This window comes from Coenobita brevimanus, chromosome 92, assembly GCF_032717465.1.
Source record: "Coenobita brevimanus isolate Jiangsu-jjx chromosome 92, ASM3271746v2, whole genome shotgun sequence".
Classification (NCBI taxonomy): domain Eukaryota; kingdom Metazoa; phylum Arthropoda; class Malacostraca; order Decapoda; family Coenobitidae; genus Coenobita; species Coenobita brevimanus.
Window position 1 is genome coordinate 37178972 of NC_137045.1, and position 72089 is coordinate 37251060.

Here is a 72089-nt window from a genome sequence, read left to right on the forward strand (position 1 = left end):
TACTGTACTTATAACAGCTTCCCCATATCATCTCTCATATTCCCGATGTTCTTTTACTATATTCATCTATGTGAACGCTTCATTTGTAAATATTTTACATATAAAGACCCTCCTTTGTTAACTGTTATTGTACATAATAGTTTATTTTTAGTTTTAAAAAAATCTCCTCGCTTCTGTTCCCTTGCTTGATATTTTCATTGTATTTTTTTCTCTCCAGATCATTTCTTCATGACATTACCTTTCATTAAGAACATTAATTTAACTGAAGATGATACGCATATTTCCAGAGATGAAGTAAAACTGAACTGAAAAGCTCAAACGACAGTCTTACTCGTTTGGGAGAAGGAAAGTCTTATTGGCGAGAAATCGTTCAATCAGCTGAGTCCCATTCATATCCTGTCACAATTACACCACACATTTCTCAGTTGCCTTCTCCTACTTTTCCTACTTTTTAAAATATGACGTCTCAACCTGCAACCTCCAAGTCCTTCATTTATACAACAGGTCAACTCTAGAACTGTCTCCCTCTGTCTGTATTTCCTACTTCCTATGATCTCCAGTCTTTCAAACGCAGTGTGTCCAGGCATCTCGAAATGAATGGATCTTGAATTTGGCTCTCTTTTGTTTTGTTTTGTTTTTCTTGGAAGGAACGTTTTGCGGGCTCAGCCTTTGGTTCCTTCTTCCTACCATAAAAAAAAAAAAAAATCTGCTTCTTAAAGAATCACGTTGGAAGATGCATCGCGTCCTAAATTTACAGGTATGAATCCTGCAAGTAGTGTGTAGGATTTCATTAGTGATGTCTAGTCTGCAAGTACAAAGGACTTACATTAGACAGAGCTGTGATCGCCTGTCATAGAACCAGGCTGGTTGATGGTTATTACAGAGTGGGATCCTTCATAAGATGTCGATTCCAGCAGATATGTACTGTCGCAAAAAAAAGTATCCTTACTACAACGACGCGACTCATTTTGATGTAATAGTCGACGAAATATGGAATACCAACACTGTTCAAATCACTCTATTCATTGTGGAATCCTGCCTTCACGTGATTCAGAATACTTTTTTGAGCAATAGCACTTCCTTTCACGAATGTTCCAGCAAATCAGTAGAATTATTTTGTAACCACACAAAAGCAGGATGTCTGATGAGCATGTACAGACTATTGCAAAGTATGAGACATGGTAAGTTCATCCCTCCTGAACAAAATACAGTTATTCTATACTTGCAAGATATTTAATCGATACTAGAAGGGATACCTGGCGTTCCCTACGTAAAACCCTATGATCTTACATTACTTGGGACCCTGGATTGCGACGCTTTATGAGAGAAGACCCTCGGGTTCCCCAGGGTTATATTCTCCATGGACCTATTCCCACCATGGACCTATTTTCCCACTACCCACCCACCCATCAACCCTGCCCACCCATCCCACCAATCCTCCTACCAATCTGACCCACTGTAGTTAACGTGGTTATAGAAGTAAAAAATTCTACTGTATTTGGCTACAGTCTTTCCATCATACTGAGTAATATGGTTATAGAAGTTAAAAATTCTACGGTAATTTGCTACCATCTTTCCACCATGTTGAGTAATAATAATATGGTTATAGAAGTAAAAAAAAATCTACGGTAAGTGGCTGCCGTCTTTCACCATGCTGACGAGTATTTCTTATTAAATATAATCTTGGCCATCAGAGGAGCCACTTTAGCCTATATAATGTACACATATAAAACATTTAAATTCGTATTAAGAAGTTACACCTGTCAGAGCTATTAAAAGGGTTCTATATGCACCCCCCTTGATCTCCATTGAGGACAAAGAGACAGACAGACAAACACTCTCTCTCTCTCTCTCTCTCTCTCTCTCTCTCTCTCTCTCTCTCTCTCTCTCTCTCTCTCTCTCTCTCTCTCTCTCTCTCTGTGCTTGTGTGTGTGTGTGTGTGTGTGTGTGTGTGTGTGTGTGTGTGTGTGTGTGTGTGTGTGTGTGTGTGTGTGTGCAGAGACATGAAACTCCACGGAAATGTCCCACCACATTTATCTCGTAATTAACATATGGACGTGAGTTAATTAACATTTTGGCAACGGAAGGCCGAAAACACCCAGTTTTTTTAATGCATTCTTTAAGTTAAGGCATTTTAGGTACGTTTATTCGAAAATTGTTGCGATGTAATGCACCGTTTTGGCTAATATGAGGGTACAAACAGACAAACGGTAAACACAGGAAGAATTTTAGTAGCATATAGCTAGATTAGTATTCTGAAACTGACATTTTCTTTCTATCTGCCTATCTACCTATTGATATATATAGACATACGAGTACATAGACGTTTATAGCTTATGTAATCCTCCACTCAGCCTTCCCAGTTCATTGTTGGGCTCTCTCACACCTCTGCCTTTGATACTGCTCTCACGTATTCTCTATATAATGCCATTTCTGTTCATTTTCTCAGTCCTTCATTATTTTCTTTTCATCGTTCACCAGGAGCACCAAAAAATACAGCATTGATTTAAAATATATTACGAAATTTAACTAATTCACTTTCATCAAACGATCTGATTTAAAATCTATCTCTATCTATCTATTGTCAGACGCCTTAATCCCATACGGGGTGGCCACAAACAAATCGCCTCCACGTCACTCTGTCCCCTGCCATTTCACCGCCCTGCTCCCAGCTCACACCCCCGTCTCTCATATACCTCTCCACTCGTTCCCTCCATCTCATCTTGGCCTTCCCCTCCCTCTCTCCCCCTCCACCTCACTCACATACACTCTCCTTGTCAGTCTCCATCCTCTCATGGCCAAATGCTGAAAAAAAAAAAAAATCACCGTATTACGATGACTTTAAATCCAATGGCTTTCACCAAACCCGATGTCAGTGCAGATTTAGCAGCTCAGAGTTCAAAATTATGACAAACAAGGCGAAATTTTAATGCAGGATGGAGTCGGCTATCTGTATTAATGTTTTTGCATGATTACGCATTCATACGTGATGCTTATGTGTCCTTTCCTGCATCTGATATCCTTTTGCCTATTTTTTTTAATGAACCTATACTGTTTACTGTCAAAAACTGTGACAGTGTGAAACTGATGTAATGATTAAAAGTGATTATTCAAAGCATAATGCAGCATTTAGCAATTACACACCATATTTCACATTGTTCTCTTTCAGTGTAGCCATGATGTACATAATCTTTGTATAGGTAAAGGCGATGACGGAACCCGGCTACCACACTCGGAGAATTCGGAGATTTTAATAGTGACTATGATGCCAGATGAATTTTGCTTCAGTTGCACTAGTGGTAACATCTACGTTTTTAATTCTAAAGTTTATTTAATGAAACTTATTGTGACTTATTAGAAACCAAAAATAAGGAACAAATAAATGCAGTATTTCTTTTAATTCAGATACTGAAAACCAGGTACTCCATACTACATAAAATTTATTTCTCTTGGGTGTAGTTAAAAACAAATCCTGCTGGTTTGGTGAAAGTCGTTTGAAGCTGATGATTTTTTTTCCGACATTGATTTTATATAACTGTAATCATTTCACCTTGATGCAAGTTGCCACATCAATTTATATTTCATCATTCGTCTGTTTATATTTGTTTCGCTTTTTTATATAGATTTGCAATGGCAGCCAGTGTTGCTAAGAAGCAGAAGCACAATGATGAATAAATGAACTACTGATTTACATCAATCCTGGCTGAAGGCATCGAGAAACTTCAGTGTGTGCTGTGTTTCAAAGTGCTGGGGAATGAGTCTAGGAGACTTAGTAAGCCGAAGCATTATTTGACGTCAATCCACCCTCAGTCTGCAGAGAAAGGCCTTAGTTTCTTCAAGCGCCATGAGCAGAATCTGGGAAAACTGAGACTGGATGGGAGTGGTGCTTTCCAACAGCAGAACTTGAGTGTAGTATAGGCATCATATGAGGTTTCCCTTGAAATAGCAAGGAAGAAAAAGGCACACACGACTGGTGAAACTTTAAGCCGTGTGCTGTAAAGGTGGTCAAGTGGGTTCTTGGAGAGTCAAGTGCACATTAGAGTCAGCGGATTTCCTTGTCAAACGACACAATGAAACGGAGAATTAGTGAAATGTCAGCTGATTTCATGAAACAGGTGATACAAGAGATTAAATTGTCTCCAACTGGTATGTTTGCACTACAACTGTATGAGTCAACAGATGTGAGTTCTTGTGCACAGCTACTCGCGTTTGTTGGGTATGTATTCATGCGTGACATCAAAGAGTGGAAGGATCGCACTGTGGGCGTCACCTGGCTTTTAAAATGGGCAGACGTGGAATCGTCTAGATAGAGTGATGTATAGGACACGTATAAGCAGAAAGATAAGATTTATGTGGAATATGCGAAAGATAAGATTTATGTGGAATATGCTAAACACTAAAAGATATAGCTGATCAGTGCCTACACTCTAAGAATATCCAATCATATTTTGCCGAGCTGCACGACTTGATAATCATGAAGAATTTAACGAGGAACTTAGCGACTGGAGAAAGGAGTCGGTAACTTATCAGAAGCGGTAGTTGTGGCAGGTAACTATAGCACTGTTGTTCATAAGCAGGTTAGGCCCGATGCGCGTGGTAAAGGTGGGAAACTGGACCAATTAGGCACTGAAAGTCTGAGTGTCCACCCTGCACAAAGGAGTCAAGATGGTGTCACTGAAGGTGGGGTAACCAGAGTACCTAACTTATGTGATTTTTGCAATATGGTAGGTCATTTACAGGTAGCATGCTGGCATCAGAAAAGAGAGGTCGTAAAGGACGTACCCTCCCTCCCCATCCCTCACACACACACAATTTTCGGTACACCAGTGATTACTAATAAAAAAAGAGCAATGTTGTTTATTAAAATATATGTAGTAAATATCTAACATAGCATAATGTTATCAGAATTATTTCATTAAAAAGATGTATATCGAAATTAATTTTGAGGATTTTGGTAAAGAGTCAGCTCAAATCTAATGGTAATTCTGCAAGGCTTCACGCCCTCAGCCATTGTCTCAAGTGCTGGATCTGACCATGTGGGGTGTTTTAAGTGAATATGTTTGGTAATGACGTAGTAATGGAGGAGTTTGTGATGGAGATGTGAGTGAATATGTGGTAGTGTGGTATGGAAGCGATGGAGGTGAGAGGTGTGAGAGAATATGTGGTAGTTAAGTGTGTGAGTTGTGGAGGATAAGGAGGAGGCGCAGACAGCCTACTCCGTGCCACCGCCCTGCCTCAACCTCCAGCTGTGTCTAGCGGAGGCTGCCAGCAGCCAGTGTCGCTCCGGCTGCTGTTGCGTGGTGTGGTGTAGAGCTGCTGCTGCCAACACCAGGCAGCCTCGCTGTAGGGTCTTGGGAATACCGTAATACCTGTCATTCTATTCAATTTTCGTGTGCCGTTTTTTATATCATACGCGTCATGAGTAGAATATTTGAACAGTTATGTGACATGAATCTGTAATATTCATGACGTATCACTGAAGTGATATGTAAGATTTGCTGTTACTGTGTAGTTTACTTAGACTGGAATTGTGTCCTAGACAGAGAGGGCATATCTTTTTTCTCCTCAGATACGTCATTTCCTATCTTCGACGTCCCTTGCAAGAGTAAGTAACATTTATATCCTATGGTTACCGCATCACCCACAGGCGTCAGCCCTAAACTGTATTTTCTTATATTTGTGTACAATAATCCTCGTCAGCAAAGATCGACTAAAAGCTGATAGAATGCGTGGGAAGAGTTACAGGTCTTGTTACCCGCCGGCCTGTTAGTGAGTGGAGGTCATACGAGTAAAATTGCTGCTATCTGTTTCCGCTGCTGGTCTTTGTTGCGAATATTGCTGCAGTTTATTCAAGATGTGGTGGTCGTCGCACTTTCTTGTTTTCAGTTTCCTTCCTCTTTCTTTTCCTTCATTTCTAGTTAATTTTTCCCCTTTTAATTAAATTTTGTTCTTTTCCTCTTTCTTTTCTTTTTTTCATTTTCTTTGCTGTTTCTTTTCTTTCATTTTTCGTAATTTTTCCCCCTTGTAATTTGTTCTTTTCCTCTCTCTTTTTTTTTCATTTTTCTCGCTCTTTCTTTTCTTTCATTTTTCGTTAATTTTTCCTCTTATAATTTGTTCTTTTCCTCTTTCTTTTCTTTTTTTCATTTTTCTTGCTCTTTCTTTTCTTTCATTTTTCGTTATATTTCCCATTTTCTTTGTTCTTTTCCTCTTTTCTTTTTTCAATTTTTTGGCTCTTTCCTTTTCTCCATTTTTCGTTGATTTTTTTCCCCTTTTTCTTTGTTAATTTCCTTTGCTTTTTCATTTTCTCTTTTTTATAGGATCAGAAGTAAAACTGACATTTTGTTCGCCTAGGCGACAGAATCGTGAATCTATATTTTGAGATTATTGTAAAAGAAAATCACGACAGCATCCCAATTACCAGAGGACTAAGAAGGGCCCAGCAGGAGTGCTCAGTTCAACTTCACGGCGCGTAAGTCTGCCCTAAGTGGTAAGGGTGTTAAAAGTCAGGGAAGTAAAGACCCGCGGTAATTGGACAGATGCTTCAACAAGAAAAACTGCACCATTAAGAGGCTTGAGATGTGTAGCCTTACTGGGTTTGTTAAGTGCATAAGAGAGAGGAACTTTATGTAGAAGTGGAGAAGTGACACAGTACAATAGAATGCGAGTTGAAAGACCTGTCCGAAAGTAACGAAAGGGAGACAGAATTTTGCTGATAAGAGAGCGTATCTGGGATGACACTCCGACAAGCAGAAAATGCAAAAAAATATACTGTATTTATTAATGAAGAAAAAAATGCAAACCTTTATACTTACATGAAACAACACAGAAACTTGAGCTTTCGTTAGATCTACGGATATAAGAAGCAAAAACTGTCAATAAAAAACATCTTAACGTTTGAATTTACTGGTGAAATCTAGAGTTCATGTGGGGGGATGATTAAAAGGTAAGATAATACTGAAAATAAGAGGGTCTGAGCACTGGATAATAATGAGATCATAAACTGCAAGATTAGCAAGGAGATTATAGTTACATAATCGTGTTCACCTAAAGTTAAGTCATCATCATCATCATCATCATCATCATCATCATCACCGCTGTCACCCCAGCCTTATTTTCTTTTGTGGGGTTAAATGTATCAAGCAACAATGGGTGTAGTACCATCAGATTGGCCTGCGAGATACACTGTAGCTTTTTACTCATTTTTCAAACCTTCGAAATTCTTGATTCCAGCTTTCTTTTATGACTCCATGAAGGGTAGATATCATACCACTGACTACTACTACATTAAAAACAAGTGAAACCTATATTTCCTCCGCCAAGGTTATGCTTTTGCCAGCGTTGGTTTGCTTGTCTGTTTCTCTGTTAGCAGGATTACTCAAAGTTATGAACGGATTTTGCTGAAATTTTTTGGAGAGGTAGGGTATGGCCCAAGGAACAATCCTTTGGATTTTGGTGGTGATCCGGATCATCATCCGGATCCAGGAATTCTTTAAATGATTCTCTACCATTGTGGGATAGTGGCAACTTCGATATTTGTACTTCTAACTCGATAAATAATGCCTACAGTGTCTGCACAAAATTACAAGATAACATCTTCATAAGATCTACCGTACCACATACTCTTCCTTGGCGGAGGTTTGCAATCTCGAATTGCTCCTTTTATGTATGGTAAGCTACGCTGTCAGATAGAACTAATCCATCCACTTCACTGACTTTTTTTTTTTCTTGAAAGTTCATGCTTTCCGTAATAACACAGTCCATATCCATCCACTTTCTTGATATTCCATGCCACCTGGTACCTGATATTCACTTATATACAGTATACCATTTTCTCATCTCTGTTCATATTTAACCTCTTCATTTAATATGTAACTTTTGATCAATAGCGTTGGTTACAAAGAACTTCTGTAGGTTTTATTCTGACCAATTTCGCTCCTTTATCATTTTTTTTTTTTTTTTACTTTTAGTCAGCCCAACACTAGATTATTTTCATCGGATTAAGAGAGATATTTTGTGATGATGTTGTTCGTGAAGGCGTTATTTAATATTCTAGTGTGCAAAGTATCTCATAAAATAACTAAAATTGTTTGGTGGACATGAGAGAGTAGGCCAGGGTTGTCTGCAGGTCGAGAAAGCGTAGATGTGCCGAGATATAGGGCTGTCGACGTATCTTGAGAGCTCTGATGACACCCCCTGTATACCGTACTTGGGCCACTCTGACTTTACGAACCGATGTCTGTTGGCACGAAGCTTGAGATGGCTGATGGTTCTCTTAATATACTCTACTTGGCGGTTCAGGCAGGTAAAACTATATATAATCAATTGACAACTCGACTGAGGCCTGCAAACGGTCTAGAAACAGAAAGATATTAATTTTGAAGTTGTTTATATGAATTTATATTAAATTTCGGCATGAAAAAGAGACAACAGTTTCTTTTTTGCTTGCGTTATTGACAAACATCAAGGCAGGGTAAAGTTAAGTAAACATTCTCCTTACTTGCCTTGAAAACTGGGTGTTAAGAATTTCCTGAACATGCCATCGAAATCCTTAATTGTGTGTGTGTGTGTGTGTGTGTGTGTGTGTGTGTGTGTGTGTGTGTGTGTGTGTGTGTGTGTGTGTGTGTGTGTGTGTGTGTGTGTGTGTCTGATAAACTGATGTTACAATCTCTTGGAGTCGACCCAGTTAGCCTCTTGCTCCATCGGTTATCCCTTATTCATATTACATGCCCTGCCCAATCTTTAATAAGTTCCACAATGTCCTTGAGATTATTCTTCTCTAACCCATGTCCAGCTCTTCCTGCCTCTTTAAGATATTTCCAACATTCACCTTTCCATTGCTCTTGGAGGACAGATTAGTTTGTTTCCCTTTGATTTTGCGTTTCCAGGTCTCACATCCGTACGTCATAGCTGGAGTTAGGCATTCGTTATATACTCTGCGTTTCATCCATACGGACAAGCAACTTTTCAAAATTGGGGAGGCGGTGGCTGAATCATTAGGCTGCTGAGATAGTAGTCTGGTAGCCTGTCGTCCTAATGGGCTCAGGTTCGAATCCCGGCTGGGACAGGAAACAAATTTAGGATTTTATTTTCATTAAGCAGACTTTATTGATCTACCAGAAGACCCGCCGACCTGTAAAAAATATTCCCATTAATACCAGTACATCAGTCTTGTATGAGACAGCGTTAGCATGTATTCCGTATGGACAGCGGCCGTTAGCGCCGAAGTGGTGACATGTGTACTGTAGGTGTTCTCGTATGTAGGACTACTGGGCCTTGGGAACAGGTTGTGAAGCCTATGCCCGAAGTCGGACACATTAAGAAAAAATATCTATCTATCTATCTATTGCCAGACGCCTCAATCCCGTTTGGGGTGCCCACAAACAAATTGCCTCCAAGTCGCCCTGTCCCCCGCCATTTCACTGCCCTGCTCCCAGCTCACACCCCCCTCTCTCATATACCTCTCCACCCCATCCCTCCATCTCATCCTCGGCCTCCCCCTCCCTCTTCCCCCCTCCACCTCACTCACATACACTCTCTTCGTCAGTCTTTCACCCTCCATCCTCTCCACATGGCCAAACCACCTCAGTGTGTTCCTCATAACGCTTCCTATCACATCCACATCCACACCACAACGCTCCTTTATATCCTCATTCGTCAGCCTGTCTCTCCACGTGACTCCACAGGCTCCTCTTAAATAACTCATTTCCACTGCTCTCACTCTTGACTTGTGTCCTTCCAACAATGTCCAAGCTTCACTTCCGTACGTTAGAGTTGGTATCACAATACTGTCATGTAGTAACTTTTTCACTTCCATGCTCACTTCCCTGTTTCTTATCACTGCTTTCAAAGAACCAGCAACCTTTCTTCCCTGCTGTACCCTTTCAAGCACTTCACCCTCCAAACTTCCATCCTTACTCATCACACTACCCAAATACTTAAACGTACTCACATTTTCCAATTCCTCACCATCCAACCTCGCTGTACATTCACTAACTTCACCTCTCTCAAAGACCATCACTTTACTCTTCCCTACATTCACCTTTAGATTCCGTTTCTTACACACTCTCTCAAACTCATCCACCAAGCCTTGCAGCTCCCCTTCGTCTTCACTCAACAACACAGTATCATCTGCAAACAACAGTACAGGGAGTTTCCAAACACTATCCTCTCTCACCAGGGCCACTCCAACATCCACTACCCTACCTTGTACCTCTTTTATTACCCCATCCATGTACAGATTGAACAACCATGGAGACATGACACATCCCTGTTTCAAACCAACTTTCAAAGAGAAAAATTCACTTAGTTCACCATCCACACGCACTGCAGCCTTCGCACCATCGTACATACTCTTCACAGCATTCAACAACTTCCCATCTACTCCATATATTCTTAACACTTTCCACAATCCTTGTCTATCCACCCTGTCATATGCTTTCTCCAAATCCATGAAAGCCGCATACAACTTCTTTCCTTTCTCTAGAAACTTTTCCACTAAAGATCTAAGAATGAATATCTGATCTACACAACCTCTTCCCTTCCTAAAGCCTCCCTGTTCTTCTCTAACTAATTTCTCTGTTCTTTCTCTAACTCTGTCTATAAGTATCCTACCATATACTTTTTCTATTATACTAAGAAGACAAATGCCCCTATGATTACCACACACTTCTTTTTCCCCTTTTCCTTTGTACAAGGGAATAATTATACCTGACTTCCAATCCTCCGGGACTCTACCTTCCTCCCAGGCCAATCTGCACATCTTCCACATCCATTCTACTACTATCTCTCCCCCATACTTCAGCATTTCACCACACACTCCATCAATAAATAGATAAAAATGAAAAATAAAGCTTTCTATCCAATTGCAATGCGTCTTTTTAGTTTCTTCTTATGATTTTTTGTTAGTTTTAGTATTTACCCGCAGAAATTGTACTCCTCAACTTCTTTAAGAGTTTTTTTTTTTTTTTTTTGTGTGACGGTCTTTGGTGTATTTGAATTAAACATCACTGTCTCTGCTGCTTCTGAAATGAGGACAATGTCATTTGCAAATCTTAAATAGTTTAGATTTTTCCCATCTATAGTTAGTCCTTTTTCCTCCCATTCCAGCTTTCTGAAAAATGCCTTCAAGCATGTAAAAACCCTTTGTGAAATTGTATACGCTAAATGCATGCCTTTCTCAATCTCAGTTTTATCTCTGTCTTTATGTAACTTAACTGCTGTGCTGTAGTTCCCTCTTTGTATATATTTTCCAGCAGTTTTACAATGTTCTTGTTTATTCCCTGTTCCTGCAATGAATTAACAATTGCTATGCGCTCCACTGAGTCGAAAGCCTCTTCGTAACTGACAAAACCTAAGCGCAATGGTTTAATATATTCTGTAGTTTTCTCAGTCAGCTGGTTCGTTGTATGTAAATGATCAGTAGTCAAACACCCACTTCGAAATCTATTAGTTTTCTTCCAAATATGTTGTTATTCTGTTTGGAGGACCTTAGTGAAGAGGTCGTAAAAAACTGATAATGAGCTAATAGTTCATTTGAGTTGCTTTTCTTGTAAAGAAAAATAACTATTCCATTACACCATGTTTTGGGAATTTCCTTCCTTAGACACTGGATAAATAAGTGAGCCTTTACTCCTGCGTCCGACATTAAATCTGCTACAATTCCACCTTCTACTGTGGCATTACCCCATTTTATACTTTAAAAGAATAGTTTAGTACATCTGATGTTACCACTGGTATTTCACTTGCGTCACCTGAAATGTCAGCTGTTGGTACTATCTGTCTTTGATGCATAATTTCTTTGTAAAATTCTTCATCATCTCTGCACTTGATGACCACCATTTATATATATATATATATAAATATATATATATATATATATATATATATATATATATATATATATAAATATATATATATATATATATCAGCCACTTGAGTGTCCACTGCAGGACCGGCCTATCCCGACCCAAGTGGGGACGATACAGTCAATGTATCTCTACCAAGTGGCTTAGGCTGTCTGGTAGAGATTGTATGTAGGGTGAGAAGTGCTTGTAGGTGTACCTGTAGTGTTGGAATGGCTTTGGTTGTGTGTGTAATCTGTGAACCAAGTGTAATCGGCCCACGCAAGCCGACTGGGTCCAAGCACACTTAATGGTACGCGACACTGGGTCAACCACAGCACCCTTTATGTCCGCCAAAGCAGTACGTGGCAGGAAGAACGCTCCAAAGGTTTTTACCCTGGCAGGGCGCGAACATTCGTTCTCCCATGTACGAAAATGCACACTCTACCACAGAGGCATATATATATATATATATATATATATATATATATATATATATATATATATATATATAAAATGAAACTTTTTTGCAATATTTCTCCCAATCTAAATAAAATCGTAATGTGAGAGCAACAAAATCTAAATACTGTCATTTGATTGGATGGGTTTATGGCATCCAAGAATTCTTATTTACTGGTCTCCAGTACAAAACCAAGCAAAGAGGCGGAGTACGGTACTGTGGTGGAAGGGGAGGGAAAACTCAAGAAGAGACAAAATCGGAAACTAGACAGGATGCAATATTGAGAAATAATGATACAATGGCGTAGAGATGAAAATTGTGTACAGATGAGATGGAAATATAACAAAAGTTTTATGGCAATAGCCTTTATTGTGCTGAGTTCAAAGTTTTATACACACATCCATAAGTGTGTGTGTGTGTGTGTGTGTGTGTGTGTGTGTGTGTGTGTGAGAGAGAGAGAGGGAGAGATTACTGAAAATACATAAAGCATTTATGCTACACATCAGAAGAGAATACTTTTTTTTTTTTTTTTACATAACAGTACTTTCTTCCGGCAAAACGAAAAATCTTCTCAAAACTAAGAGTACAAACGAAACCAGTCTGCTGTGGACGAAGGCTGGACGGCGGTAAAAACATGGAGAAGTGGGGGCCAGAGTGAACCAATCGCAGCCCTGTGTGTGCCACCACTCGGCTACCTCTTACGAAAATTGCATTCTAGCAGGACGCGTCCCCAGCTGAGCCACTTGGTTTTAAAATCTGAGCGTGCCAGGATACAAAAATTGCCTGTACGGATAAAATAACTGAGAAACCTTTTAAATTATGTTCCTTTTCGTTTCTTTTATTAAGGCTCCTATATGTTTGCATGCGTTGGCCTTGGTCACCTAATGGCTGCTCTCCATGCTGCTCGATATATGACAGCCTCCCTGTTTAGTCCTTTATCCCTGAGGTCACATATGAATTTGTCCCAAGTCTTTTTCGGTCTGCCTCTCGCAACCCTACCACAGACGTTCACATTTCTCACTTTCCGCACCCAGTTGATATATCCCATCCTTTCCACATGCCCAAATCATTTCGATCTACCCCTACTCATCACAACACTAACACACTCCAGTCCCATCCTTCCTCTCAATTCTTCAATCGTAAACCCAGCACCCCAGGCCTCACATTCAAAGACGACAACACATCCACCTAATCAGTGTCACTTCTGTGCGTTTGAGCAGACGAATATCCTCTCCCTTTACTGCCCAGGTGTCACTACCATACATCATTACAGTCCTAACACATGCCGCATACAAAGATCCCTCAGCAAGAAGAAGAACCCTCTCAGTGTCAGGAGAGGCAACATCTCCTGAACTTCGTTCAACCGCTCCTTACTAGACACAGGGCTACCTCCAGCCCCACCTCCGGCATGAACAATTGCTTGCAAGTTTATGCTGCAATGTTATAAGAATATTTAACATTGGCAACATTTCAGTGATCTCTCTCTCTCTCTCTCTCTCTCTCTCTCTCTCTCTCTCTCTCTCTCTCTCTCTCTCTCTCTCTCTCTCTCTCTCTCTCTCTCTCTCTCTCTCTCTCTCTCTCTCTCTCTCATAAGAACATAAGAGAGACTTATATAGATATATATATATATATATATATATATATATATATATATATATGTGGAGCCTCTGTGGTACAGTGGTAGAGTGTGCGTTTCGCACTCCGGTAAGCGCGGGTTCGCCTCCCGCCAGAGTTGTAAAAACTTTGGGAAGCGTTCACCAAGCCACTTGCTACTTTGGCGGACACAAGGGGTGCTGTGGTTGAACCAGTGTCTCATACTAGTATGCTTGCACCCAGTCGGCTTAAGGCGGGCCGATTACATTTGGTTCACAGACTACACACACATCCAAAGCCACTACAACACTACTTCACAATCACACACGCAAGAACTTCTCACCCTACATGCAGTCTACCAGACAGCCTAAGCCACTGGGTAGAGATACATTGGCTGTATCGTCCCTGTTTCGGTAAGGATAGGCCGGTCCTGCAACGGACCTCAGTGGGTGATGATGATGATATATATATATATATGTGTGTGTGTGTGTACAATGCCATACATGCTTCAAATACGAAATGAATTATGATACCGGTATTCAAAAAGTCCTTACAAATGGGCTACAAACTTTGGTCATTATTGGAACCTCTTGAAAGCCTGGCCGCCATTATGTCTGACTCGGAATGTTCTCGCCAGTGTGGGCTCGCACTTATCTATGGATCGTAATTTCGAAACTCATGAAATATGAAAATTAGTTTTAACACGTGCAAGAAGCAATGTAGAGGCCATATCTGGAATACAGAATATCAGAGACTATACGGTAATCGTGTAAGTGTTATAAATAATAAACGAACACTTATGGAATTATAATGGCATGAATAAAAAAAAATAGAGATGAAAGACGGAACAAAGCCAAAACAATAACTGACTAGACACCGTGGGTTGGGTAGTATGGTAAGAAATGGCCAGATAGAGGAAATGAAAATTAATTACGAGCACCATGGCAGAGATTAGCACAGTCTGGCGGGCCATGAGGAAAGTTAGAAGCCACTGTTCATCAGTAAGCTTCATACAGACATACATGCTTACACACACACACACACACACACACACACACACACACACACACACACACACACACACACACACACACATATTTGCCAGTAATAGAATTGTTTCGATGTTACAAAACATTAGGCATCATTGTTATCGTATGTTCCATGGTCTTATAATTATATAACGTCCTGGTTTTAGTTAATAGCTTGTCCCTACTGCCGCACATGCCCACGAGTAATGATACTTGTGTAGGTCCATTAAGCAATGTAATACCCGCACAGCATGTGACACCCTACACAGCATGTTATAGACTTCTTTTAGTACTTAAGCAGTTGTCCTTATTCATCATTATTTTGATTAGAATCTTCGCTGCTCTAGTCAATGAGTGACTTGGCTGAACCTGACCCCATTCAACTGCGTAACCTATGATCTGTGTCTCGCTTCCACTAGACGACGATACTCTACCGAAGGGATTACGTATAGCCTTTGTTACTCCCTTCACTGTTATGGCGGTGCCCTAAGCTAACGGAAGTGTCTTTAGGTAACGATAACAAACTAATGAAGGGAGCCACCACACTGAGGGCTTAAGAGCTTCCCTTAGTCGCTGTGAATTATCTGTGGGATTGGGCGGCACTGAATGTATGATGCAGCAGGGGTTGTTCCCTCCCTGCGGTTTTTTGCACCTTCATTCTGAGTTCTTTTCCTTGTTACTCTTCGTTTTCAATATGCCATTCTATTGAGCTTAGGGAAGACATCTTTCGGTGAAGGAGCAAATGAAAGGTGTACAGTATCTAAACCTTCCATTTCGAACGTCTGCACTGAAATGGGTAAAATCTCTGGATGTAACAAAAGCAAAATAAAAACTAGATCGCTGAGTTGAAGGATAGACAACAGAGGGCAGGATGGAGGATGCCGGGTTTGGCGATTAACGCTGCCAGTAGCTGCTCTTTCCTGAGGGGTAAACTACGAACCCCGAAGTGTGATTTAGATGTATCCAACAGTAAGTGGGAAAAGGGGAGAAATGTGCCTAGAAAAACGGTGTATGTAGGTGAAGTGGAGGGAGGGACGGGAAGACCGAAGATGAGGTGGAGGGATGGAGTTGAGAGGCATATGAGGGAGGGGGGAGTGAGTTGGGTGGAGGACAGTCAAATGGTGGATGACAGAGCGACTTGAAGGCGTTTTGTCTGCGGCCAACCTTTGCAGGATTAGGGCGTCGGGCTATAGATAGATAAAGATAGACTAACGTGCGATCATTAATACAATCAGGTTTTACAGCTTGTAGAATATGACTCATAGTATTCGATGTTTAACCAGGGCCACAATAATACGACTAGGAAGGATGTGGCAGGTAGACATGGTATTGTGGGTAAGAAGGGAGACGCTAAGAGAGACTACAGCTCTGACAATATGTACCGTAGCGGTTTTCCTCACTGCCTGTGATCATTAATCTTCAACCAGATAAAAATACTGGTGATATAAGTTTTTAATGGACATACTCTTGACATCTTTACACACTTGCTTGCAGTGCTAAGACCAAATGGTTTAATTCAGCTGAGGGAAACCTGTAATGCGCTTCGCTTCATAACGATTATTTTCCGTATACAGTGGATTAGCGTTGGGTGCTTGACCAGACTAACTGTTACCGCCGAAAGCTTGGTTGAGAGGTACTGAGCATTTTGCGTAAGTTAAGATGAATGACTCAGAAGGATTAAGATGTTTTGCTTAGATCGTTGAGTATTAACTGAAGGTTAAATTTACTGCTGATGGCGCGAGATGGTAAACATATGGTGTAAGGAGCCAGTAGAAGCGAGATAAGGGGGACCAAACTCGGAACGTGTTTGTCATCTCTCACGACAAGGAGTTGCTTACACTATAGAAGTGTAGGGAGAGAGGGCAGTCTGGAGACTGAGTCTGGAGAGTCAACACATACAGGCGCAAGCTGGTGCAGTTAGGAGTGTGACATTATTGTGGGTAACAGTAACATAAGAGACCACATACTGTGCCCCGTGAAGCCATAGGCCCTCACCACGTAAGCTGCTGCATCATGTGTGTGGTGACACTGAGTGCATATGGTAGGATGTAGTGGCATGCATGTGTATGCGTGTACTGTAAATACATATCAGTGTTTATGATGGATATGTGATTAACCAGTGTACTTATAATGATAAAGACATTATGTTTGTTAACCAGTGTGCTTGTAATGATAAAGACATTATGTTTGTGCTGCATGTCTAAACCCTAGGCCGTACAGATGTAGAGTCTGTCTCTCCGTTGTTGCAGGTTTGACAAATATAGCGAGTCCAACTGGAGGGTCTTGTTATTATCCACACGACTAGGGTTCCATTGTGTAGAGCTTATATTAACTCAATGTTTGCAGGAGAAAATAATATGTAATTGCAAAGGTATCAGGAAAACCGAAGTAAATGTGTACCAAAATTATGCTTAGGAATTGCCTGCTCTCCTTCATGAAATCTGTTTTCTTTTAATATATACCTAAGTTTTTTAAAGCTGGGTTAGTGTTAAACAAGATCTTTTACAAATGTGCCTCGCAGAACGATCTTGTCCACCATTGTCAAAGCATCCTGTTCAGTAAGACATAGAAAGATCTGGAAGTATTTGTTCCACCATCGTAACTTTGTTTCATTCCGGAATACTGAAATGTAGGCTATTCTCACACGTTTTATTAATCTGTTTATACATTTGTCAACCACTGTTTCTAACCATTCCATTTCAAAAGTGCAGCTGCCATTCCCCATTCGCGCCATATGGTCCAACCACTGTAACCCATTTCTGATTTTGCATTTGAACTTTCACATCACATCCTCTAAGTGTGTTCACCAATGAGTTTACCGCTTTCCTTTATGTCACTCTCCAGGCACTATTAGTTTGCCTCTACTGCCGTTACTTTCACCGCGTTTCCCTCAACATCATTCACCTTCATTGCTATAAATCGGTGCTGAGTGTGGTATGAATTATGAACATGACGGAATCAGTGTGTATGCTTCTTTTTTTTTCTTTTAACGAATAATGACATACATGAAGAAGCGTTGTGGTGTGGATGTAGATGGGATAGGAAGCGTTAGGAGAAACACACTGAGATGGTTTGGCCATGTGGAGAGGATGGAAAGTGAGAAACTGACGAGAAGAGTGTATGTGAGTGAGGTGCAGGGGGAGAGAGGAAGGGGGAGGCCTAGAATGAAATGGAGGGATGGAGTGGAGAGGTATATGAGAGAGGGGAGTGTGAGCTGGCAGCGACAGTGAAGTGGCGGGGGACAAGGCGACATGGAGGCAATTTGTTTGTGGCCACTCCTTACGGGATTGAGGCGTCTGGCAATAGATAGATAGATAGATAGATAGATACATGAATGATATGTCGTCATGATAAAATATGTATTGTGCCTGTGAAAATACTGCTGCCAAATTAATGTAGTGCCTCCTTCTGTATAGCGAATTCGCCAGCATTGTTCTGACTTAATTAGCACAGGAAGAAAACTCATCCCTTTTTAAATATATACAATCACAACTTTTTTTAAATATTTGTAGAGTGAAATAAAAGTGGGATGATTTGTTTTTATTGACTCCTAAAGTGAATCGTTATGTCTTTTTATCGTCTTATGAGATCACCATCATCATCATCGTCATCATCATCGTCATCATCATCAACGTTGTCATCGTCATCGTCATCATCGTTGTCATCTTCATCAGCAGCAGCATCATAAATCATCATCATCATCAATCAATCAATCATTCATTCATTATCATCATCACCGTCCTGCGTCCCACTTATACACGTAGTGAGAGAGATGACCAAGTACGAAGAGAAGTGCACTAAAGTAAGAGAAACATATACAGTAGCCAGTGAATGGACCATACAGATATTCACCCATCATTAAGGTCTCTCAGTTTCAGCCTCTATCTCTAGCAAAAATGAACCACACAAAAATATCTCTCAGACTTTTCTTTGGACATTAAGTTGAAAAATGTCACGTGCATCTCCAAACACACCCCTATCCATTCCTCTGACTCTCATCACTTCTATGTTTCCACATCTTCCATAAACTGGCGATCCCCACAGCCACTCACCGTCATTACTTTGACAGTCCACGTCTTTCCCTACTCTCAGACACACTCATGCATACCTCTTTCACCACCCTTTTCATACACGTGCCTCAACATGATCACATCATATAAGCCACCTTTTTCATCATTACTCCACACGAGCCTGTATATTCAGAGACAGAGCAGTTCTTAGGGCGACCCCTGGGAGTGTCGGTATAGAGGTGGCCTGCAATCCTACCGGACCCAGGTTCAAATCCCCACTGGGCCAGGGAACAGTTTAAGGATTTCACTTACAGTACATAAAAAGCAGACTTAACCGATCTACCAGAAGACCCGCCGACATGTCGTAAAAATACCCCCGCTAATACCAATACACCAGTCCTGAATGAGACAGCCCTAGCATGTATTCAATATGGACGGTGGGTGTTAGCCCCGAAGTGGTGACATGTGGAGGTGTGTGGTATGTGGGAGGACTGCTGGCCTTGGGAGCAGGCTGCGAAGCCCATGCCCAGAGTCGGACACATAAAAAAAAAAAAAAAAGGACAATAATACACCCTTATGATCTTCTCTTGTTGCTTCGGTACTCCACTATCAGTCTCACCGCAAATACTTGATCCACACATCCTCTGCCACTCCTTAAGCCACCCTGTTCATCACTCACTAGGACTTCTGATATCTCTCTTATTTTCTCTATAATAATTCTTTCATATACCTTCCCTGCAACACTCACTTCGCTCACCTTTATTTTTCTAAAGGGGTACAATCACAGTTTCTTTCCACTCTGCTGGCACAGTTTCACTCATCCATGCCTTACATAACTCCAACAAGCGCTTCATTCCTCTCTCTCTCTCTCCAATACACTTAATCATCTCTGCATTCACCTCATCAACTCCAGCTACTTTCCCATACACTGTATATATATATATATATATATATATATATATATATATATATATATATATATATATATATATATATATATCATCAGTTTGAGTATCCACTGCAGGACCGGCCTATCCCGACCGAAGTCGGGACGATACAGCCAATGTATCTCTACCAAGTGGCTTAGGCTGTCTAGTAGAGATTGTATGTAGGGTGAGAAGTGCTTGTAAGTGTAATTGTAGTGTTGGAGTGGCTTTGGATGTGTGTGTAGTCTGTGAACCAAGTGTAATCGGCCCGCGCAAGCCGACTGGGTGCAAGCATACTTTACAGTAAGCGACACTGGTTCAACCACAGCATCCCTTTTGTCCGCCAATGCAGTACGTGGCCGGGTGAACACTCCCAAAGTTTATTACCCTGGCGGGGCGCGAACCCTGGCTCACCCGTGTACGAAACGCACACTCTACCACTGTACCACAGAGGCTCCATATATATATATAGATAGATAGATATACATGTGTGTGTGTGCGGGTGGAGTGAGGGGGCAGGTTGTGGGGGTGTGTGAGGGTGTGAATGGGGGGTGGGGGTGTCTAAATATAAAGACTGACTATGGAGCAACTGAAACCAAAAATCAGAGACGAAGGTGACTAATATGCTGTATGTATGCAAAAACAACGAAGTGAAAACTGGTAGTGCAAGTTCCTAAGTGAGAAGATGAGTTTCGGATAAAATTTCACACACACACACACACACACACACACACACACACACACACACACACACACACACACACACACACACACACACACACACACACACACACACACACACACATAATAAGTATAGTCAAGGAGAATCTAAAAACAATAAGTTGAAATAACATTGTAGGAAGAAATGGAAAGAATGGTACAAGTTTAATCGCAGTGGAAATGTCTGAAGTATTTGACAGATGGAGATATAAACGTATGGTGATAATTACGATTCCTGTGTTATTAGACTTGAGAGTAGCTGCACCAGTGAGAGGAAAAGGAACAGTGGAAAGAGAGAGATCAATAGACGGACGGCATGGGGTGGTGCAGTGGTTACCAGTCACTATCCACTACTTCAGAGGTCCTCGGTTCGACTCTCCCAACTAGTGAAGATTTTCTCAACCTCAGGCAGATTCTGGGATTACCCTGTGCATCCTGAAGGGTACCTCGCTGGGGATGTGCCTCCCTCAGTAATCCATTTGGTCACAGAGTATCAGTAACGCCAGAGCTAGAGGGGATTACCGCAGAAGGCACACTCTTTGGTGCATGTAAACTACTTTCACTCTAACTTGGCACAGATTTTCGTCCTCCAACAGCTCATTTCACGTAGCTCAGTGGCGGAAAAAGACAATGCTACGACTCTACATCCTTTCCATAGCACCTCATCGTGACTAGCATCGCATTCTAGTGTTAATCTCTTGTTACAACTCAATATTCAAGATGGAGAGACCGCAATTTTAGGCCAAGTTAGAATAAAAAGGGTATAGGTGCCATCATTCCTCTCCCTGCATGATGCTTTACGACTTACGGCTCTAAACCTTCAGAAAATAACGCAGACAGGGAACCAGTAATGAAGGGCGTGTGATGCAAATTGTTACGGTAAGGAAGGAAGGAAGTAGACTTCACCAAGGAGTTGTGTAGATTACCTTGGACGAGAGGGAGATTATCTGAGAACGAGAAAGTATGATATGTCCTTTGCATGCAAGGATTAGAAGGCCAAGCACAGGAATCTAGCGGGTATTAGCTCCATTTCTTAATCACAGCAATCAGCCAAAGCTCTATAGGAAGTATTATAAAGTCCGAAAGAATGGGGAAGCATCAGAAGGAACAGACGACACGGAAATGAAATTGAAAAGAAGAAATGAACCAGAACTTGACGTGTGTTGGTAGCATCAGCAGGAACGAAGCAAGTACACAGACTTTTCCCCAGCATACGGCAATAAATAGTTGTTATATGAGAGAGCTAACTGACAGAATGAAGGCAGATACTGTTTCTATTGATGTACAGTGAAGAGCACGATGGCATGAAGGAGCGCAGAGTTTATATTGTGCACAGTTATCCTAATCCAATTTCCCACCAGCGCTTGAGGTAGGAGGGATCTAGAAATAGATTCGTAAAAGCACAACACTCGGATGGCTGTAATTTGAAGGAAAATATATGCAAACTTTACGGATAGAAAGTTTTTAGCATCAGATACGAAACTAAAAAAAAAATGATTGGAAAACAGCGTTGAATTATAACGATGAATATGAAAGAATTATACCAAATTTGAAAGTAATAAGGAGCACAGATTAATGTATATGGATGTCGACAACAGTATAGTGATAAACTAAATTGAAGACAGCGATGTGCAAAGAAAGGTGCAGCGCATGAGAATAAGGCAATAACAGCCGTAAAAAAATAATGAAAAGTTGAAAAATGGGAAGGCGGATGTTAATTAGATTTGTGAGGAAATTATGAATTCATGAAAGGCTCTCACACAGAAAATAGACTGTTGGATATTATTTTTCTGATGTCCACCAAAATACGCACAGGAGAAAAAATATGCGGGGTGGATGTGGATGTGGTTGAGAAGATTAGGAGAAATACACTGAGGTGGTCTGGACATGTGGAGAGAATGGAGAATGAAAGACTGACTAAGAGGGTGTATGTAGGTGAGGTGGAGGGAGGGAGAGGGAGGGGAAGCCCGAGGATGAGGTGAAGGGATGGAGTTAAGAGGTATATGAGGAAGGGGGGGGTGAGCTGGGGGGAGGGCAGTCAAATGGTGGGTGACAGAGCGACTTGGAGGCGTTTTGTCTGCGGCCACCCTTTGCTGGATTAGGGTGTCGGGCTATATATAGATAGATGGATCTTTAAAGTGAACGCTGTGATGATATTTTGCCCACTCCAGATCTAAGAATACTCTCTCTTCATCTTGAATGCTGAGAAAATATTAACTCTCATATAGTGCTTGTCACGAAGAAGTGCAATGGAAATGTAGAGGCACTGACTGTCTTATTTTGCCTCTGAGCTACAAAAGCACTTAAAATCTATCTCTCTCTCTATCTATCTATTGCCAGACGCCTTAATCCCGTAAGGGGTAGCCACAAACAAATCACCTCCATGTCGCCCTGTCCCCCGCCATTTCACTGCCCTGCTCATAGCTCACACCCCCCTCTCTTATATACCTCTCCACTCCATCCCTTCAGCTCATCCTTGGCCTCCCCCCTCCCTCTCCCCCCCTCCACCTCACTCACATACACACTCCTCGTCAGTCTCTCACTCTCCACCCTCTCCACATGGCCAATCCACCTCAATGTGTTTCTCCTAACGCTTCCTATCACATCCACATCCACACCACCACAGTCGTGCCCCAAACCCCTTACTATCTTATTGCATATCCTCAACCAGTCGTTTGTGCAGAAGTGAGGAAAAGATATGGGACTTAGAAAGGAACAGGAATTGTGAACAGAAGAAAAAAGAGTTTAAAGATGGCATAAAGGATGAAGACAGCAATATATATAGATTAATTTAAGGGAGGAGAGAGAGAGAGAGAGAGAATATGCAACTATGAGACTGTGAAATAGTTACTGATATGAAAGGGAAGAAATAAGGGAGAAGAGAAAGTTAGAACAATCGAAAACGAGGAACTAGAGCAGCATAAGAATGAAGAAAGGTACGTTGTAAGAGATTCGATTAAAACACACACACACACACACACACACACACACACACACACACACACACACACACACACACACACACACACACACACACACAGAACACTATAATACGTGATGCGTATGTGAGGGAGGGGGGTGACAAAGGAGCACTAAAGGAGAGAGAGAGAGAGAGAGAGAGAGAGAGAGAGAGCAGTAATAGTGTGGAGTGGAGTGGTGTGGGAGAGGTGTGGTGCGGTGTATGATAGGAGCGATCAAAATAGGTGATGGCCGCAGCAAGTTTAATTAATGTGGTGACATGGCTGGGGTACTGCTCACACGCCACCTGTGCCACCCTTGTAGACCACCAGCATATAATTTCCGCATACCCAAAAATAACGCAATAACTATACTCAGGTTTGACTCTCACGTTCCACCCTCCCGCCTCCAGGGGGAACTCCAAGGTTAGGTGTTAAGACTTTTTTTTTTTTTTTTTTTTGCAAACTCCGGAACAAAAAATTGTATTGCGTAATGTGCATGTAGTTTAGTACAGACAATTAGAGGAAATTGTACAGGAGAGTATGCATTCCCACTCCCAGTATTACTGAAACACTGACAAAGTTCGGTAAAGGGGGTGGCCAGAAGTTAGTCCTAAGCGGTGTTGAAAGGGGAGCTCCAGCTCTCCGTATCACCAGCTTTCCATCTACTTCGGAAGTACTGCTCTATTCGACTGGTGCGACAGTCTATTACAGTGCAAATATTCAGTGAGTAAAGAAATACTCACTTCACTAAGGGATTTTACAAAATTGTATAACGATTCTTACAACGAAAACCTAAGCTAGTCACTTAATCTGACTAAAACTGAGAAAATCCACTCATCACTGATTCCCAAATATTTCCAATCCGTGTAAATTACCATTATAATAGCAGACAAGGGAATCAGTTAGCGCCTCTTTATTTCGGCAAGATCCAATAAGTGTACCAAAATTTAAGTAAAACAGTACAACCGTAATCAGCTTCTTGCTAAAGTGAAGGATCGTTGTGATGTGAATGTGGATGTAGTAGGAAGCGTTAGGAGAAACACATTGAGGTGGTTTGGCCATGTGGAGAGGATGGAGAGTGAGAGACTAACGAGGAGAGTGTATGTGAATGAGGTGAAGGGGGGGAGAGGGAGGGGGAGGCCGAGGATGAGATGGAGGGATGGAGTGGAGAGGTATATGAAAGAGGGGGTGTGAGCTGGGAGCGGGGCAGTGAAATGGCGGGAGACAGGGCGACATGGAGGTGATTTGTTTGTGGCCACCCCTTACGGGATTGAGGCGTCTGGCAATAGATAGATAGGCAGATAGCTACTTGCACCAGTTATGCCCATATTTCTAACGCTACTTGAATGCATAGTAATGTTTCGATACAGGAACGACAGATCATCAGTGTAGGTGAGCCTCCAGGAGTTGTTTCATTATCTGAGCATTAATAACCTCTGTTTCCTCCTTATTTCACACCTCTGTCTCCTGCAGAGGGAGTGAGGATGAAGAAGTATAGAGGCATGAGCTGTGGCGAATGTATAGGAAGGAGGCAATAAGCGTGAAGAGGTATAGAGGCATGAGCTGTGGCAGACGCATAGGAAGGTGGCGAAAAGGTTCTATACTTAGCCTTGCTCACCGAGAGAAGAGACCTGAGAGAGGGAATTAGATGGAAGAGGCAGAGAGAGCAGACAAAAGTCGTTAGTCTAGCTCGCTCCGGTGCCTTCCCTCTCTCTCCCTCCCTCGCCGCTGGAGAATAGTGGAGGGAGAGTGGAGGAGCCGGAGGGAAGGCGAAATTCATTGTTGTAGGCCCTCCGCTCCTCAGTCTGTCTCATCCTCACTCTCTGTCCGCGTTACGTCATGATATAGATAGATAAATAAACAGACAGGTAGGTAGACAGACTTATATAGACTGAGACAAATTATACGTAAATAGATGCAGATAGACAGACTGAGACAGGGAAACAGACAGGCAGATAGATACATAGATAGATAAATGGATAAATAAGGACCGACAGACAGATAGATAGATGGAGGAATAGATAGAAAACTACAGACATGGATCAACAGTTCTCCTGCTAATTGCACCCAATATCATTATTACAATCTCTTAAAGGACACACACACACACACACACACACACACACACACACACACACACACACACACACACACACACACACACACACACACACACACACACACACACACACACACTTCTGTTTGCATCCATTTTCATTCTTAGTATCCCTTAAAGGATATACATACATACATACACAAATAATACACACACACACACACACACACACACACACACACACACAGGAACAATATCACTTTTCCGGCATCGACTTGTCCGGCACTTCCTTTAATTCAGACAAACTTACAAAAGGGTACTTGAACTTCCCGCGCCTGCCAGATTAGTTTACCAGGTGACCACAGATGGCGTTGAGTGAAGAGTGGACTTTGATCGTTTACACTGCATATCTTGGAAGTTGGTGGTGATCTCTGAATTTTGTCTAAGCGAGGCGTGGACCTTGCAAGAGGGGAACAAGTCAAGAGTGAGGGCAGTGGAAATGAGTTACATGAGAGGAGCATGTGGAATGACATGGAGGGACAGGTTGACGAATGAAGAAGTGAAGGAACGCTGTGGGGTGGATGTGGATGTGGTTGAGAAGATAGGAGAAATACACTGAGGTGGTTCGGACATGTGGAGAGAATGGAGAATGAAAGACTGACTAAGAGGGTGTATGTAGGTGAGGTGGAGGGAGGGAGAGGGAGGAGTAGACCGAGGATGAGGTGGAGGGATGGAGTTGAGAGGTATATGAGGGAGGGGGGAGTGAGTTGGGGGGAGGGTAGGCAAATGGTGGGTGACAGAGAGACTTGGAGGCGTTTTGTCTGCGGCCACCCTTTGCAGGATTAGGGCGTCGGGCTATAGATAGATAATTTTCTCATTTTACTTATATTTAATTCCGGCAATGCTTCTAACAAAGATGCAAGTGTCAGTGGTGATGTCAGGCATAAACAACACCCCAGTCTGATACAGTGAAGCCTCCTTGACTGTGGGTTAATGGGTCCGCCAAACTAACGCGGATGTGGATGTGATAGGAAGCGTTAGGAGAAACACACTGAGGTGGTTTGGCCGTGTGGAGAGGATGGAGAGTGAGAGACTGACGAGGAGAGTGTATATGAGTGAGGTGGAGAGGGAGAGAGGGAGGGGAAGGCCGAGGATGAGATGGAGGGATGGAGTGGAGATGTATATGAGAGAGGGGGGTGTGAACTGGGAGCAGGGCAGTGAAATGGCGGAGGATAGGGTGACGTGGAGGCGATTTGTTTCCGGCCACCCCGTATAAGGGATTGAGGGGTCTGGCAATAGATAGACAAAAACTAAATCAGTGATGAAACCCCTCAATAACCAAATAAAGCAATAAATGGGAATAAATGTTAACTGGTTCAGGGCCCAAAAGTTTACACCTAAATTTCTGCACAATACCCGATTAATGTCCGCTAAAAACACTGGCGGGACTGGGTCGGCAAAGTTTGCATAAATTCTGCTGCTCTCGATCGTGACCCAGATGACCTTTTTATCTCAAATTTCTGTTCCTAACTTTGTACAGGCATTGTTATCGATGTATTTTGTCTGTGAATTCGAAAGTCTCACAATTATTCACCGTAAACTATCACGTCCTGTTATTGTGAATGTGACACTTATCAAATTTCTCATTCTTTTAGTTAAGTTTACCCCTAAATACTATATCGCCAGTTTATTCTTAGTTACTACGGTACCACATCGTAATTTTCAATATGATGATTGATTAACGATGCTGACAAAACACACACACACACACACACACACACACACACACACACACACACACACGAGTTTCTGCTTGTTATAGCGGAGGGAAGAATATAATGTTTGTAACCAGTGGCGTAAACCTTAATGGAGTGATGTGGACAATAAGTAATGTGTGTTTCTCTTGCAGGTGACAGATGCCACGTCTGGCCCTTGCCTCCCTCCTTAACTTCTTCCTCTCCCTGGCCTTAGGTGGGTGCTGCTCACACTGGTTACACTCCGTGGATGTGTTACGGGATGGTAGACTAAGTTAGGTTAGTATGTTAGGTTAGGGTAGGTTAGATTAGTCAGTGGTGCTGCACGGCCACCACGTGAAGGAGTCCCTCTCCATCACCATTATGAGAATGTGATATTTGAAGAGTGTCCGAGAGCGTGTGAAAAAAGAGTGAAGGAGTATTAAAGTGGAAGAAAGTGTGAATGTGAGTAAGAGATGTCAAGTGAAACAGACAAGTGACAGTGAGTATGTGTGAGTGAAACGATGAAAAAGTTACTGTGACGGATGAGAGTGGGTGAATGTGGTAGTGGGTGGAAGAGTGTGTGGGAGCATGTGAATGAGAGAGTGCGTTTGTGTGTGTGTGTGTGTGTGTGTGTGTGTGTGTGTGTGTGTGTGTGTGTGTGTGTGTGTGTGTAGAGAGAGAGAGTGTGTGTGAATGTGGTAGTGGGTGGAAGAGGGTGTGGGAGCAGGTGAATCAGTGTATGTGTGTGTGTGTGTGTGTGTGTGTGTGTGTGTGTGTGTGTGTGTGTGTGTGTGTGTGTGTGTGTGTGTATTAGATTAGGCTAGGATAGGATACCACAGCATGACAGCATCTAGACGACTGCAGGTTAAGCTACGTAAATTTTGAGTTCCCAGTAGTTATTTTACTAAGTTAATCCGAGTATACTGTGTTTAAATAAAAAAAAAATAAGATATAAAGTTTCATGTACATCTACCGCTATTCTCAGGATCTCAGAGTAAGTTTTCTGCAGTTCCATCCCCCTCAAATGAAAAATCAGAAGCATGTTATACGAAGGTCAGGGTAGTTCATGTCCTAACGCAAAAACTGTCCATGGATCACCAATAATATGAGTAAAAATAATGTTCAGGAAAGAAACTAATAGACAAGGAAGTTTATGTAAGGTGATATCAGAGGTGTGTAGGAAAAGGTGTGGTGGTGGCAGTGGATGGATCTGTAGGTGTGGTGGTGGCAGTGGAGGTATCGTACAGGTGCTGTGGTGGTGGCAGTGGAGGTATGGTACAGGTGTGGTAGTGGCAGTGGAGGTATCGTACAGATGTTGTGGTGGTGGCAGTGGAGGTATGATTCAAGTGTGGTGGTGAGAGTGGAGGTTTCGTACAGGTGTTGTGGTGGTGGCAGTGGAGGTATGGTACAGGTGTGGTGGTGGCAGTGGAGGTATGGTACAGGGGTGGTGGTGGTGGCAGTGGAGGTATCGTACAGGGGTGGTGGTGGCAGTGGAGGTATCGTACAGGTGTTGTGGTGGTGGCAGTGGAGGTATCGTACAGGTGTGGTGGTGGCAGTGGAGGTATGGTACAGGTGTGGTGGTGGCAGTGGAGGTATCGTACAGGGGTGGTGGTGGCAGTGGAGGTATCGTACAGGGGTGGTGGTGGCAGTGGAGGGATCTGGCAGATGTGGCAATGGCAGAGTAGGATTGCATAAGATGGTAGAAAATAAATGCTTAGTGGATGAGTTATTGCAGTAGTATTTACAAGTATGGGAAGGTTTTTGACTGCATTTAGCAATTAGTTTATAGCATTATTTTATCCGTTTTTACTTTATATACTAATTATATAATGAGTCACTTGATATTCTATCTGTCCACAGTTGTGACAACTTCTCGACCTGCCGTAAATGAGACTGGGCAGAAGATGTTGGCAACCGGTACCACTACGGTGTTAACCAACAGGGACCACCACGGGCCCCGGGTCAGTCACACTCTTATTGGTTGTTATTGTTGTTGTTGTGGCTTCATGCTCATTTGGACGTGAATCCTGCGAGCTAAAGACTGACATTACTCTCTTCCTGCAATCCACTGTCTTCCTTTTGTGGTACAGTACAAGAAAAGAATTGGGCAGGGGTGCAGTCAATGTCATCCAAGAAGATCACGCGCCATCCATGCAGACGATGGCATTTATCACTGGTTCACGTTGCTGTACTCATGCAGAGGTAGGTCGACGAGGCACATCTTGCTTGTCAACACTTACTGTATGGATCTCAAAAGGCATATGAGATTTCTTTTCATATGCCAGTTATCCTCAGTATTTACTATCCCCCCCCCACACACACAAAAAAAAAAAAAAAAATCCAGAACTACATGAACGTATTTCTGTGCAGGGATTAAGTAGTGCTCAATTTCTGTATATGTTTGTCTGTCACTGTTACTAAAGAAATATCCAATATCACCGCCATGGATTGCTGGGCATATCATCCTAGTCAGATCCAATACTGGTGTTAGTTTCTTTGGAGTTTTTTCATCACCAATGCATGACGAACACTACAGTCGTTCGTCTATTACAGTGTCCCGTAATAAATAAGTAAAAAATATACAAGATAGATGAGGGGCCATCAGGAACGTGATTCGGGGCATTGCTAGAGTCTACGGGAATGAAGCACCTCGCGTCCGAAAGATCTTACGGAGCGACTCTCGACTGCATCAAAACACTAGCCAGTTTCGCCAAATCAGCCTGGTGATTTGTTTTTAAGGGTTGAATGCGCGAAAATTTATGCATTTCGAGACATCTGTAGCTTATATGTGATCATCCCGTATCTCATTATAAAGTGTAATTAGCAACGATACAGAAAGGTCAGGCGTCTTCTGTCATCATATGATTTGGAGATTATTTTACAAAAAACTACAGCTTTTCGATAAGTCTGTGCCAATAGTTTTAATAATAAGGTGCTGAATATTGTACCATTTCCTAACCTTCTTCCCTCTGCTGGCTAGGTGGACGTGGCACACTCTGGCAACGTGTCCACGGTGCTGGGACAAACCGCCTCGCTGCGTTGCCGGGTGCTGAACAGAAGCAACCAGTCGGTGAGTGTCAGGCTGGTAATGGTGGGAAACTAATTGGCACCCATACCAGTGCAGTTTGGCCATGTGGAGAGGATGGATAGTGAGAGACTGACGAGGAGAGTGTATGTGAGTGAGGTGGAGGGGGAGTGGGAGGGGGAGGCCAAGGATGAGATGGAGGGATGGAGTGGAGAGGTATATGAGAGAGGGGGGTGTGAGCTGGGAGCAGGGCAGTGAAATGGAGGGGGACAGAGCGACATGAAGGCGATTTGTTTGAGGCCACCCCTTACGGGATTAAGGCGTCTGGCAATAGATAGATAGATAACCAGTCACAGCAACAGGAATGTTGATAGAAGGAAACAATATATGGTAGTTGCTGCTAATGAAGGAGCAAAGGTAAGCCAGCAAACAAGAAAAACATATACCGTAAACTGTGACTAGAGATATTATACTCCTTAAGGTAGGTGATTCTGTAATGATTTCCTAGGTCTCTCAATCTCCTCCTAAACCGGGAATAATAATGACATATACAGTGAAGGAACGGACAGGGTGAGGAAGCCGAGTGGTAGTCAGTGTTATGAACGTGACAGAGTGAGGAAGGTGAGTGGGGTACTGTAAGGGTTAAGCAGAGTAAAGAGCAATTCCGATTAGGTGTGAGAGAAGAAACGTAGCGGAAAAAAGCAAACACTTTAGGTGGAAATATGGTGAGTGTGTCTGTAGAATTAACATGGTGAGTGTGTCCGTAGAATTAATATGGTGAACGTGTCCGTAGAATTAAGACCAGGTGTTTTGCAGGTGTCGTGGATTAGACACCGGGACCTACACCTGCTGACAGTCGGACAGTACACCTACACCACCGACCAACGCTTTCAGGTGAGCCATTGCCTATTCATTGCACCCTACACATTCTCTGCATTACACACTCACTGCACCCTACACATTCTCTGCATTACACACTCTGCATCTTACGCATTCTCTGCATTACACACTCACTGCACCCTACACATTCTCTGCAGTACACACTAACTGCATCTTACACATTCTCTGCATTACACTCACTACACCCTACACATTCTCTGCATTACACACTCTGCATCTTAAACAATCTCTGCATTACACACTCACTGAGCCCTAAACATTCACTGCAACTTAACCACATTACACTACACAGCACCTTACACACTCAAATGCATTACATTCCCTACACCCAACATATTTACCTCTTTCTCTCTCTCTCTCTCTCTCTCTCTCTCTCTCTCTCTCTCTCTCTCTCTCTCTCTCTCTCTCTCTCTCTCTCTCTCTCTCTCTCTCATTAATTGCCATTTTCTTTCTCCCGTAATTATTTTTCCTCCTGTTTCATTCTGTTTCTCACACGTCAGTATTATTACCACCCTTTCTCTCTCTCACGCCCTACCTACCTCACCTCCCACACCATCCACCTATCCTCACACACCGTCTATATATTGCCTTACATTGCACCAACTCTGCCTCACTCATCATCCACCCACCTTGCGTTACATACCACCCGCCTTGCCTCACATACCACACATCTTGCCTCACATAAATTATCATCCCCCTCGCCTCAGATACCACTTGCCCTTCCTTACTCGTCTCTGCTATGTCAGTATAATGAGCACATATTATGCACTGATTAACACCACAAATGCACACTGATTTCATGTTCTTATATATGTCATTGCAGTCCAATCCTGAATATATCTCGCATTACCCTCTTACCTTCCTTTGCAGATATTACATGCGTCTTTCATTTACTTGATGAAGAGGCAAAATAACGCTGGATAGACGAAAAATCAACATATCAGTATTCCCTTCCATATTTAACGCCGTCATGGATCACCTGTCTTTTATTCCCGGATCAGAGACACTTGTAATCAGTGGTGTCGTCTACAACATATACGTCCTCTACATTACATTCGTCCCAGTCCTTCGTTTATGCAACAGGTCAACTCTGGAACTGTCTCTCTCTCTCTGTATTTCCTACCTCCTATGATCTCTAGTCTTTCAAACGCAGTGTGTCCAGGCATCTCAAAATGAACTGATATGGAATTTGGCTCTCTGTTGTCTTGTTTTTTTTTTTTTTTTGCCTTGGAAGGTGTGTTTTGAGGGCTCCTGGCCTTTGGTTCCTTCATCCTTGCATAAAAAAAAAAAAAAAAAAAGAAAGATAAAGAAGACCCCATAAAAGAGATTCTATCCGGATGCTGCAGATCGCATCGAGATTAAAGTTCACTCATGCACTACAATGATGCTTTTTTTTACCCTTGATTTCCTGTCTTCAGAAGATGGTATCCAGTGTAGGAGAGACTTTTCTGACTGGAGAGGTTAGCTTTCTTTTTCCCCTTCATGAGAATAATGTACTCAGACGGTAAACAAAACTGTCTGGCAAGAATAAAATAAAAGCGACGTCCTCTAGCCGTTTGGCCTGTCAGGGAGCAGGGGCTGGGTATACAAGAATATTGCACTACAAAATATTGTAATAGTCAGGGTACAATCGACCTGCAGAGAAGTACAGTCGGCATCCAAAATCATGTCATCTGTCCTGATTTTTTCTCCACTGAACTTTGAAAATTAGCCATGTGAATCCACAGCAAACGTACACTTATGAAAACGATCAGTGGCCCAAAAAGTTATCATTGCCGCCCGCTTCTCATTACCGATATTAATTTTAGAAATTCATAGAGGGAAAAGCTGAAGATGAAGGCAGAACTTTCAATACCGCCTGGACAATGCATCTTATTACAAAAAACGGGTATTTTCTCTTTTCCTATCGCACCCTCTGTCTTGTATTCGTTGCCTTATTCATACCGTATCATTCATTATCTTGGTATTATAATCATTCACAGCCCTTCGTCGACCCTTCTCCTCACGTTATTCAACACTTTTACCCTTTACCTCGCAGCCCAGTTCTCTCATCTCCCTATTCACGGATGAGACTCACGAATGAACGTCTGTCGTAATTATGATTTATGGGTAGAATTTACGTATCGAATCTTACTATGTGTCTTGCTTTGTCGGGAAAAACAAATATTAGTTACGAGATGCAAGTTATAAGGATCTATTTTATATTTTTTGCTCGAACTACTGTACTGTACAAGGAAAGGGCAGTGCATGAAACTTGTCTTTTGTTCCCCATGCATTGACAAATCATCGTTAGGGGTAAATGGTAAGTTTGTGACTCTCTCCCACACTCACTTGTTTATGGTCCTTCATCTATACGTTTTCTCTTCCAGTTGTACGGCTGGAATGATTATTATATAGCTTCCATATTCGAAACTGTCCTCACCTTGTTCAGCTGCGCTTCCCTTCACCTCGCTGTCCCATCCTCTCCTCTTCCCATTCAGGTTTATAAGAATGAACACAGTCATCACTCAGACTTTCCATAACGTGAGGTATATGATGCAGCAGCCAGTACGATTTTGAAACAGCCTTAGGTCACAAATTACATTGCTTTACGGTAAATGGTCTGCCAGATTGAGTTTGCGTGGCTTATCTCTACACGTTATTAAGATCCATGGACTTGGCACTGCACCAGATCTCCATAATGTGGTGGGAATGATGCCGAGATTCAACACAGTGGACGTAACTTGACCAATAAGCGATATAACTAGCTTAGCAATACTGGGACCGATGTTTAACCACCATATCAGTTAGTGTCTCACGTTATGGAAACTTTCTGGAGAGGGAGCAACGTTATTCTTCCATAGGCCAAGCTGTGGAGAGAAGATGGGACAGTTAGATGAAGGGAAAACCAGTGAAACAAGGTGAGGAAAGCTTAGATGACTGACAGTAACTTGCCACGTCAGACTTTTTCTCAAGTTATGGAAGGCCTGCGAAGAGGTAGGGCTATATTCTTCTGCGCAGGTGCTTCCCCCCCCCCCACCCCAACTGACCCGCCTCTCTGTCCGTCAGGCGCTGTACGAGGCCTCCACAGGGGACTGGGTGCTGCTGGTGGCGTCTGTGCAGAGGCGGGACAGGGGTGTGTACGAGTGTCAGATAGCCACCACACCGCCAATAAGCCACTTCGTTGATCTGAACATCCTCGGTTAGTCTCTCTCTCTCTCTCTCTTTTCCTTTTATTGTCTGGAACTTTCTGTGCTAGAATCTTTATAAGGTTAATCACTTGAGCTTTATTAATGAATGTATATTTTTTATATATTTATATATCATTTGGCTGACGGTGATGTGAGAGGTGACAGTTTGGACGTACTTCAGTGTGTGTGTGTGTGTGTGTGTGTGTGTGTGTGTGTGTGTGTGTGTGCGCACCATGAATCACACCCAAAGTGTAGCGTCAGGTGAATACAAATATTTTTTTCTTCTTAGATGTATAAATCTTCGTAGACAGATAGATACTGTTAGATAGATAAATATAGATAGACTGATAGCTAGATATACATATAATATTGCAAAGCTAGACACCTGAACTACAATATTACTGTTTCCTTTGACATGAAGAGTTGAGTTGTGGACTGTTTTTGTCATTAAGAAATATATTGCTCTTTAACTCATGAAAACCTGATCTAAAAATCTTTCTATTTTTTTCCTCTGTGGCCATTTATATGAATATGATGGACGTTCGTAATATGATAGACTCAGTAATGTTTTGATGGGTAGGCTACAGTCCAGTCCAAAGTCATTATAGATTTAATATTTTTATGAGCACTCTCAAATACAGTATTGATATATAATATTGGCTGTGTTGGTGGAAGTGCTGTAATGTTGATGGTGATGGTGTTAGTGGTGGTCGTGGCAGTGGTGAGAGTGACGTCAGTGTTAGGTCACGTCCATACCAAATGTTTGCTGGCACTGGCGGTTGTGGTGAAGAGTTTTTCACCACTGTAATCTATACAAGCTCCCGAACGCACCTGCCTGCGTCCAGTGTTGTCTTTTGTTTAGTTTTTAGTGATACAAAACACTTGCCTGCACCTGCCTGCGTCCGGAAGCATTTCAAGCACATGTAGCCTTAGGGATAGTGATGGCCGTGGCAGTGGTTATTCATATTTTAATTTCATTAAGCTAAGTAGAAGACCTTTTGTAAATGAATACCAGGTACATGTAGAAGAAAAGCTACACTCCATGAATTGGGAGGAAATGGGTCTGGAAAATCTGTGGAATGCGTATCGTGTGTGCATAGTTAGGAATGGTGATGCAGTGTGTGGTGTCGTGAGGTTGAAAGGATAGTGGAAGATACGAGAATGAAGTGTGTACAGTTGGTGCAAGAAAGAGGATCAAAAGTAAGATGTAACGAAAACACTGAGAGTAACGAACATGGGAAGTGACTGGTAGAGAGAAATGAGAGAAAGGTTAAGTATGATCTTGGAAGAAAAATGAATATAAACTGTTCTGAAAATAGGGAACTATTTTGGAATCACGTGCTAAAATGTAGAAACGAGAGTAGAAAGGGTGTGAACATGTGAGTGGTGAAAGTGGAAGAATGCTAACAGCTGGAAATGAAGTAAGGAGTAGATGGAAGTAATATTTTGTAAGGCTGATGACAAGCAATAGTGAGACCAGAGCGTTAGTAAACAGGATTGGGCTTGTCGATGTACAGAGAAGGGATGTGGTGCCGGAAAATGTGACACTGACCGAGATGAAAAACCCTTAGAAAGGTTGATTCACATCACTGAACTAGAACAGCATGTACAGCAACCTACCTATGGCACTAACCACCTTGGAGAGAGTTCCGGCATACGGTACTTGATTTCTTCCTTACAACTAATCAATCTGCCTACTCGCTCAGCTTTTCTCTTCCGTGGACTTCCTCAGTCACAGTCTTAGCCTAGTGACTAGTCCTGTCTCTCCAATTCCGCATTTGTGACAGTGGCATTGCAGATTGGGAAGCCATCAAGCAGTACTTCTTTCATTTTCCATGGAATGATTGTTGCATGCATGGCTGACAAACATCACAGTGTGATTCATACATAACAGAACTTATTCTCTCGGACATGAAATCATACACTCGTTTCTCTTATCCTCTGAATAATGCAGGAAAGCCGCGGTTCATCACTTTTATTGTAATGGTATCCATAGGAGAGAGATGGCTTACAAATGCTACTGGCTTTAACCTAACCCTGTATCTCACTGGCTTTACATTCTCGTTCGGAATCGTGTCAAGTCAGTTCTTCGTTTTGCAAAAAATAACTTGTTCCTTTTAAATCCTTTGAGTTAAATAACTCAAAAATTTCCTGCTCCATCTGGCACCTTGCCAGAAACCTCCTAAGCAGCATCACTTCTCCCCGTCCCTCCTCTCTTACGTTCTTACAGTTCTGATAAGGAACAAACTTTTTCTCCTAGCATTTAACTTTGGATGATTCCAGTGGTTTTCCTCCTTCTCTTCTGCCCTCTGACTTTCTCGCGTTTGTCATTAATTTGTCTTCGAAAAATGAACGTTTTGACCTCACTGGTTCCATTACGAATTAGGCATTAGGTTCTCCACATGTCACAAACTATACTGCAGCTAGACACGATTGGACAAACAATAGGGAAGTAGGTGGCCTCATCACCCTCATACACAGACATACATTATACATCAAACAGAACTACACGTAACAGAAGGTAACACCACAGAAATAAAATTAATATAACTCAAAATACACAGATACGCGCAATATTGTCAACATCTATATGCAACTACCATCATACCCCCAAGGATACACGCCATGCCTTACTCCACTCCAGAACATCCCTAAAATAATAATGTCAGGATATTTACATGCAAAAGGCCCCTCAAGGCTAAACACACAGACCCAAGACAACCTAATTCTGGAAAACCTGGAACATCTGAACTTTATAAACAACCACTCAAACCCAACTCGACCCCCACACATACGAAATGTATGAGACGGACTCCTCTCTCGACATCACCCAACGTACCCCTGCACTAGCCATTCAGACATCTTGGAAAGCATCACATTACCTTTCACCAGACCACCTCCCCATCATCATATTTCATACAATAAAAGCAAATCCAGAGAAACAGAGGAAAACATTCAACTACAAGAGGACAAATCGGGCACAGTCACTCAAGACACAGAGCATGTATTCACTGGAGAGGTTCACCATAAATTCTTTCGACAGCATGGACAGCATTTACCTCTTTAAACAGAATCATTGCAAGAGCCACCAAATCTCATAGCACTGGTGACAGCAATAAAAATTCTAACCCCATCCTTTCCCCTCAAATAATACAGCTGATTAAGGACAAAACAACTAAAGAAAAAGACTCAGCCAACCCCAGCAGAGCCTAAATAGTATTATAAATTAACTAACCAGTATGTATAAGTAAGAAAACTGGAAAAATTTTGTGGACACCCTCGATTGCAGAAAGAAACGCAGCAAATTTTGGAAGACAAAAAGAAATATCTACACATCTAAAACTTTCCCTCACTGACTCACGAACTCCCGCTAAATAATGACGGAAATATTCCCAGCAACAGGAAGCAACTATGCATCAGTAACTCACAAAAACACAGGTCCTTAAATCAGAGCCAATCCAAAAAACAGAAAAATCAAAAGAAGCACACAGACTCTATCTTCATCCATCTTACAAGTATAGCAATTGATTAAAAAAAAAATCCAAATCAATAGGTCCTGATCAGATTTCAAACATCCACTTAAAGCATCTTGGTCCCACAGCAATTATTCTTTCACTGCAACTTTCACTTTTTCCTGGACTCACGTGTTTCCCACTTAACCAACCATTACCACTGGAAAGACACCCCGAAATTCTATGGCTTACTCTGGACACGTAAATTACCTTTTCTCGGGACACATGCAACATCAGTGCAACATTCGCAGCCTTTCCTCTAATATTCTTTCTGTTCAGCACCACCTCTCTTCCTCTAAACCCTACCTTCTTTTTGTTACTGAGACTCATTTGTCTGAGGCAACTGATAGCAAACCTTTCTCTGCACCTTCCTACTTTCTGTATACTCACTTCAAAGCCAAAGGTGACTGTTGTGTATATGTACAGTCGCGGCACATAGTCCTTGACCAGGGTGTAAGGGAAAGTCAATGCCACCACATGGCTTCACTGCTTCGGAACACGTTCCCTTACACCCCCTACCTTCTTCCCCCATCATCCCCTGCAGGGGGTGTAAGGGAAAGTGTTCCGACGCACTGCAGCCCTGTGGTGGCATTGACTTTCCCTTACACCCTGGTCAAGGACTATGTGCCGCGACTGTACGCTACAATATATCTTGTTCCAGTGTTCCAGAACTTGAATCTTCTGAATTGTCTACTTTCTGGCTTTGGCTTTCCTGTTATTCTCTTACTAAGAGTAAATATATTTGTGCTGTTTACTTATCTCCTAATTTTTTATGAATAATTCTTTGACTATCTTTGTTCTAAAATGGAACATAGCCTACCAATTTCTCCTTTCTCTGAAATCTCCATTGTAGGTGATATCAATGTTCACCAAAACCTTTGGCTCTACTCTCCTATCACTGATCCACCTGGTGAACAAGCCTAAATCTTTTCTATCCTTAATGACCTAGGACAGCTTGTACAGCACCCTACCAGTATCCTTGACCTCCTTGGAGAGAGTTCCAAAAGACGAATAATTGACCTTTTCCATTCAACTAATTCTTCTGCTTATGCTGTTAATTTTTTCTCTCCGCTGAACTCCTCCGATCACAGCCTTATCACAGTAACCTGTCCTACTGCTCCAGTAATGCTGTGGACCCTCCGAGGAAGTGGCGGCTTTGGTACTTTAGAGTTGCTGATTGGGAGGCCCTCAGACAGTACTTCTTTGATTTTCCCTGGAATGATTATTGCTTCCATGGCCGGGAGCCATCTGAATGTGCCTTGCGCATTACGAAGGTTATTCTCTCGGGCATGGAAGCATACATTCCTTTCTCATATCCTTTGAATAATGCAGAGTATAGAAGCATATTCTCCCTTCTCCTATCCTGTGATTAATGCAAAAAAAATAAAAATTGTTTAGTCACGCTTGTTCTAATGCTGTCCACAACAAGGAAAGGGCCTTCAAAAGATACCGGAGCCAACCCACCCCTGAATCTCATCTCTTTTCTGTTTCTAACCGGAACCGTACTAAGTTTGTGTGTGTGTGTGTGTGTGTGTGTGTGTGTGTGTGTGTGTGTGTGTGTGTGTGTGTGTGTGTGTGTGTGTGTGAGAGAGAGAGAGAGAGAGAGAGAGATGTAATGGTTTAGCAATGCGAAAGTAAAAGAGGAAAATATGAAAATTCAGCGGTTATAGTTTCACCCTTTGAGGAGTACTGCATCTATGGAACAATATTCATAAAAAGAGGCGGAAAAAATCTGTATAAAGAGCCAGTAGCAGTAAGAAAGTATATAATCTACAATGTGTTGAATATTATATAGATGAATGTACCCTCTCTCTCTCTCTCTCTCTCTCTCTCTCTCTCTCTCTCTCTCTCTCTCTCTCTCTCTCTCTCTCTCTCTCTCTCTCTTTGTTTGACACTTACTTGTTGTAAACCACTGGTATGCTATTGGCGTAGTAGTGTATTGTGCGTACTCGTGAAGTTCGTGTTTATATATGGTTGGTTTATGTATGGAAGGTTGTATTAGTGGAGTCTGGTGTGTGTTTTGCAGAGCCGCGAACAGAGATCCTGGGCGGGAGGGACCTTCACATCAACACAGGCTCGACCATCAACCTCACCTGCTTAGTCCTGCATCACCCACGCGCACCTGGGGCCTTTACCTGGCTACATCAGGGCAAGGTAGCTGCGCCTCCGTACACAGTGCGTTACCGCCACAGAGCTGTTATCAGTCAGTTAAGTCACGGGTCAAAATATAGTCTATGCTGTTTGATAAAACGGACTCAACTTTGCAAAACGTGTATCCTTCTATCGCAGTGCCGTAAACCGTTCATATGGAAGAATTATATCCAGATTCTGAATAGTTAACTAGACAGATACAACAGTTTTGGTCCGACTAGGTCTCTCATTAGGTGAAGACGATTTGATAAAAATAAATTCATCCATTCCACATGCTCTGGACCTGATTTAGATTGCTGCAAATAAAGACAGGAGACTCAGTTCACTCGGAGTGCTACTTGATTGCTCTGCTTCTTTTGTGCCTATACTTTCTTTGTTTTGGGGGCACTACTTCACTCCATTTCTTAGATTTGAAGTAAAGCTGAAATGTTAATGACCGTTTTAAATATTTCTACCGTCTCCCATCTGGCCCTATAAATAATAGTTATCATAGTTTGTATTAATGGGAACAAGCCCAGTCCCACTACTACAAACCAGCCACCTGAGTCTCCGTGGTAATAGCAAGCAGCTCAGTTAGCATGGAACATACGGCTGTCGAACAACAAGAACGTCAATATATAATACTCAACTGAAGTATAATTCAAGCCTAACAGCCTTTGTCCACTCTGATCATGGTGCAAGACAACGCCACTTCAACAGGCTATGCATATCAAACATTATTCTCCCAGAGTAACCAGTTATCATACGTTTTCTCTTTAAATCACATCGTCCCAAATAAACAATATTCTTATCAAGCCTAACAGCCTTTGTCCACTCTGATCATTGTACAAAATCCATAGTGCCACTTCAACATGCTCTGTATATCAAACATTATTCTTCCAGATTAACCAATAATCATGCGTTGTCTTGTTTAAATCACATCGTCCCAAAGAACACTATTCTTATCACAGCCCCGTCTGCTACAAGCTCATCCCCAGCCTTACTGACCTTCATCGCATTCCCCACCAGCATCCCATCCTATACAGTTTCTTGCTGACCACCAGGAGATCCACTACGACTCAGCTCGGGGCGGGGTGAGTGTGGTGACGGAGGCGGGGGAGTTGATGCGCTCAGCCCTCCTCATCCAGAAAGCTACAGCCAGGGACTCGGGCAACTACACCTGTCAGCCTACGGGAGCTGCACCAGCCACAGCAAGGGTCCACGTCCTTCTTGGTCAGTCTCTCTCTCTCTCTCTCTCTCTCTCTCTCTCTCTCTCTCTCTCTCTCTCTCTCTCTCTCTCTCTCTCTCTCTCTCTCTCTCTCTCTCTCTCTCTCTCTCTCTCTCACAGCCACCTTCATACGAGAGATGAGGTACAAGTTTGATCATTGTACTGAGTATTTGCAGGTTTAACTTCACATCAGGTATACTGTAGGCATATAGAACACGACATATGGCCTAGTGGGTGGGATAAAGACTCTGATATTAGACTTTGAAGGCCCAGTGTCACTCCTAATTGGACTAAATCATCTGGGGGGATCACACAAAATAGCTGAACAAGTGAACGGAAAGGATAGAAACAGTTTTATACTTCAAGAAAGGAATATCAACAATTTAGGTGTTATACTAGGATGCGTTAGGAGAAACACACTGAGGTGGTTTGACCATGTGGAGGGGACGGAGAGTGAGAGACTGACGAGGAGAGCGTATGTGAGTGAGGTGGAGGGGGGGAGATTGACGAGGGGAAGTGTACGTGAGTGAAGTGGAAGGGGGGAGAGGGACGGGTAGGCCAAGGATGAGATGGAGGGATGGAGTGGAGAGGTATATGAGAGAGGGGGGTGTGAGCTGGGAGCAGGGCAATGAAATGGCGGGGGACAGGGCGACATGAAGGCGATTTTTTGTGGCCACCCCTTACGGGATTAAGGCGTCTGGCAATAGATAGACAGACCATGTTCACCATTTCCAGAATAGTCCTAACATTAATTATTCCTCCAGTTCCTAACACTTCCACATGTACTTTCTTCAGTAAGTGCTACCACCATTAATAGTCAATGCAAAAAGAAGTAGCAGATGGAACACTAAGGCCCTGTGCTTCGTATAATGACGGATTTTTTCTAATGACGGTTATTTACACTGAGACTACATTGGTCAGTTTTTCATAATCATTATAACCTACTTCACACCATCACAACTGCGGTGGGAAGCAGGATGAGGAAAGAGAGTAAATTATCACTTTCTTGAATGAAATGGACTCTGTATCCCATCATTAAACACTCAGTCCTTTGAAATATAAAATAAGCGAATTGTATCAACGTGGGAATTTCCACCTTGGTTGTGTATTTACAAAAAAAAAAAAAAAACCTACCCATCGTCTCTGATCCAGGTAGACCGTAATAATACTGTTAGATGAAAACTTGACTATTAAGGATGATTCCCAGTGCTGGCTGAGTGACATGTGAACTCAAGTTGTGACTCTAAACAACTTTTATCAGTAACTTTACTTTCTACAGTCAATACTTTCTGATACTTGAGTTTTCGACACACACACACACAGACACACACACACACACACACACACACACACACACACACACACACACACACACACACACACACACACACACACACACACACACACACACACACACACACACATACATACATTTCGTACAAAAATAATTACCATCGACTTCGTCTACCGTGAATCTAAATAACTTTTATTAATAACTTTTCCTTCTACAATCAGTACTTTCTGAGATCAGAGTTTCGACACACACACACACACACACAGATACATTTCGTACAGAAATAATGACCATCGACTTTGTCTACCCGGCTCACCGAATGTTACTAATGTAAGATAACTGTGTGAATGTTAGGTTTTCTCCTCGTCACTGAACCCAGGAAGTCAGATGTGTGAAGCAAGATAGCCGACGCTGTGCCATGGGAGGGAGTGACGGGGAACCAGGAAGTAAGGGCCGGGAGAGCAACTTGCAGGAGAGAGGAAGAGCAAAGTTGTGCTTGGCTATGACAGGAGTTACCATGTATGGAACTGTCTTTACGTTGCAGTGATAAGGCCACGTACCTCGTGACTCATAACGTGTAACCTTCAACCAGATAAGATTTGATTTATTATGACTTTACACTAAAGCTTCTATGACTCACTTGCAGATTAATAACGCTGCCTGGAGTTACCTGGAGTAGAATATTTGATGTCCCGACCATGAGATAGTTAATAGGTTTATGGTGGAGAGTGTTGTCGCCTTCGAGCAAGAGCGCGAAATTGTCCCCTTATAATATTTGAATGTGAGTGCAATTTTTCTTAACACTGGGTGGCAAGGAGAAAATATATTTTTATGCCACTTATCTTAGACTCGATTTAACTATGCTTTCCCCGACTCATAACCATTTCTATTACTGTACATGGCACTGGCAAACAAACACAGCCAGGTCTGCCTTTACGTTATCTCGAAATGTACTGACAGAGGCTTTTAAAATATACGCGTAACTAGGATATTTAGATCTTATCAACACACGTTTTTTATATATCCTATTAACTTCATCGTATAAGTTTTAAAAGGGTAATTTGTTGCTGTGGCAATGGATTTTGTTTAACTCTTAGAATTGAGGAAAATCTTTGCGGAGAACAAATTATGTAACATCACTTTACTTATGTGAAATGTTTTCCAATTTCATTATATATTTCTTCTTTTACAGTTGTCACCTGAGCTATGCACACAAAAAATTTACTGTAGATAACATAAAGGTAATTTACTTCACATTACATCACAGTCGCTAAAGAGAGGGGGTGAGGGAAGCTTCGGACCCTCGATTTTACGAACTCACTGTTAGTTAAACGGAGGCTGGAGGGGAGGTAGAGATGGGCTGGACTTGATAGGGAGCCGCATTCTCCAGTTGTAGGACTTCTGCATTCATTCTGCTCTGGTATAGTCTGGGTTATTTTTTTTTTTTAATATGCGTGTCATTTAGAATACTAATTCATGATTTTGTGTCACACATCTCCAAAACCCCATATGGTAATACTTAATACATTTTTGCTGCTACGATTATCAGTTCATGTACGTGAGCTTTTCTGTTTACTTTCTTGGCAAGTCATATGCGTAGGAACACTTTATATCATATTTGTCCATATCCGATTTCACGTAATAGGCTAATTGTACGTTTTTTTCAATGTGTCCTACTCTAGGCAAAGGCTTCAGGGCCTATCCCCAGAGCATATCCCCAAGGCTCAGTAGTCCTCCTACATCTCCACATGTCACCACTTCGGCGCTAACACCCACTGTCCATATTGAATACATGCTAGGGCTGTCAGACACGGGACTGGTAAATTGGTAATCTATTTGAGTGATCAGGTCAATCCAGCTTGCCTGGCAAATCACAATTACACGTAAATTACAGGAGGGTAAGGCTAGGATTTGCTCATGGACTGCCAGATGATATAACTGATGCATGTTGAATTTTTCTTCGGGAAAAGAAAACTGGAAATTACCTTCACTCAGAAGAGCTCTATAAACTACTAGATCATTAACACCACTCATATAAATTAGTTCTGATAGCCTGTTACACTTAATTCAAGTGATTAGTACACCTTTCGATTTTTTTTTCTTTTGTTAATTAAAAATACTTATGTTTATGTGTTTGCTTTTGCTTTTTCTCAGATGAACAGCGTGCAGCCATGCAGGGTGGCGTGAGTGGCGGTGGATTCCCAGTTAACGCTCTGCTGGTGGTGTGGGCGGCCTGTACCTGCTTGTGGTGGGCACGTCTCCTGCCCCTGCACATCCACCAGTCAGAGACAAGGGCGGCCTCGTACCAAACCTACTCCGCCTCATCATACACCCCGCTGCCTCATCTCGTCCCTGACAGTTGCACACATAACCACAGTAAGCACAAACGTCCTGGACTGCACTGATGTTATTTTATCTCCAGTATTATACCAATGTTAAAATATACTTTACAGACACAATAAAAGGTAATAGAATGAAAGGGTCTCAGTCACATTTTAAACCTTATCTCCTTCCAGAAAAAGATGTGGCTGCCATACACACATACGCCAGTGATGGAGCAAACAGCCACAACAAATCCACCAGCGATGGAACAAATACCCACCACACAACCACCAGTGACGGAACAACCACCCACCACGCAGCCACCAGCGATGGAACAAACAGCCACCTCCCACCCACAAAAGATGGAACAAGCAGCCAATACACGACCACAAGTGATGGAACCAATGACTTTCACAAGATTTTCATAAACGAACTACCAACTGGACCAGTACAGGCAGCGTCAGTGGCTCTTTTAAGCTCTTAAGCTTTCAAATGAGCGATGCTTTTATACTATAGTCCTTTGGCCAGATCTTGTATTATCTGGCACTGTTTCGACTAAGCGAAAAGGAAGTACAGTGCTGACTTTGACTGTACCTCTCATCGGATTATGAGCAATATTTTAATACCAGTAACTTATAGAGTTTCCAGTGGAAAAATATTGGACAGCAATGAAGTTATTTTTAACTGTTTTTTATTCTGTTAATCCTTGACACTTCAGACTGATCCTATTACATCTGATTATTATTATGCAAATCAAAATCAGCAGGTACAATAATTTTACGTAAGTAAACTGGCATTAGAGAAATACAGTATGTTTAGACAGTATGAGTAAATACATAAATATACATAGACATAAACCCATATAAATAAGATAAATATGCATATATTCGGCGTTACACCTGCATTTCCCCATCGGGAGTATAAGGATCTCGAGCTAGGTTGCAAAGTCCCAGCATTGTAGGTAAGAATGACAAGTCGCTGGACCTTGAGTGATAGCATTATGCAAGAGATGAACCCCAATTAGTGCTTGGGTTTAAACCTTTTATAGGCCAAATCAGGTTGGAGCATCTCAACCCAGCAGACCAGCAGATATCTGTTTGTTGGTTATATATAGTTATCAATGTTTTCTTTTTTCTTTATAAAGGCTCCAACATGCTTGCATGCGTCAGCATGGGCTACCTAAAGGCAGCTTTCCACTCTGCTCGATATCTAGCAGCCTCCCTATTCAGTCCCTTAGTGTGTCCGGACTGAGAGCGGGCAGGCGGGGGCGAGTGAGAGTGGGTTGAGGTGGGAGGTTTAAATCACAGTTATTCACACTCATGGCAACACTACAAAGGGTTGTGACGGGGCACTAGCGAGGGCCTGTGCGAGTTCATGTGGGCAGAGGTGACAGTTACTGTATCTTTACTGGCTTAACTCATGCGGGCAGAATGGTTATATTGCAGCTTAATATTGAGGTTGCACCAACAACATCTATATGTGAAGCATCCCATATGATTGCACAGCGATGGAAGGGAACTGGAGGAATATATATATATTACAATTATACTGTTTCCTACACTAAAATTCATTATAAGACAAAAATATAAATAAAAATTATGTAATAAATGGTAGAAAGTAACACTAGCTTTATCAAAGTATGAGAAGAGTTCCATTATGTGTAGCTTATCCAGTAGGGAGCGTCACATAGCTTAATAGTTACTGAACTCCCTGACACCCAGACAAACACGAGTAGCAACGTATATGTGCTGGATTCTGGGAGATAAAGCCGACGTACCCATTGGCCTACGATATCCAATACATATATAACGTGACGGGTGAGTTTAAGTTGCTAGTGTGTGTGTGTGTGTGTGTGTGTGTGTGTGTGTGTGTGTGTGTGTGTGTGTGTGTGTGTGTGTGTGTGTGTGTGTGTGTGTGTGTGTGTGTGTGTGTGTGTGTCCACCCCAACTAGGAAGTGTATGTTAGTGTCGTCGCAAAGGTCTAGCGGGGCACAGATAAGAGGCACGGCAGGGTACGGCAGAGGAGTGCTTTGGGGTTTGATAAGCAGTGCCTTCTAGATGGTGGCAGTAGAGTCAGAGGAGTTTAGGCAGTACGTTTCCCAGAGATGTGCCAGCGATATTCTAACTGCTGTAGGAATTGGCGGGTGTGCCGGGGTGAAGGTTATTGGTTTATTTGTCTAATGTTTGTCCCGTGTAAGCTTCATAATCTGCTGCAACAGTAATATGGACTAGAGAATCCAATCAACTGTTTTTGACTGCCTGAGTAGATCCTTTGATAGCCCAAGGGATTACAGCAACTCTACCTATCTACTGCCAGAAGTCTTAATTCCGTAAAGGGTGGCCACAAACATATCGCCTCCATGTCGCCCTGTCCCCCGTCATTTCATTGCCCTGCTCCCAGCTCACACCCCCCTGTCTCATACACCTATCCACTCCATCCCTCCATGTCAACCCTGGCCTCCTCCTCCTCCCTCTCCCCCCCCCCTCCACCTCACTCACATACTCGTCGTCAGTCTCTCACTCTCCATCCTCTCCACATGGCCAAACCACCTTAATGTGTTTCTCCTAACGCCTCCCATCGCAGCTCGATGAACTGTAAACTGATAGCCTGTTATGAAGGTAGGGTACAACAAAGAAGGACATATTGTGGAAGATGGTATGGACTTTAGATGTGTCAAGAGAAAACGGGAACGAGAGTCATGTGTAAATAAGGAGCAGTAAAGATTTCAAATACTCACAAGGGAATCCAGGGACTCTGCACACAGCTGTAGTACACTGACATGCTTCAATGACACGGCGCTGTACTCTCCTATAGCTTCCAGGAGGAGGACAAGTGGTGGTTTTGTGTATCTCAGGATGATGGTATCCACAAAGAACTACTGATGCAAGCTAAGATACAAAGTTCGTGTGCCGGAGCGTGGATTCGTGAGTGTATACGCAGTTGGAAGAGTATAGTTGGTAGGCGAAACTTGTAAAGCGGGCAGATGACCATTAATCAGCCAGGTGAGTAGCTAATCTGGCCTGAATAAACTGAGATAGAAGTGGGGAGGACGTGGCTCCGCTGAAAATGCGTTACTTAGGGTTGGCACGACAGTATCTCTCCGATGAGTGGTGTTGGCCCGAGTCTGTGCTGGGAACACATCTGGTGCTGTTGGCGGGGTTTGAAGTGTATCAGTGTTGGCGGTGGTTGGGTAAGTGTATCAGTGTTGGCGGGGTTTGAAGTGTATCAGTGTTGGCGGTGGTTGGGTAAGTGTATCAGTGTTGGCGGTGGTTGGGTAAGTGTATCAGTGTTGGCGGTGGTCGGGTAAGTGTATCAGTGTTGGCGGTGGTTAAGTGTATCAGTGTTGGCGGTGGTTGGGTTAGTGTATCAGTGTTGGCGGTGGTTGGGTAAGTGTATCAGTATTGGCGATGGGTAAGTGTATCAGTGTTGCCGGTGGCTGGGTAAGTGAAAAGCGCGTGGAAGCTCGTGTGATTGGTGCCCTGTAGTGTACGAGTGAAAGTGGAGTGAGTCCAAGTAAGTCGGCATAAATTATTCACCTGACTGAGTCGTATAATGGATTCCTAGCACCAGGTATCAAAGAACGAACGGCACAAATTAAAGGCAACGATGATATGACTAGCAATGGAACAGAAACGAGGAAGATGTGGAAGTGGTCTTGGCACTGAAGTGGTCTTAAACATGTAAGTGATCTTTGCATAGAAGTGGTATTGGCGTAAAAGTGGTCTTGCCCTTGAAGTGGTCTTGGTGCTGAAGTGGTCTTGGCGTCGAAGTGATATTGACGTTGAAGTGGTTTTTTGGTGCTGAAGGCTCTAGCTGATGGAGTGACTTGGTGGTGGAGCGGCTTGATTGGTCAGTTTGTTGAAAGCTGGACTCGGGAAGGATGGGTCGACATCAGCGGGAGGTACTTAGCTATTCATGCCATGGAACCAAATGTCTAACCTAACAGGAGCAGAGGGAAAATAGGCTTCCATAATGTGGGATCAGTAACCATGACGAAAACAATATTGTCCTGTATTTCCATGTGGAGAGAATGGAGAGCGAGAGGCTGACGAGGAGAGTGTATGTGAGTGAGGTGGAGGGGGGGAGAGGAAGGGGGAGGCCAAGGATGAGATGAAGGGATGGAGTGGAGAGGTATATGAGAGAGGGGGGTGTGAGCTGGGAGCAGGGCAGTGAAATGGCGAGGGGACAGGGCGACATGGAGGCGATATGTCTGTGGCCACCCCTTACGGGATTAAGGCGTCTAGCAATAGATAGATAGATTTCCTCTCCGTGCGGTGACGTCTACCACAGCACCCCACCAGCACTAGTGTATTACGACAGCAGAGTTCAGATAAAGCTGCGTCTTCTGGTACAACAATATATGACAGGAACGAATGAATGTCAATGACGTTAGACAAATGGGACTTTTACCTGATGACATTTTGTTTATTCTTGTTCAACTAGATGATTTTATTCAGATTAAGGGAGTGTCCTAATAGTGAAGATATTAACGAATGCTATCATTGAACCATTCTAGCTAGAAAAGTCCTTCTAAAACGGAAAAAAATCGTCTGGAAGTAAGTAAAATTAAATAAAATATGCGTCATTGGATTGAGGGAATTAAGAGTCGACGATACAACACACAATCAGAACAGCTATGCCACCAAATTATTTAGCTGAGTTGTGAGAGACGCGATTAGTATATGACATGACGTTTCTGGGTTACAAAAAGAATACAGACAACATATCCAGGAGGCAAAATGTCTAGTCTTGAGCAGGACGTGTTGGTATTTCTCGTGTCAACCCTTATACTTTACGCAGACCTGATGTGATAGGAAGCGTTAGGAGAAACACACTGAGGTGGTCTGGACATGTGGAGAGGATGGAGAGTGAGAGACAGACGAGGAGAGTGTATGTGAGTGAGGTGGAGGGGGGGAGAGGGAGGGGGAGGCCAAGGATGAGATGGAGGGATGGAGTGGAGAGGTGTATGAGAGAGGAGGGTGTGAGCTGGGAGCAAGGCAATGAAATGGCGGGGGGCGACATGGGGGCGATTTGTTTGTGACCCCCCTTACGGGATCAAGGCGTCTGGCAATAGATAGAGTTAGATAGACTTGATGTGCTTGTACCGTACCCTGTCATAAAGCGTGGGAAGCCAGTTTGCCTTTTGCTGTTTCCTGTCTGTTTCTCTTTCCTTTTTTTTTCCTCCATTTTGGTGTAATGACCAATATAAATCCCAGCTCTTCTCTGCCAGGCTCTCTTCCCCCCAATCGAATGCTCTTTCCATTAACATTTCGTTCCCGTACCTCAAATAGTCTTACATTTTCTCTCTGTCTCTCCCTCTCTCTCTCCCTCTCTCTCTCTCTCTCTCTCTCTCTCTCTCTCTCTCTCTCTCTCTCTCTCTCTCTCTCTCTCTCTCTCTCTCTCTGCTAGCTGGGGGACGGATGGGTAGGAGGGGAAGTGTAATATCCGAGACGAAGACAAATACAATAGTTCTCGATTAAGACGGGCAGGAAATCAGGTTACTTGTCTCACTCGGCGTGCTGTAATTACCTCTGCCTCTTCAATTCACTTAATCTCCTCCTTCTTCCTCTTTCGTTCTTGTCTCCACCACTGCCTTCCTATCTTCAGCTCCCGCAATTTCTAAGCGTCTAATGTCTTTCCTTTCTTTAGCTTCATAATTCCTTCACAGTTCCTTATTTCCATCTACTGTATATACCACAGCGATAGCAGGTTATTGCTTTACTCGATGTGGGTGTGGGGTGAGGGAAGGATTAAATGTCTCAACTGCCCTGACTTGGTGGAGATGTGAACTATAGTTTTTTTTTTTTCTTTTTTTTCTAGAGCAATAAACAAAAGATCAGGGTCACGTGAGAAGGTTAGCTCAATAGGTTTTGATATAATTTAAACCAAATTGGTGAAAAGGCTGAGAGTAAGGCAAAGGCAAACAAAATTGCAGTCAGCTCCGCGATAAATACTGAAGAAATACCAGGAAGGCAACCGCGCTGACTGAGGGAAGGGAAGACGACACCAGCGCCTACTCCAGTATCAGGCTTCGATCCATCAGTATAGACAGGGACAGAGAACTAATAAGTAGAGGCAAGTTCTAAAAAAGAGAGAGAGTTACACCTGAGAGAGAAGTGAGCCCTTTATACCGACAGTGGACTACAGATTGTCACAAGAGGGAGTAGCCAGAAACTCACCCACAGAATCCAGTGAGGACAAACTGCCAGTCAAGGAACAGAGAGGGGTGAAAATTGATCAGACCCTGTAACCAAAGGGCTTCGGAAAACAAGGACGAGTGTCATAAACAAAAGATCGGGAATATTGGGGGATCATGGCACAAGGTACTGAGTCCGGAAGGCTGTGAGGACGATACCAGCATCTCGTCATCAAAGACGGATGACGTAAATCCAAAGTGAGGGCATCAGCAGCCACCAACAAACTCCAAATCTGGGATGGCCTGAATGACACAGTTGCCAAACTATCACCAGCATGATGCATCAAATCTAACATCCAGAGATGGGTTTCAGTAGGAGAGGAGTAGACCTCACATCCATATTCAGGTTTAGAAAGAATGAGGGATCTATGCAAGAGGAGGAGGGTCTGACAGTCAGCACCCCAGGAGGTATGAGCCAAAACCCTCAGAAAATTCAAGGCCTTAATACAAGCAGCCTTAACAGAATGAATATGAGGAACTCAAGTCAGTCATCTATCAAATACAGGACCCAGTAATCGTGCCTCTTCCATGCAGGATATTCTGTGACCATGAAGGTATAGATCGTCAGCGTCTGGGTGAACCTCACGAAAACGACAAAAATGAATAGTCAGTGTCTTTCTAGAAGAAAAACGGAAACCACGAGAGTCCACTGGGAAATCAAGTTAAGAGTCAGCTGCAGCTTCCTCTCACCAGAGACATTCGAGAAACAGTGACAGAAACTGAAAAGTCATCCACACACACTGAGCTATGTGCACTGAATACACTGATGACGGGCACAGCAAAGACAGTATCACTGAGGATACACCCCTGCGGTACCCCATCTTTAAACGCATGGGCATTAGAAAGCACCTGTCCCCCACTCGGACCCTTAAAAAACGATTTGTTAAAAACTGATGGATAAAAATAAGCAAGCCATCACAAAGAGAAAACTCATGAAGAGGAAGAAAAATGCCATGACGCCAGGCAGTGTCATATGCCTTCCCTAAACTGAAGATGACTGTGACCTGGTGTTGCTTGAGAAAGCTTCACAGAGAGAAGATTCCAAGGACAGTAGGGCATTAGATGTAGACTGTATTTTACGAAAACCATACTGGACATAGGATAAGAAGTCGCCTCTCTCCAGAAACTGTGCAAGTCATTGACCATCTTTTCCAAGACCTTACACATACAAGACGTCACAGAGATGGGCCGATAATTTGTCACCTTTAGGTAGTCTCTACCTGGCTTGGTGATGGGGAAAACCATAGCAACACCCCAACATGCCAGAAGCTCACCAGTATACAATGTTTTATTAAACAAGGACAGCAAAAACGAAAGGGACTCATCAGACAGGTGGCGTAAAGACATAAGGAATATCATCACAGCCAAGAAAGGAATCATGGGACTGCGACGAAGCCACCCCCAGAAGAGGCAAAACTGAGACCACGAGACTCTAGGCACTGGCGGCGGCCTGCTGATAGTGAATCTGTATCTTTCTGTGACACATTGGCAAAATGATCAACAAGCAACTCTGCACCAGCAAAAGGATCAGCCACAGTTCTACCTGCTGCAGATAAAACAAGAGGGGAAGGAATAGTAAATTTTCTTGAATCTTTCCTCACCCGGTTCCACACCGAGTGAGGGTAGTCCTCTAGTTGTTGGAGGATATATAACCCTTCCAGGATGAACGTCTGACCTCTTTAAAACTCATTGCACATGAGCTCCCACCCAGCGATACACCACCAAATACTAAGGATAACTACAGTGGCGATGAAGCCAGGAGAAGTCGATTCGCTTTACTCTCACTGTGGAACTACACTCTGGATCCTCCAAAGAACCTGATGTTTAGGAAACTGATCTTTCGTTCCTGGAACTGATCACAGACCGTTGGGTGGAACACATTAGTGAAATAAAAACGTGCCTCCAAAACACAGGCAAAATCATCGACAGAATGGTCAATGGAATTAACCCGTAATTCCATGAAAAGTGGCCAGTCTTCCCTGTCCAGACACCAGCGAGGAAGACGAGGTTGAGGTCCACCCTAAGCAGCAGTTAAAAGTAAAGGGAAATGGTCACTGGCACACAGATCTGGCAACACACCCCAGTTACAATCTAGAACAGCATTAGCCAAGCACAGAGACAAATCAATAGCTGTAAATGTCCCAGTCTGGCTGTGGAAGTACGTTATCTCATTGGAATTCAAAACGCCCAACTCTTCATTCTCATCAAGGAAGCAAAGCATGCAGAGGGTTGGTCTCACTGTCACCCCACGGTGAGTGATGACCATTTTTGTCGCTTAGTAAAAGAAAGGGGAGGAAGAACATGAAGGTGTTCCAGACCTGCCCTTTCGACAGTAGTGTTAGGGGGAAGATAAAGATGACAACCTGTATACAAAGGTGCAAAGGAAAGCAAACAGCAACAGACCTGTTGGTCCCTTGATGGCTGTTTGGTATAGAAAGGTTATAACTAACAAAACTAATCTATCAGCTAAAGACAAGAGTAGAAAAACAGGAAGGCTCCCTCCCCCACCAGCCACCAAACCCTCCAGCGAAAGCCGGCAGGAAATAGAAGGACCACCATGCAGCACAGAAAAACTGTCATGATAATTTCATAGGAAAGAGGAAAAGGAAGTTTCATTCTACACTATCAACCTGAAAGAGAGTAACATTAAGTCAGCAATATTTATCGATGTTGTTCAGCAGCTGTATCTTCCAGGCTCTGAAAAAGAGAAAAAAATAATATGCCCCACAGAAATGTGTTATTCAGGAGTGAACATACTGAGCTGGGGGATAGATGACAGGTACTTACCTATGCGATCTTTAAAGGTTAGTATTGTATCACAGTTTACTACTTTTGAGGGCAATTTGTTCCATATATTTACAACTGCATTAAAGAATAAATGCTTAGCTTCATGTGACTGAAATTGTTTGCCAATAATTTTATGCCCATTACCTCTAGTACAATTTGAGTGATCAACAGTGAAATATTTATCAATGCTCATATTATCGTGTCGTTTTAAAATTTTGAATACTTAAATCAAGTCTCTTCACAACCTCCGTTTAGTTAGGAAGAGATTCAGTGTTTCTAAACGGTCCTCGTTTGGTTTATTTCTCGATCTAGGTATCATTTTTGTCACCCTTCGTTGTAGTCTTTCAAGTTTCTGCATAACCTTTTTATAATAAGGTGACCAAAACTAAACGCAATACTCCAACTGCGGCCGTATAAGGAATTATACAAAGTGAGGACGACATTATCGGATTTTTATTGAAATGTTCTACCTGTGAATCCAATCAAGTTATTGGCTTTTTTTACATCTGTACATTGTCTGCTTGGTTTCAAACTGCTTGTTATTATAACTCGTAAGTCTTTCTCATGGTTCACCCTATCAAGCTGGACATTATTCATGTTATAACGAGCTCTAACATTTTTACTGCCAATATTTAGCACTTTACATGTATTAATATTGAAATACATTTGCCATATTTGGGCCCTTTTGAGCAGTTGATCAAGTTCTCTCTGAATCGCCTGCCTCTGCAGTGCTGTATCTGCTCTGTAACGTATTATTAGTATCGTCAGCAAATTTTGGAAGCTTACAACATAATCCTTCGTCAATATCATTTATGTATATCAAAAAAAGAATAGGACCAAACACTGAACCTGCAGACTTCACGTTGATCCAGTCTGACTCTCGTAAGTCTATATATAGGTCTAACCCTGTATGCAAGGATAGGGCTTCTCCACATTTCAGAACTAGTAAATTAAAAGCACCAAATATTATCGTGCTTTGCATACAAGAGATTTCGGCAATTTGTGTATTTTATTGTCAGTGTTGAGTGGCTGACCGGGTGAATGATACATTAACCCAAGTGTGATTTTATGACAAGATTCTTTTCTAAATTGAATATAATTGGTGTCAATGTTTTCAGTACATGGTTTTGTAATTACGACTGGATGAAATCCTGATTTAATATATAACAACACACCGCCCCCCGCTCTGTTCTTCCTCATTACTGAAAATGTGATAGCCTGGTAAATCAAACTCTGCTTGAAAATCTCTTTGCTCAGTATTTACCCACGATTCTGTTATACCAATTACATCATAATATTCAGTAAAGACAAGGGTCTCTAAATCAGATAATTTATTACACAGATTATGCACATTTACAAGAAGAGCATTAATATGTTTTCCTTTCCAACGTGGAGGCTTCCATTATGTATTGATTTATCGGATCGTATGATATCTACGTTCGCCTCCCGTGGGGCTTTTTTTTTTCTCTCTCTCTCCAGAAAAAACGTATTGCATCATTAAGAAAACGACCGAGACGGGCAGAACCGAAGGCATTCAGGTGTTGTCCATCATTTACCTGGACAGCAACAGCTTGCAGGGGAGTGGAAAGGTCCAGATGAGTGAATGGGACATCACAGCAAAGGAAGACAGCACCACCTCCATGACGACCTTAGCCTGATACAGGATCAAAATAAAAGGCATGGTAACCAGAAGGACCACAGGAATTGCATTACCAACCATGGTCTCCTAGATGCCCCTGCATACTGAAGAGTATTGTGCAACAAGATGAAGCAATTCCTCTCTGCTTTCACGTTAATCCTGACAATTCCACTGAATAATAGAACCCATAGTGAAGGGATGATCAGGATATGGTGCAGGACTGCACAGTCTCTGACAAGCCAGCAGGTTCTGATTGATGCTTAAGAAGGCCTATTGATGCTTAAGAAGGCCCTTAGAAAGAGACTGCCTAGCACCAGAAACCCACACATTGTGCCAACCATCCAAAGAGAAACGTGAGGACGAGGAGGAAAAAAAAACTTACAAATCTCCTCTTCTGACCTGGAAGAACAGGTTGTTTGGAAAGCAGTTTGCAGGCCATCCTAGGTGAAGCAGGGCGACCAACACCACTACCAGAAGCCTCAGAAGTAGAAGCAGAGTCCACACAGGACCAGAACCACGTAAGGATGATATCCTATGTGACAGAACTGAAGCACCAACAACCCGTGCGACAACATTCACAAGTGGGAGCTGGACCACTGGCAAAACACCAGCTTCAGTCTGCACCTGACAAGAGTCCAGAGACTCCATGGCAGGGGGAACAGCAGAGAGGACCCCCACAAGGTCCCACAACAGAGGTTTTACATGGAAGGTATTCTGGCTCAGCAGCTTCTAAAGAACCACAGTGATGCTTGCCAGGTACAGATGGAACTGTGGGGAGGATGGACAAGGAGATTCGTCAAAATGGACATCCACCACCACCACGGACGTGGGCAAACTTTCAGCCATCGATGTGGGGGCAGAAATAGTTGGAGAAAAGGGTGGGCGCTCACCAGTTTCACAAGCAGTAACCTCAGGAACAGTATCCTATAAATCACCAGATGGAGAAGTGGGCAATAGAATAGAATAGATCGAGACAGCTTCCAAGATCAAGGACGACGCACAGGAGCACCAGAAAGGACAGAAGCTGCAGTAACCCCAGGCTGGAAGAAGCGAGTCTGGCCCCTCCTTGAAACGAAACTTTCTCATGCATATTAATGGACAAAATCTCCTTCTCCAGGCAGTAGTGAGGACAGTTTTGAGAAGATACATCATGGGAATCCCACAGTGACAGCAGTTAAGGGGTCCTGGACTGTCACTAGCATGGCATGAGCCGGCACAGGAGAGAGAGACACCAGGACAGCCAGCCTGTGCACGGCGACAAAAAGAGCTGACATGTCCACACCCTTAACATTGGAAACATCCCTTTGGGGTTGGCACATATTGCTCCCCAAGAAGTGATAGCCAAGTGAGAGTCACAGAAATAGGCAACGTTAACTCGTCAAATGTCTGGAACAAGGTCGGAGTTTGAGGTCAGAATACTATCTATTTTCTTCTCCAGGCGCTCAAAAGTCACCACACCAGAAGATTGCAGTTCCTCCAACAATCATGCTTCTGAGTATCAGAGAAGGCCACGGGAAGAAATGACACCCTTACACCTGTTAAAGGTAGCATGAGCAACGCATGAAATATTGTTACCAGAAACAGAGGTCAGAGCCAGTAACAGGAGCCCTCTTCTGGAAAGGACTCCTCAACAAGGATGTTTCCATCCCCCCTGGAAAGCGATTTCAAGTTCTCTGCCACAAGCAGAAACAGCAGCATTGTGCAAATAAAAAACGTCAATATCTAACACTAACCCACCCACAGACGATTTCAGCACTAGATACTTCACATAGAATCAGGCACTGTTTCATCAGGGCCTAACCTCAGCTGCACCAACCCGAAGTGAACGTTTCCCACTCACAGTTGGATGCTTGTGCAAAAGAGGCCAGTCCCACGGGGCCTGGAAAGACTCCAGGGTGGCTATAAGACATCCCGAGTCTGAAAGACCTCGGACAGATGGAGTGTTTTAAACACCATTATTTTGTAATGAAGCCATATAGAGCTAAAAATTACTTTGTTCCCTCACTCCACCACCCACCAAAAAGCCCAACAAAGGAAGGTCAAAAGCCGGGGATAACACCGTCCATGACCCCACATGAAGTGAGGGGGTTTACACAGGCAACCACCAGGAGATCCAGAGAAGGGTGACTCCAGGACAATAGAGCCACCAAGCCCCCCAGTGCCCACTTGACCCTAGCCAACAAGTGACCAGCTGATTGATTTGGTTGGGCTCAACCTGGCCACCCATCTAGCCAGCATTGGGGACCAAAAAGACGTGTTGCTAGCTACAGGGCGCATTGTGCAGCATCTCTCAACTACCAGGACTCCCGTTTCCCAGTAGCATTATGTGCTCCACTCACGGCAAACACGTGGGAAGGCAAAAACCCTGCCCAAGATGGAAGATAGGCAGGGATGAGCAACATTACCAGCAGGCCTCCTCTACTCCACAAGACCGACGGATGTCAAATTAGAAGCCGTGCTTCAAAGCCACCACGTCAAGGTGATCCCCCTCAGCTGGGTGTCATGATAAAAACTTACTCCACAACCCTTGTGTGGATAATCTTGAAATTAACGGAATTAAATCCATACCCTTTTTCCCTATGTCTAGTTCCCTGGTATGCCTGTCCCCTTCAACCCTTGATCCCACCTCCCCTCCATCTTCAACCAAGGATGCTGGAAGAATGAGGCAGCTCCATCCACAGTCTACCTATACAAACAGTCAGCCGACCAGCACTGACCGCGCTTAGGGACGTGATTCAGTGACGCCACACGAGCTGTCCTGTACTGCTATATAAAGCGTCACTCACACAGCGCAGTCTTAGGCACGGTCTCCTTTGCCCTAGCCTGTTCGTACCTAGAACTCAAGATAGGTACCCGGATGTAAAATCGACAGTTGCGTGTCGTATTCCGGGGGAATGTTTGGGAGCTTACTTTCCTTGTCTGTTCACCATTTTTGTATGTTTGTGTTGTCCCCTGCCCAGTGCAACTGCCCACGCATGTTGGGTTAAGCCCCAACGCCTATTCCTCCAACTAAAATTCACTTCCTCACCAACTGATACTTCCACTGTCCCTCTCCTTCCTTCTGACTTGGTGGTGGTAACCCCAACATTTTTGGGGGGAGCTTACTCTCCTTGTCTGTTCACCAGCGCAGTCTAGCTATACACACAGACACGTCCAGTCAGTAGCCGAAATCAGTCCACAAAGTGCAGTTTTCACTATGGAGTGACGCTAATACAAAGTGGTATTAAGCCCTCATGCCAAGTGTTTGTACAGTGTTTAGCTGTTCTAATGCTAAAGAAAAAACGGCAGGATCAGAGATATGTTACTTCATATTCCCAGAGATGAACAGTTCAGGAAGATTTAGCTCAACTTGTGTCATCATGCTGATGCAGTGAATCCTGAGCGTGCCATGGTTTGTTCTGTCCATTTCACCAAGGATGACTTCATTGATGGCATGAAAAGTCGACTTCTTTGTACTGAGAGTCAGAGGAACAGAGGGATCCTGAAGAAAGAAGCTGTACCCTCACTATTTCTGCATAATGGTAAGCTGAATTAAAAACTATTATGTAATATAGTGGTTTGGCACGTTTGTTATGTTACCTGTGATAGGAGTACACATCTTGCCAGTCACCTCCTCCTCCCATATAATGTGTTGTCTATCTTGGACACTGATGTGTTTTAAGGCACGGATTTTTTGGAAAGGTCAGTTGCAATAGGAAAATGTTCATATGCACACGTTGTTCATTGACATACACACATATGGATTTTTTTCTTGTACAGTTAATTGCTCAAATTAAATATCATACTGTAAGATGTGTAAGTAAGTTGCATGGAGTTATTTATACCAATCTTCCCAGTGACCGTACCGACTATGAAAATGAAGGGGAGAACTGAAAGTGCAGAAAGGTGTGGTTTGAAATGGGAATAGACGGTGAGAGCGAATGGGAGCTCCACTGCACAAACTGCGCTACGTCACACACGCCAACCAGGCTCAGTTTGGGTCGGCTGGCTGGCAGTGGCAGTGTGTGTGTATGGGCAGACTGTGGGTCCATCTATTAGTAAAACGTGGAGGAAACAACAGCGCTGCCATCTCGTGAGTAAGACACCTCGACAAAGAAAATGGGCAAGAGGAAATTTGAAAAACTTGTCAGGGTTTGAAGGTAAACGTAAACAGTTTTGTAATACCCATTTCTGTATCCCACCCTTTATGGTTCACTAAAACTTCATTACTCCTTGGTGGCATCTAATGACTGTGTCTTCTCGAGTGTTGGATCTAGCAACATGGTGGAGGGTAATGAAGGCACACTAAGTTCTAAGAAGACTTTACATTTTATAATATGATAATGATTGGTTATATATATATATATATATATATATATATATATAAATATATTTTTTTTTTTTTTTATGGGAGGAAGAAGGAACCAAAGGCAACGAGCCTACAAAACTGTTCCTTCCAAGAGAAAAACAAAATACAATAGAGAGCCAAATTCAAGATCCGATCATTTCGAGATGCCTGGACACACTGCGTTTGAAAGACTGGAGATCATAGGAAGCAGGAAATACAGACAGAGGGAGACAGTTCCAGAGTTGACCTGTTGCATAAATGAAGGACTGGGAGTATATATATATATATATATATATATATATATATATATATATATATATATATATATATATATATATATATATATATATATATATATATATATATATGTATATATAAAGTTTTCTGACGTCACGGCTCACCCATCATTACTATGGTGCCCCGCCATGTTTTTCGAACAGGAACGTCGGTCTTGGCCAGAGACTGCTGATCATTCCTGGCTACGAATTAGCACAGAGGAGAATACTGGAGAAATTTACATGTGAAGAATATTCTTCTTCCCCAAACCTTCTCCAGTTTTTTTATTACTAGTTTTTCCCTCCTTCCAACTTTACCTCCATTTTCCCTCCCTGTCGAGGCTCTTTTCACCGTTCCTTCTTACTGTCTCCCTCACATTTCTTCTTTTCCTCTTCGTTCCATCATGTCCCTTCCGTCCCTCTTCCCTCCGTCACAGCCCTTCCTTCCCTCTTCTTCCTTGAATGCCTTCTCTCCCTCCTCCTCGCTTTTCATCCTTCCCTCTTCTACCTCATGTTCCCTCCTCTCCTTTGTTTTCCTCTCTCTCACGTTCCTACTGTCTCCTCTACCCTATCTTCCAGCCTTCCCTCTTGTCTCCCTCACCTTCCATCTTTCCCTTTTCTTTCTCTAGCTTTCCTTCCTTCCCTCTTCTCCCCCTCACTTTCTTCTCCTCCACGCCTCTCACTTTCAAGTCCCTCCCTTCCCTCAAGCCTTCCTTTGATCCCTTGTTGTTCACTTAGTCTCTCTCCAGATTAGCTTTTTTCCCCAAACTCCTTCCTTACGATCATGTCATTTTAAGTGTGTTGTTGTCAGCATGAGGCGATTACATTCAACTTAGACTTGTAAAAAATAGGTTAATAAATACTAACTCCACTCTCTTTACTTCCAAAACACCCTCCTAAACAGAACACATTCGTCTCTTGGTAGTACTAATAACGTACACACACATCACTGTAGTATGGGCCTAACTCTCAATAATTTTTTCTTCCGTTCCTCCTTCTCTGAGGCCTTTTATATATCCACCTCCCTCCCATCTCTCTTAACACAGTCCCCCTAAGCTATGTTCGAGGCATCTTGTAGTGAAAGGGTATATGGAGTTCATGTATAACTGTTTAATGTCGTAAAGTCTGTCCTCAACTGTTGAATATCATAACTGATGGTAAGAAAAGGTAAACGGCATCATCGTACTGACTAGATTGAGGCTTGTCCTCTTTTCCTCGTGTGTGTGTGTGTGTGTGTGTGTGTGTGTGTGTGTGTGTGTGTGTGTGTGTTTCCATCTTTCACGTATACACTCCCGTCCCCTCTCACCCTCATCTCTCAAAACAATCTCCCTAAGTGATGCTGTGTCGGGTCGTGTCTATCTCAGGCTTCCAACCAGCCATGTCCTCCTCTTCTTCCTCCGGCTCCTTCTCATTTATCTTATAGAGACGACCACTGGTGCCATCCCATGTATTTCTGAAGTAAAATGACAGCTGGCGTAGTATTTTGCTCCCACCGCCGTACCTACTTCTTGTCTACTGAAAAGCCTGGTAAGATACTGGCTCCGATTTTGCAAGATGCACCAAGACTCACGTGGAAACATAGGAACTGTAACGCAATGATGATCTAATGTGAAATACTTTGAGGCGAAGTAGAATAGAGACAAAATGGTCTTTATATTATTGGCCACGTTTAGAGGTCTGTCTGCATGTAATTCATCACTAAAATGGAAGCAACAAATGTATGTATGTGAACCAGTGTGATTCATAATTCTGGCATAAAATTTCGACTGAGCAAAAGAGAGTGGGTAAAACAGACAGACAGACAGACAGACACAGACAGACACAGACAGACACAGACAGAGAGAGAGGCTTCGTAGGGTAAACTAAATTCTCTCACAACCTACCAAACTTTATGTGTTGCAGGGGTTTTTCTAGCCCATGAATGAAGGACCCTCACTAGATACATAATTTACTGTCCATATTATTTCGTCATATTAGTCTCCAGGATATAGTCTCCCTACGCAGTTTATTGTATATATTTTAATCTTAATAAGGTCCCAGATGTGGCCGGGTTATGAGACAGGTCAAATGATTTGGAGTCTTGGAAAGGACACATAATAAATATATCGCTGCCATGATGTTAAAAATAATAATAATAATAAAAAGACTTTCTGACCATGACCGCACATTATCTGTCTATCTATTGTCAAAACCCTTAATCCCGTAAGGGTGGCCACAAGCAAATCGCCTCCATGTCTCCTTGCCCCCCGCCATTTCACTGCCCTGCTCCCAGCTCACCCCCCTCTCTCATATACAGTACCTCACCACTCCATCCCTCCATCTCATCCTTGGCCTCCCCCTCCCTCTTCCCCTCTCCACCTCACTCACATACACTCTCCTCGTCAGTCTCTCACTCTCCATCCTCTCCACATGGCCAAACCACCTCAGTGTGTTTCTCCTAACGCTTCCTGTCACATCCACATCCACACCACAACGATCCTTCACATCCTCATTTGTCAGTCTGTCTCTCCAAGTGACTCCACAGGCTGATTGCACACACTAACACGAATTTGCCATAGGAGCTGTAGAAGGATTTTGGAAGCTACCACAACCATTTTCAAATTCCTCTAGACGTAACTTGCAACGACAATCCATGATCTGACCTGCCAAGCCTTCATTATCTATCTATCTATTGCCAGACGCCTTAATCCAGTAAAGGGTGGCCACAAACATATCGCCTCCATGTCGCCCTGTCCCCCGCCATTTCACTGCCCTGCTCCCAGCTCACACATCCCTCTCTCAGACACCACTCCACTCCATCCTTCTATCTCCAAGCCTTCACAATGCAAATAAATACTTCGTCCGTAATATGTTCCTTATTTTGGAGGAATATAACTGTGTGCGCGTCTGTACTTCCTTACCTTCACTGTAAAATATAAGCCCCTTCATCATCTCGTGACTGGAAATATTCTGGTACTCTAACACAGACCCAAGAGATTTTATCCGGCTGGAGAGAGAGAGAGAGAGAGAGAGAGAGAGAGAGAGAGAGAGAGAGAGAGGTGCATGCTTTTACTCCTTCGACCTCGAACTTTTTTTTTTCTCTTCCCAGACAATTTTATTCGCCTTAGGATACATTTATCGAACTGCCTGGGTTAAATATAGCCTTCATCAACGTCTTTATTAGTGAGAGACTGACGAGGAGAGTGTATGTGAGTGCGGTGGAGGGGAGGAGAGGGAGGGGGAGGCCAAGGATGAGATGAAAGGATGGAGTTAAGAGATATATGAAAGAGGGGTGTGTGAGCTGGGAGCAGGGCAGTGAAATGGCGGGGGACAGGGCGACATGGAGGCGATTTGTTTGTGGCCACCCCTTACGGGATTAAGGCATCTGGCAACAGATAGATAGATTGATGAACGTCTTCTCCGCTAAGGGGTTCCCGTAACAAGAGATAAACAGTCTGGTTGCGGTAATAATAGCCAGCACAAAAGACGCCACGCTACTGAATGAGTAAATGTCTCCATCTTAGAGTTGATCACTGCTGACTACGAAGCTGCCAGCCCTACAGAGCCCGGGTTCGATTCCTGGTCCGGGCAGCTGGGGCCATTTGATTCAGGTGTCCATCAGCCCTTCATGGATTGGTAGGTCAAATGAGAACCTTGGATAAAACCTGGGGGGAGGGGGTAACTGTGGTAACCTGGACGATGCAGTGGCCTTGTATCCCAGGACAATGTGTGGATAACCCGTCACAGGTTCAAAGGCCTAAATTACGAAGATGATCACCGAAATTAATATCAGGTGGCGTCTGCTCCTACCTCTACCGCGTGCCTTCTTTGTTTCTTCGCTCCATCTCACAGTCCTCTCTCCCCCATTCCACTATCCCCTGTCTACATCACTTCACTCTAATCTGGTTTTCCTTCGCCTCCCTTTTCCTTTCTTCCAACCCTTACCTCCTTGGCAATTATCTCTCTTCTCTTCTCTGCATTATCCTTCAGTGAATCGGCTTCCCCTCCTCTCACTCGCTGTCAATATCAACATAATTATCAGAATTCCTTACTTCACTTTCTGCATCTTTCTCCGCATCCTCTTCCTCCTCCTCAACCTGTCTCTTCCTCTGTCCATTCTTATTTCTCGTCCTCCTACTTCCCTTCTCCTCAACCTCCTTCTCCTTCTCAGCCTACTGTATATCTCCTCTCCCTACTCTCTCTCAACGTCTGCTTCCTCCTCCTCCTCCTCCTCCTCCTTCTTTTCCTGCCTATTCATCCTAGTATCACAAAAAGGGAGAGAGGGGGGCGTAAGATAAAAAGCCACCCAGGCTTCTGAAAGAGAAGTCTGACTTAGCATTCTGAACGCGGCCGACTCGCCACTTAAACACGGCCATTTGTTGTTGTACCAAACCAGCGTTCATTCCTTGTGGTCGGGGGAGAGAGAGATAGACGAGTAAGGCACAGAGACAAGAAAGGGAGAGGAGGTAACCAAAACCGGGAGAATGGGAAGGTAATGAGATGTTAGGACGCTGAAGAGCATGTCGACAAATTTTCTTGATTAGTTGGTTTATTATTTTCAAAGCTAGTGGAGAGGGAGGAGCAGATGGTACCCTAACAACTGGGCAGCACTGCAGCCTGATACACCAATTCACTTTAGGTCCTCTGTCCCTAAAAGAATGATGCTGACCTGCAGGAGCTTCAGCTTCAGGCAACAGGTCGTCATTTTTACGCCCAGATGAACCTTAGGCGCCACCAACATCAGCAAATATTTTCCAGACCTCGAATGGTGAGCGAATGGTCGTGTGTCCCGTCTTACCGTGCACTTGGGTAGTAAAAATATATCTCTGTGCTTCCTTATGACCCCCCTGATGTAGTGTCCTTCAATACGGTGAAATCATACTCAACCATCAGGAGATTTTATTCCGGTATGAAGAGACTTTTCGCACTGGAAGGGTTAGAGTTAGCTTTCATTAACACTTTCACTACTAGAAGACTCCTCTAAAGTGAACGTAATCATTATCAAGCAAGAAAAAAGATGTCGCCTACGTGAAGAGGTTTAATTTGTGTTGCTTACTATCCTATCACTGTTGTGTTCCTTCTCATATTTTCCTGTCAGTTTTGCTCTGCCCTGCAACCGACCAGAAAACATATGTGTAGCAGGAAGAGCAATGTAGGAAGTGGGGAGATTACGAGAGCTCTGAGAACAGGGTGAGAGAAAAACGAAAAGCTTGGGGCAGAAAAGAGGGGAGGGGGATAGAAGCAGACAGGCGTGTGAGGGAGAGCTGAGGAAGAGGAAAAAGCCTGCTATAAAAACTCCCTCGCCAGCTCACACAACGGAGCTCCGGATTATTCTGACCTAAACCCATCCGACGTTCTTGCTGCTCCGCTAGAGACGAGCAGGGAGGCGGTGAGGGAGAAGAAAATATATCGGTAAGAAACGTGACTGCAAAGATATCAGCCATGGAGAGAGGCGTATGAGATATAGATACAGTTGAGAGAGAGAGAATCGGTTTCTCTCTCTACAACCATGACTTTACTCATATCTACAGTACTTATTTCTAGACCTCTTCAGTCAAGGTCCCTCTAGACCAGGGCTATGCAACTACTTCAGGAATATGGCTGCAATATGAAACTCAGATTAACAAAAGGACCATACATTATTTTACCTGTGTTTTTCCCCTCTATCTGAACACATACCTAGAAAGCAACGAGAAATTCAAATGGTGTTTACATTATCCGATAAATACATAAATTAAAAGAAAAATGGATAACTTTCTGCTTTATACTTTTTTGTTTACTTTCCTTTACTCACAAAGCTTACTGGTACGCAATACAGCATCATCTGCTTTCATCGGATTAATGTACTCCATTCCTCACCAATTGCCAGCGGTGAAAAGATGGAGTTGAGAGGTATATGAGGGAGGGAGGAGTTGGGAGGAGGGCAGTCAAATGGTGGGTGACAGAGCGACTTGGAGGCGTTTTGTCTGCGGCCACCCTTTGCGGGATTAGGGCGTCGGGCTATAGATAGATAGATAGATTCTTTCCTACCTCCGCGACTCCCGCTTTCACCATTCTGCCAGCCCCATTCATGTTTATGCTAAAAATCATGTCCACGTCACACATCCCTGGCTCACTTCAACACTGGTAGTAAACTAGTCACTCAAAACTCCATCTACTCTCTCTCTCTCTCTCTCTCTCTCTCTCTCTCTCTCTCTCTCTCTCTCTCTCTCTCTCTCTCTCTCTCTCTCTCTCTCTCTCTCTCACGTAAACCTCACCCACCACACTCAAGAGACTAACTTCACGGTACTTTTTGCACTCACTTTGGTCACCTTTACTTTTATACAGATGTACACTCAACATCAGAAGTCCAGACCCCTCTCTTGCCTGGCTCACAACTGTCTTGGAAAATCAGTATGTTGGACCTGCAGTAGGCTATACGACACTTACTGTATGCCAACTCTGTAACTGTCTCCCTCTGTCTCTATTTCCTACTTCCTATTATCTCCAGTCTTTTAAATACAGTGTGTCCAGGCATCTCGAAATGAATGTATCTTGAATTTGGCTCTCTTTGGTATTGTTTTTGATTTTTTTTCTTTGAAGGAACGTTTTGCGGGCTCAGCCTTTGGTTCCTTCTTCCTCGCATAAAAAAGAAAGAAAATGCCACTGATCTGAGGCAAAATGAATTCATCAGTGTTGGTTGCTGCGAATTTATCACATTGATCAAAGCACACGGAAAGAAATGCATGAGAGTCAACACGAATTCTGATGCCTGTACAGTACAGTCAAAGCCTCTGTCCACTTCACAGGCATAATCCATTCATCCAAGTTTTTTGACGTGCCCACACCAACAGTTCATTGCATTATCTTCAGTCCATTGTGTCCTTTCTGTACATATCTCATTAACACCTTCTCTCTTCCCATTCTTGAGCTTTTTACAGCATTTTTATATGTTATTGTCACATTTTTATGCACCAGATGCTTAATGGAGAGAGAGAGAGAGAGAGAGAGAGAGAGAGAGAGACGTATTGTTTACTAGTATTACCAGAACACTAACTTTTTCCTTAATCCTTTATCCCTCTACAAACGGCAAAACCAGACAACTTTGATCACCACCAAAATATAATAAAAATATAATCAACTCTTCCCTGTCCCATGACCCACGTATCCATAAAATTTCACTATAATTGATCAGTAATTTTTTATATATCATGTGAACAAAAAAAAAAAAAAAAAAAGTCTTTAACCGTGACTCAAGCTCAGAACACCACCAAAATTTAATCAGTTCTTTCTTGTCCCATGGCCCACATATCCACAAAATTTCATTGATATCGATTAATAACTAATTGAGCTCTGGACAAACAAACAAAGGTGAATACATAACCTCCTCCAGTTCTCCTGGTGGAGTTAATATACCATAACACTAGCTCACACACGCATTATATCACAACACTGCAGCACTAGAGCACATGAACTCTGGGACATACTAGATAAAACACACACACACACACACACACACACACACACACACACACACACACACACGAACCAGCCAGCCAGGAACACTCTCTCTCGCTCTGACGGTCGGTTTGTGATTAAATTTATAAACTGCATGCCGGCAAATGAACATCGTAATAGCTAGGCACTAACTAGCATGGGTAATAAATGAGTCGTATTAACTCAGATACATGAGATGCAGCCAGCCGTGTGGATATGAAATGTGTATATATCTGGTATGTGTATTTGGCCATACGGAGAGGATGGAGAGTGAGAGACTACCAAGGAGGGTGTATGTGAGTGAGGTGGAGGGGGGGAGAGGAAGGGGGAGGCCAAGGATGAGATGGAGGGATGGAGTGGAGAGGTATATGGGACAGGGGGGTGTGAGCTGGGAACAGGGCAGTGAAATGCCGGGGGGGGGGGGACAGAGCTACATGGAGACGATTTGTTTGTGGCCACTCCTTACGGGATTAAGGCGTCCGGCAATAGGATAGATAGACAGGTAACTATCATTCAGACTTATCCACAATTCCAGCTCACACACACTAGGCTGGATTGTGACCAGTTTAGGAAATACCAGTCAGCACCTGGACCTGTCTCTGAGTACCTGAACATGCATACGTGATCTGCAAATCACCATAGAAGAAAAATGTCTTACAATGATTAGTTCTTTGACTGACCAGGAAAAAAGAAAGAAAGGCTGAACTGCGTGTTTGGCTTAAATAAAACGTTACCATATCCTCTTGTGGATAAGTAACAATAAATCAATCCAGTTCTCAAATGAGGGGAGATTCATCCATGTCATTCACATCCATTTAATCACTTTAATTCAAATCGTCACTTAAGGTACTGCAGCATCCATTCCAGGTAGACAATTTTCAGGCTTATTTCAGCTAGTTAATTCCAGTCAGATCAGGCTTGGTTCACTGAGCTCAGTTTATAGCCATTAAGATCCAATTAGATCCATTCAGGCCGGCCCTCCTCATACAGTTCCATCCGGTCAAATCTGTTCTGGGACATTTTGAGCAGGTAGGTCGGATACTTTGGCTTATTTTGACATTTCTTCCAGCATTATAGGTTCTGCCAGGGACGCTCGAATGGCGATCTTCTCCCCGTTCTTTTTCACTCCTTGTTATCATCCGTTCGCGACTCTGGGGAAACATTTACCGCAGCACTTAACATCTCTGGCACAAGCCTTTCGTGTCCAAACTGCCCTCTGATGGTTTCTATTGTCTCTGTGCCTTCATCGCTAGCCTAAATGGCCACTATTCTGCTGGAGCTATTAGTGGTGGAATTTTGAAGTGTTCTATTCCATTCCCAGCTCATCCTCTCATCAAAGATCTCAGCTGCCCATCTAACCCTACCCAGTACTACACAGATGCCCCTTCCCTTCACACCCTTGTGTGGAATACAAGCATCAATCGTGCGGGGAGGGGGGAGTCACAGCCCTTTTGAACAGGATGAAGTCAAAGAAATTTCGTCTCATTAACTCCCCTCCTATTGCTGAACCTCTTCAACCTGTCTCTTTGCTGCACTGTTGAATCTTTATCCCTTTACTATCCCTGCTTCAATGATCACTGCTCTTTTGAACTGTCTGCTTGCATCCCTCCTTCATTAGGGAGCTCTTGTAGCACCCGCCTGGCAGCACACCCTCACCCTCTTTCTATCCGATTCTCTAATGCAAGAGTAAACAGATTTTCCGTCCTTCATGTATGTAAAAATATCAGCTCTGTAACTATCTTCCTTCTTCTGTATTTCCCACCGCCTATGACCCAACTGCTTTAAATTCAATGTGCTCAGACATCTCCAGCTCAAATAATTCTCTCTCTCTCTCTCTCTCTCTCTCTCTCTCTCTCTCTCTCTCTCTCTCTCTCTCTCTCTCTCTCTCTCTCTCTGCGGACTTTAGCCTTTTGTTGTTTTCTTTTCATTTAATCAGTGTCCCAGTCAGGTCAGTTCAAGCACAATCAAGTTCAAGTTGCAGCAGGTCAGCTCTGGAACTGTCTCTGTCTGTATTTCCTACTTCCTATGATCTCCGTACTTTCAAACGCAGTGTGTCCAGGCATCTCGAAATGAACGGATCTTGAATATAGCTCTCTTTTGTATTGTTTTTGCTTTTTTTCTTGGAAGGAACGGTTTGCGGGCTCCTGACCTTTGGTTCCTTCTTTCTTGCATAAAAAAAAAAAATCTGCTAGATGTGGGACAAAAGAATGTTGAAAATATCGCCGCTGATAATATTCATAGCATCAGCATAAAATTGCGTTTAAAACAGATATATATAGTGTGAAAATAACATTGACATAATATCAAGTACTTCCTCAAATTTTTTCTGTCTGTCTATTGCCAGACGCCTTAATCCCGTAAGGGGTGGCCACAAACAAATCGCCTTCATGTCGTCCTGTCCCCCGCCATTTCACTGCCCTGCTCCCAGCTCACACCCCCCTCTCTCATATACCTCTCCACTCCATCCCTCCACCTCATCCTTGGCCTCCCCCTCCCTCTCCCCCCCTCTACCTCACTCACATACACTCCTCGTCAGTCTCTCACTCTCAATCCTCTCACTGAAATTTTTTTAATTCTTCGATTTAACTGTATACGGTATAAGGAAAATTACAGGCGATTTCTCAAACATTGCAAAAAGATGGATGGTCGTCATTACTGTATTCGTGCTTTTCGTATTTACGGCTAAGTCGAAGCATAGCATTGTTCAGCAAGTACTCGATCGTATGTCAAAGCTATTTTTACATGATACAACTATCTTAAAAGCAGTTAGTGCTAATACTGCGAAAATTATCGGTTTAAATATATATATATATATATATATATATATATATATATATATATATATATATATATATATATATATATGTATGATGGACAGCTAGATAGATAGATTTACTTTCTTGTTGCCCTAAACTCGCAAGTGGCCAATGCAGGGCCATCCAGGTCCAGTTAGATTCATTCACGGTATTTATTTTCATGGTCAGTCATATCATCATTCACGTATATTCCAGTCACTTTAGCTCCAGTCATTCACGGTGTTTATTTTCACGGTCAGTCATATTATTCACGTATGTTCCAGTCACTTTAGGTCCAATTTGGCCCATCCACGCTACCTCCAGTCCATCCACGCCCAGTTTACATGTTATTTTCCACTTTGCTTGCATCTTTCCCCCTCTTAGCTTCTCTGTTCTATTCATTCAACCAAGTTCTGACCCAAGTAGGTCAGTCAAAGTTCATTTCAGTCAATTTAGGCCCCGTTGGGATCTTTCAGGCTCTTGTGCAATGGCTTTTGAGATATATAAGATTTATCATACCTTTTCCAGTCCACTGAGATCCACCCAGTTGATTTAGCTCCATCCAGGTCACTTCAGATGCATATAATGATGTGTGTCAGAGATCCGTACAACTCATTAACTCCCCTCCTCTTACTGGCTCCCTTCAACCTCTGTGTCTTCGTCGCACTGTTGCATCTTTATCTCTTTTCTATCGCTACTTCAATGGTCACTGCTTCTCTGAAGTGTGAGCTTGCATCCCTCCACGTTTACGACGGGTGCGTATATATATATATATATATATATATATATATATATATATATATATATAAAATCCCTATCAAAACTGTTAAACCCATATATTAGTTTGAACAAAAGTAAGCAAGCGTTAGATCACGTTCAGCTGTGCTACTGGGCCAGGCAGTTTGCCAACTAGATATCGTAGGCTAAGAAGTACAACGTTTTTTACAGCGTTACAGTAAATATAGCTATAGTTTCGAGGACATATGAAGATATTCGGGGAGACTGCTTTTTTTTTTTAATGTTGGGAAGCATGAATCAAAGGCCATGAGCCCGCAATAACCGTTCCTTCCAAGGGAAAAACAAAATAGGGCCAAATTCAAGATCCGTTCATTTCGAGATGCCTGGACACACTGCGTTTGAAAGACTGGAGATCGTAGGAGGCAGGAAATACAGACAGAGGGAGACAGTTCCAGAGCTGACCTGTTGCATAAATGAAAGACTGGGAGTAACGGTTAACTCTTGCATTAGAGAGTTGGACAGAAAAGGGATGAGAGTTTGCTGCTAGACGGGTGCTACGCGTCCGTCCTAGAGGTGGAGGAATGCAAGCAAACAATTCAAAGGACCAGTGATCATTGAAGTAACAATAGAAAAGAGATAAAGATGCAACAGTGAAACGAAGAGACAAAGGTTGAAGGGAGTCAGTAAGAGGAGGAGAGTTAATGAGACAAAAAGTCTTTGATTCCACCCTATTGAGAAGAGCTGTATGTGGGAAACCTTCTCACACATGGGAGTTGTACTCCACACAGGGGCGGATGAAACCCGTGTACAGAGTCAACAGTTGTGCAGGGGTAAAGAAGGAAAGGAGTCGGCAAAGCATACCTACTCTCTTGGAAGCAGATTTTACAAGAGATGTAATATGATCTTTCCAAGATAAGTCCCGAGTGAATGAAACCCCAAGCATGTTCAAGGATGATTCAGGATTAAG

General features: G+C 43.0%; 1 protein-coding gene across 1 annotated transcript; it reads left to right on the plus strand.

The window, feature by feature from the left end:
- The first annotated feature begins 23815 nt into the window (after nucleotides 1-23815).
- LOC145412196 (uncharacterized) lies at nucleotides 23816-45394 on the plus strand. Its single transcript, XM_080282123.1, has 10 exons — nucleotides 23816-23960; nucleotides 28315-28323; nucleotides 29190-29290; nucleotides 30310-30399; nucleotides 31171-31248; nucleotides 34303-34435; nucleotides 39963-40090; nucleotides 41131-41299; nucleotides 44743-44964; nucleotides 45105-45394. Exons 1-10 carry the CDS (start codon nucleotides 23816-23818, stop codon nucleotides 45392-45394), a joined length of 1365 nt encoding a protein of 454 aa, XP_080138249.1.
- The last annotated feature ends 26695 nt before the right edge of the window (nucleotides 45395-72089 follow it).

Bases quoted from the DNA above. Each gene is read 5' to 3' on its own strand.
- LOC145412196 (XM_080282123.1), top strand. From the start codon at position 23,816: ATGGCTGGGGTACTGCTCACACGCCACCTGTGCCACCCTTGTAGACCA. The intron at 30,400-31,170 runs GTGAGTGTCAGG...GGTGTTTTGCAG, and splicing joins TGAACAGAAGCAACCAGTCG to GTGTCGTGGATTAGACACCG. The intron at 41,300-44,742 runs GTCAGTCTCTCT...GCTTTTTCTCAG, and splicing joins AAGGGTCCACGTCCTTCTTG to ATGAACAGCGTGCAGCCATG.